General features: G+C 43.6%; 1 protein-coding gene across 4 annotated transcripts; it reads right to left on the reverse strand.

The window, feature by feature from the left end:
* Positions 1-10,687: 10,687 nt before the first annotated feature.
* On the reverse strand, positions 10,688-51,185 carry GAPVD1 (GTPase activating protein and VPS9 domains 1; the record flags this gene model as incomplete). Of its 4 annotated transcripts, none has more annotated exons than XM_084239173.1 (25): positions 10,688-10,828; positions 11,754-11,951; positions 12,860-12,932; positions 14,228-14,441; positions 14,934-15,121; positions 16,012-16,171; positions 16,478-16,587; positions 19,242-19,371; positions 20,560-20,682; positions 24,351-24,431; positions 25,384-25,471; positions 27,514-27,884; positions 28,009-28,086; positions 30,658-30,777; positions 31,257-31,391; positions 32,437-32,577; positions 34,066-34,239; positions 36,464-36,589; positions 38,010-38,076; positions 43,135-43,295; positions 46,043-46,232; positions 46,382-46,516; positions 47,839-47,925; positions 49,387-50,230; positions 51,001-51,185. In XM_084239173.1, the coding sequence occupies 25 exons, from the start codon at positions 51,183-51,185 to the stop codon at positions 10,688-10,690; spliced, it is 4,320 nt and encodes a 1,439-aa protein (XP_084095299.1). The 4 variants fall into 4 exon arrangements, with proteins under 4 accessions (XP_084095299.1, XP_084095298.1, XP_084095301.1 ...); XM_084239172.1 differs by having other exon boundaries at positions 37,947-38,076; XM_084239175.1 differs by lacking the exon at positions 24,351-24,431.
* Between the last annotated feature and the right edge of the window lie 9,763 nt (positions 51,186-60,948).

Here is a 60,948-nt window from a genome sequence, read left to right on the forward strand (position 1 = left end):
CTGCCCAGGGGCCCGTCTTAGTACCAGCCCAGGGGTGTGCACAGGCAGCAGGGGAAGGCGGATGGGGGGTCCTCACCAACCAGCATCTGTGGGTTCTGGAACAGCCACCTTTATTTGCCATGTCAAAGGGGAATGAACCCACTTCACAGATGAGGCAACTGAGAAGGGACTTTTCCCAGGTGACAAGCAGCCGTGAGCGTCCGCAGGGCTGAGGATGGCAGCTCCGCTTGATGGGAGAAGTGGACCCCAGAGGCGAGGTCAGTGGGAACCAGGGAAAAGGTGGGTACGAGACATTTCTGGAGCCTTGCAGCTGCGTTCCGTTTAATCACAGACTGCAAATTGAATGAAGTGAAGACAGTGTTGCCTCTTTGAATTTCCCCCAGGCCCTGTTTAATGAATAAATAGGCATGATTTGTAATTAGCTTATCCATTGTGCGAAGCTTCTAGAGCACCTGAAGTGAGTTAAACATGCCCCCTGCAATCTTGTCGACAATATTAATTCGCTCAGCAAACCTTTCTTCCCGGCCCACAGAGCAGGCGACCGAATGATGCACCTTGCTCTGCTGCGGACAGATTGAGAAAAATTGGGATTTTTCAGCCTGGAAAGATGAAGACGCAGGGTCCTCATCAGTCCTGCCTCCCAGTGTGGGGTTTGGAAGCTACGGGTCCTGTTTGTTTTCAACAGCAAACGCTGGAGAACCCACAAAACAATCCCCCGTCTTCCCCCTCAACCAGCCTTTAAAATCCCGCAGCCGCAGGTCATGACCAGCCACCCTTGGGGGCAGGCCGGGGGCAGGCCTCACCGGTCTGGACTGGCTGTCTTCTGGGCAAGCTGTCACCTGTTGGCTGGGCCTGCCTGGAACACACCCCGTCTTTCCCGGCAGCCCTGGTTTGAGCCCCCCGGGGCCTGGCAAGCTAACAGGCGCCCTGGATCACTTATCCCATAACTGGGGGCGCTTGTTCCGAGTTGCGCCTGGTTTCTGCGCTGAGCATGTGGCCGCCGCTGAAACTCCAAACCCTCACGTTCCCCAGCACAGGTCGCTCCTTGATGGCCTCCACGCTTTCCAGCAAAGAGGTTTTCATTCATCTTCATCATGGGCACAATCTGTGCGCCAAGAGGAGGCGGCTGCCCGCGGGCGCTCTCCACCCGGTCTCCTGGAGGCGCTCTCACCTGCTCCTCCGCCTTCACAGCCGCGTTGACATCCCGCCTGCCCTGCTGCTTCCTCTGGCGTCTGGGAGGGATCCCCAGCAACCGGGCCCTCTCCCCGCCGCCGGGGCCTCGCCTGGGCGGCCAGGTGCCAGCTCTCACAACCCAGGAGGAAGCGAAGTCGCCCCTTCTTCTGCACGAAGCAAGTCAGGAGGCGGAGACGGTCCATCTGTCCTCGCTGCAGCCTTGACTCTAGGAAGAGGACCTGGGCCATGGGGGTCGGGGGGAGCGAGGGGGCCGGTCTCTCCTGCTCCAGAGAGTCCAGGTCAGCCCATTCTGCTGAGGCCCACTGGGTGCCAGGCTCCGTGCTGGGCGCTGGGGACCCCTTGGGTGTCCAGCCCTGCCCCCAGGGGCTCACACACACCAGGGGACGAGCTCTTCGGCGTCGGGACAGCAGGGAGCCATTGTGGGACGCCCTCTGCCCTTCACGAAGCTCCTTCCGCCCTGACCTACGGAGCTGGTATCTCAGAGGAGCGCGCAGGATCCCAGAGGAGCTCAAGATAAGGACTTGGGGACCCTCTGAAGCAGGATCAGATCCTGGCTCTGCCATTTATTTTCCTTGTGGCTTCAGATGAGTCACTTCACCTCCCTGAGCCTCAGTCTCCTATCAGTTAAATGGGGTCGCAACTCAGCTCACCAGTTAGGACTCCAAGGCCGTGTGTGTGTGTGTGTGTGTGTGTGTGTGTGTGTGTGTGTATGCGTGACACACTTGGCCCTCGGCCTGTGAAATGGCCCTGCCCCCAGGGGCTCGCTCTGACCGACACCACCTGCACTCTAGGGGGGCCCCGCGGTTCTCAGGACCCTGTCCATGAGGTCCTTTGGGGCCAGGCCTGTCAGAGCCACGCTCACGTCCTGACGTACTCGCCGGTCAGCTCTGTGGCTCAGGCTGCTGCCTCATCTGTGCAACGGGAACAATCACCGTGTCCCTGGGCTGCTGTAGGAGAACCTTCCAGAGCAGCGGGAGTAAGAGTTGTCATAGCAGGACACAGGCTGGGCAGGGTTAGGAGCCTGTTGTGTTTGTGTCCAGTGCGGTGGACACGCTGGAGTTCTGGGGCCTTCTAGTAATGTGTTCGGTGCAAGGCCCAGTGAGGGGGTGCTGGGGGTGCTTCCCTGTCCAGGAGCCTCCAGGCTCCGCTGGGCCTCCTGGCTCCTCCCCGAGGCCTGAGGGGGCTCCACTCCGCAGCCTCGCAGCCGGTGGTGTTCCTGCCCTTGGCCACAAGATGTCGCCCAAGGACCAGCAAAGCAGGGGCCTGGCAGGAAACCCGGCACCCAGACCTCGCCCAGGCTCAGGCCGACCCAGCCAAGCCTCCCCACCGCACACCGGGGGCAGGCTGGGGCAGGCAGCCCGCCAGGGGGCGAATTCCAGGACCTCCTGCTCAACCTGGCACCCTGGCTCTCGGAAGACGTCCATTTGTTGATCCGCACCTGAATTAATAAATGGGACTAATAATTAAACCACCTGCGAAAGGTGGGGAGTGCAAGACCTGGGGTGCAATCCCTGCAGCCTGTTGAGTGCCTGGAAATGTCTGGGGTACAGACGGGGAAAGGGCACTGTGGCCCATCTCTGTCCCTGGGGTGCCCCAGATGCTCCCACAGATGCCAGTTTTTGCCTGGTGGCCACGTGGAACCTGGACCTTCGAGGAAGGAGGAGGGGCATGGCCGCGGGCCTGGCTTCCCCTCAGGGCAGCCTGAGACTGGAAGGAAGCCCAGATTGGACTGGAGCCTGCAGCCGCACCCCCAGAGTCCAAGGATCCCACCGGAGGGGAGGGGTGGCCCGGGAGGGGCGGGGGTGGCAGGAACCCTGAAGGCCAGACCATGTGTGCTGGTGTCTCCAGACTCCAGGGGTCCTGGGCTCCCAGCCTGACCCTCCCAGGGTCACAGGTCCAGACGGCACCCCCCGGAGGCCCCAGTATGCAGTGGACCAGGACCTGGTGCTGTGGTGCCAGCATGCTGGTGGTCCCGAAGCTGGGGCTCCTCCACGGCTCCACTGCTCAGACCCCCCCGGGTGCAGGGATCAGGTCTGAGGAGGGCCTACCGAGGGAGAGGGCCACGGGAGGGGGCGCCACGGAGCACAGGCCAGATACTGGGAGCCAGAGCTGAGGCTGCAGAGATGGCCCACCAGCCTGCCAGGTCTGCGGGGGAGAGCTAGGGATTGGGGCACAGTGTCGGCCCCCCACATGAAGGCAGGGGAGGGAGATCCCCTCTCTCTGCTGATTTCGAGAGGAAAGGATAGTGGAATCCCCTCACCAAGGGGCTGCCAGCCCACACCTCCTCCTCCATCTGCAAACATTTGTGGACACCTGCCATTTGGGGTAGGACAGTCCCCAAAGAGAGCCTAGGTTCCAGGGAGGTCACTGCTTTGCAGAGGGGTGCGCCAGGAGGAGGCCCCTGGAGGGTATCTGGGGTCCTCTGGGGCTGAAGAAGTGGCCAGGGATTGCAGGCAGCGGGTCCAGCACAGCAAAGGCTTACGGGTGGGCAACCATGACCTTTCGGGTAAAGGTGAGTCCTGTGGCGCCGGAGGGGGAGCAGGGACAGAGGGCTACTGGGGGAAGAGCAAGTTGGAGTAAAAATAGAAAGGAAAAAAAAAACCTTTGAGCAGTAAAGGAATCTGATCAGACTTGAATTCTAGGGGCACCAGGAGAAAGGGGAGAGGAAGGCCTGGAAACAGCCAGGAGGCCCACGTGACCAGGGCGGTGGAGACAGCTGCGGCCCTTTCAGGACCCGCTCCGGAGGCTGGGGCTGGAGGCTGGGAACGCGGGGGAGGGCAGGAATACAAGGGCCGGCTGCCGGGGGCACTTGGGACTAAGCATCCAGACCCAGAGTGCATAAAAGATCGCTTGGGAAACTGCTTCACTGTCGTTATTATTCATGACCACAGCGAGCAGAACTGAAGCTCCTGCGCAGCCCTTCAGAAACGGGTTCTTTGTGTGAAGTCCCCGCAGGGTGTTTATGCTCCCAGAACAGCCAGTGCTCCCTCTCACTCCCTCTCTGGGCGGCTGCGCTGCTGGCTGAGGTCAGAGGTGAGGGCCTTTCCAGCTCTCAGTCCTGGGGCAGGTTCATTAAACCAGGTTAGAAAGAAGTGTGGGGGGCCTCCCCGGTGGCGCAGCGGTTGAGCGCGGGGTTGCGAAGCTGCCCGCAGCCTCTGCAGCGCTGGTTCGATCCCCGGCTGCTCCCCGGCCACCAGAGGAGGGTCCCACATGGCGCGCAGACCTCTCCTGCCGCCCGCTGCTCCCCTCAGCAGTGTACCTCGGTCCCAGTGTTTGTATAAATAAAAATAAATAAATCTTAAAAGGAAAAAAAAAAGTGTGGGGCCTGAGTCTGTGCCACTGGCCAGTCTCAAGCCCTCCTGAGTCAGCGGCAGCCTGTCTGGGTCCCAAACACCCACTGCACTGGAGTGACACCCCTGGGTGAAAGGCTGACTTAGGAGGAAGAGCTCGGGACTGGGTGCATATAACCATCCTCAGGGCCCGCACCTACACCCAAAACTGAAACCGTGGCCTTTAAGGAAGTGAGAGAGTGAGTCAGGGAGGCCGGCTCTGCCCTGAGGACCGCTGGAGGCCCTTCCCACCTCCCCACTCCTGTCACTTCCGGAGGCTCTCACCTCCTGGGGCTCTCACCTCCTGGGGTCCTCTCTACCAAGCCGCTTACTTAGTTTGCCTCACCTGTCACCACCACAGCCACAGAGGATAACGGGATTGTTAGTGATGAGAAGAGAGGTGGGTGAGAGCGAGGTAAAGAAATGAGGGGAGCAAGGGTGCACGTACGGACATGGGGACAGAATGGGAGAGGGTTGCCCTGAGGAGCAAGAATCGAGTCTGAGGCCAGGGGCTGCTGGAGCAACGCTGCTATTTACAGGACACTGTGGAGCAACACACGACAGAAACGCTGCAGCCATCTTAAGAGCTAAAAGAGCGAGAAAGACAGACAAGAAGTTTTCATATAGAAACTAGAACACCAAGATCTCTGGCAACTTGATGTTTGGGAAAAGATTGTTTTATATAACCTGACCTTATAAGAGAAGGAAACACTTGGATATAAGCAAATAAAAAGGGCTATCCTGGCTGTCAGGCAAGCGTCCTTGTCCTTTCAGAGGGCTTTTCTCTTCACACCTGTGACCCTTGTGGGAAACGAAGCCAACCCTTTAAGAGCTGGGTGAAGGAGCACCTTCTGCACCAAGCCCCGCAGTTCCTGTCAGTCAGGTCAGGCGCTGGCTAGGAATGCAGCTCCCTGCCTTCCCCAGACAGACTCAACAGGTGTGGGGCACGGCCCAGGCCTGCAGCTGGTAATCCCAGATGGCTGACGTGGGCACCACGGTCCAGATGTCCTGCAGCACGGGGAGCTTCTCACCCCTCAGTGGGATAAGTCACCTGGAGGATTTGCCTAAAGATTCCTGGCCCTCTCAGGAAGAAGGATCTGATTTACTAACAAGAGTGCCAAGTGATTCTCAGCAGGGTAGCTTGCTATAAGCACTGGTTTCTAGAACTCTACGGGGCTCCACCCCCACGAGAGATTATAATTTGTTGGTCAGCATCCTTGCCGGAACCACCAGAATTACTGATCTCAAACAGCACAGCCAATATATGTGGATCAACAGCCCTGCGTGGAGACGTTTTGTCAAAATTACAAATTAGGAGAGCTAAGGAAAGCATGAAAATGTGCTATTTAAAAAATCACGTTGGATACTCTTTTCACGGGAGCATAAAATTTAATGTTTGGGCAGCAATATGTTGAATTCTTGGTGAACAAATAAAACCACCACGGTTTTCATATTCCTCATCTCCATCAGCTTCAGTCACTTGGACTGAGAGTCATTTCCATTTTAGCACGAAACACGGAAGATATTTTCTACCAGATTGACTGGTTGACTTTCTTTTAGAAGTCTACGTTCTGCATTTTGGTACCCAAAGAAGACAGAAGAGGATCCCTCAGCGCAAGCTCTTCAGTGGACGCTGACCTCTCTGGGTAAAGAACGCTTTTACCGCCCAGGGCAGCTTCTGACCCGATTCACTTTTCAAGATGGAGACACACTCTCCAGGCAGCACCGAAGGAGGCCTCGCTGCACCCTCCCTGGCCAGCATGCGGTGGGAAAGGCTACACGGCCATGTACTTGGAGAGAGGGTTGGGTGGGTTACAAAAAGCACATAGGTAATTCCAGTTTGGCAAGAAAAATTGCGCTTTCGGTTCTAGGAAAGTTGTAGCATTAACTTTAATACTGTACAGACTGCACGGAAGCTGGACCTTGGTCAAACTCTTTAATGTTTCCTTCTAAAAGTGCAACCAGTGTGAAGGAAGCACCTTAACACCAGCCAGGCAACCTGCAGAGCACACTTGCTTCCATGACTCAGGCGCCGCCTGACGGCAATTCCGCTCACTTGAAAGATTAATAGAGATTTCAGTGAATACTGTGGTGAGGACTTCTGCTCCCAGAACCAGGCTGATGAACAGATGCCAAACCTGGGGGTCAGGTAGGAACTGTGCTGAACAGTTAAAATTCCCCATCCTGTTATTAACAGCTGGGACATTCTAGTTCTTCCTGTGCTGCATTTAAGAAATGCCCATACATGTTCAGATGAAGACCAGTGTGAATTCATGGAGATTATCAGTAATATTTGAAAAGTCCCACACATATTCCGAAAAACTTCTGAATACAAAAATAGATGACTGGAAACATAAAACCCAGTGAAATACTGCTCTCCCTTTTTAATCAGTTTTACAGAATACATTAGTAATGACATCAGAAGACAGGACAGGTTTCCTGTACATATACAAGATGGTGCAAGCTCATTACTGAGACTTTTATAAGGATTTTTTCAGTTTCAAGAGGAGAGGCAGTACAAAGTTTTTTCATACACATGAAACACAAGAATACGTAGACAAGACAGAGCATCAACTCAGCAGAGGTGACTTCTTAAGGCGCGTGGCCCTGCCCACACTGTCTGCATTTACCCAAAGGGAGAGGAGGACCTCCTCAATCTTGAACTTAACCTTTGCCGAGTGCAGGCCTGTGGGACATGGCAGCCCCATTATGACTCCACAGCCCAACCACACCAACCTTGACAAGAAAGTACGTCCAAGCGTCCTCAAGAGTAATAAAGCTATTCTTGGGCATCCTACTTCTTGGGTAACCTACATTCTAAATTATATTATTAATCTGGCAATGTTCTCAAGCATTTTGGCATTCAAAGTATCTCAAGTGTCTCATCCCTTTTCATCTACTGACTAAAACATCTGAGTTTCAAGAAGAATTGTTTTTGATTCCCGTACACCTCCCCCCAAATTTTGGCAATTACATACAGGATAAACTCACTAGAGAGGAAAAAAAAAAAAAGGGCGAATACAGACTTCTTAAAGAAACAAAGAAGGAACGGAAAGGCAGAAAGAGACTGTCTAGGACACACACATGGAGCTGATTCCACCACATTTCAATATCTTCTGTGCAATCCACTAACAATTTGGAGCGAGTGTGTTCCTACCCGCCCTTGTCACACCCAGGCACATCAGGAGGAAGGAATTTTTAAAACTTCATCCTCTAAACACACTTAGGTTGACCTTTATTTGACCCAAGCTGGGGTCTGCAAGGCAGGTGGTGGGAATCACATCACACAGAGCTATGGGCCCCCAGCACGAACACGGTCTCGCTATCCCGGGGCGGGGTCTCCGCTCTCTCGCTTACTCACCGCGGGGACATACGTGCTGGAAGTCTGTGGCACGTACATAAAGGTTTCCAAGACACAGGAAAAGAAAACCCATGCATGACATCTATTCCCAACCCTCACAACATCTAATTCTCTTACTACAGTGACTTAGTACCTGTATAAAAAGGTCTTCATATGCAGGTTTTGTTTTTTAAGAAAATCAGAAGAAAGTAATATTGTGGCTGAAATGTGACCTAAAATGCAAAGTGTTTTCTACCAAACGAATTTTTTAAAAAATAATTTTACAAGGAAAAACAATCTTTAATCTGTATTGCTGTTAACGCTCCCCAGTAGCAGAGTATTAACACAAAATACAAACTTGTTTTTTTATTAGCTAAGTTAATTCTACAAGATTTCAGTGAACTGAGCCGCTATCTCCCCATTTAATATTCACTGGCCTTACACATTCCACACACCAAATGTTTCCTGTGGTGATTCTGCACCTTTGCACTAACCCTTCCTGGGAAGTAAGTGCTGGGAGGGGTGCAATAAGAACAAAGAACATTCAAAGAACAACTATTCCTCTTTCGTGAAAGAGAAAATCAAGTTACACCTGTCACACATCCCACCACGTCCAGGCAGATAGGTACTAACTCCCACATCCAGGGCTCAGCACGATCATAAACCCTGTCGTGAAATCAAACCAGTGGTTGATGCTGAATATCCCGTACTCTTGATCTGCTTTCCAGAGGAAACTTAGGTGCACCCTAAACAGCTGAGCTGTGCTTCTCTGTCAGAACCTGAGTCAAGACCCCACACACCCATCTCCGTCTCTGGGGTTCACCCTCACCAGTGGCCCAAGCACCACAGAGCCCTGCCTCTGAGGTAGCCCTGTACCCCAAACTCACCACCTTCACCACAGAGAAGAGCCTTCTGCAATGTTCACATCTTCGTATTTATTCTCATAGTGATGATATGGAAGATTTACCATCCATCATGGAGGGAAAAAAAAAATCTCTCCTTGACTTACAAGTTAAATCCCCTAACAATGAACTTCAACTATTCCAAGTCTTCTATTGATGTAGTATTTATTGACTCAAATGCGGAAGTAGATGGACTCCCTCTCGGTCTTAGACCTCACATCAGCCAGTCTGTCTGTCTGGTACTGTATTTGTGATATCTGACTTCTAGTACCTAGGTATGTCTGACAGTTACACACAGATTTCTCGACCTAACACTCAAACGAACATTCTGTAGTACTGGTTTAATTTTTCTCTCTCCCTAAAAGGCAGAAACCACATGCCACACTCCTATGTAATTTATGATTACAGTATATTAAAATAAATGAATGAGAAGAGGTGGAGACAAAGAAATCCAGCTTCTTTAGGCACAGTGGAGCACAGGTATCTTGGAGAGAGGGAGGAACAGCCTGTCTTCATCTGCTCAAGGCTATTTATCACAGTTCCCTTAAAAATGCCTGCAAATGCGGCCAGCAACAAGGGGCGCAAAGGATGGAGCCAAGTTTGTTATAAAAGCAGCTAAACATGTTTAGGAAACATACAAAGTGACACCAGTCAGCGATGACCTATGTACAAGGCTTGTGCTTGAGGCCTTGGGGTGCCTCCCTGGCCAGCTGCTCAGACACCAAAACCCAGTCCTGATGAATTATCGATATACAATCAAACCCAAAATATTGAAAGACATAGTTTTTTTCAGAAGAGAGAAATAAAGGCACAGAAACCTGCCAAAATAGACTTTTCCCCCGTAAGAATAGTATGGTTGATTAAAATAGTTTATCACTAGTAAAACTTGTATCACTAGAGCAGACAATACAAATTAGTTTTTTTTAAAAAATGACATTCACTGAATTCTGGTCTGTGCATTCAATGTGAATCATCATCAAAAATATATTACAATTAACAGTTTGTAAGGAGTTCTGCTTGGGGTTTCTACACGATACCGAGTATTTCAGATGAGGAGGACCACAGTGAAGATTTAACTATCTATTCTTCCTTCTTACGTAACCACGTGTGGAGATTAGTCTGTCTCCTACTGCAGGTTCAGACGTCCACCATGAGACATGTCTGCGTGACCTAGTGATCTGCGGGCCCCACATCACAGGCAGCCCTGGACACCACACTCCACACCTAGAAAAGTCAACACACTGTGTCACACTTTAATAAATAGTTGTGTATTTTTTTGTTTTCTGCTTTTAAGCTCAGCTTAAATTTTGTCAAGGAAACCATTTCACAAGAGGGTACATCACAACCTACTGTCAGCAATAGTCCTTGTTTATTAGAATCTGAAGATGTCCATATTACATCAAATATAAATATATATTATATTTACATTTCCTTCTCAGCTTTTCAGTTTAGGTGAGTGTATTTATAGATAATGCCACTAATGTCACCACTATTGTAATCCTCAGTGCAACGGGTATTTTCCTTCTATTAGATGCAGAAGATAGGACAGCATCTTAAAAGAGGTACATACTCCTCTTTAAAATAAAAGGAAAGAAGGTGTATCCATGATGGAGATGTAGGAATCTTCTAGGAGATTTTGTGTTGTTTTTTAATATTTCAAAATACCTGAAAAACGTGGTCCCTTTTTCAGTACTATTCTCTACTTGGGGGCAAGAAAATAACAGAAGATGCAACTTAGAAAGGAGCCCAAAGAAAGAGAACCTGCATGTTAGCTCATTAATCTGTTTAGTAAAGATCTGTTGTAAAATGTCTGAACGCTGTACAGTATTATACAAAACAATCTTCAGCCTTCACACAGCTGGTACATTTCCTCAAAGACTTGTCTGCCCGCCTAACAGTCTGCGCCATGGCCTTGGTCTGGGTCACTTTCGGTCATCGATAGTTTTAATGAATTCCACGGCTGCCGTGAACTGCATCCACCAATAGGACTCCTCTCCGGACAGACAGCTGGCATAAAAGCTACTGATGTACTGAACAGTAGACAGCAAACAGGGTGGATTTGCCTAGAAAAGTGAAAAATTCTTAGAGTGAATCAAAAAGACAGGTAGCGATGCAAAAATTTCTAACATCTTCAAACGTTTTCCTGTCAGAGATACCGGTCCTTTCGAAAGTAATACCAAACTTCTCTTTGGATAACTTTAAAGCCCAGTTACCACCATGAGTAGCAAGAGAGTACTGCAGAGGCAATCAGGTTTTACTTGGGTTCTAATCCCCGCTGAACTGTCTACAGTTTACTATCCTTGCACGTCATTCACCTCACTGCACTAATCCCAGCAGACTCAACTACTCCACATGCCAGGATTCCAGATCATGAGAAAGGAGAAAACGCTGCAGGCAATGACAAACACTATAAAGAATTCAATGTGAAAGAAGATGGTAAAAGCACAATGAAAAGAACTTGTCCCGGGCCTCCCCTGGTGGCGCAGCGGTTGAGCGCTGGGTTGTGAAGCTGCCCACAGCCTCTGCAGCGCCGGTTCAATCCCCAGCTGCCAGCGAGGGTCCCACATGGCACGCAGACCTCTCCTGCTGCCCGCTGCTGCTCCCCTCAGCAGTGTATTTCGGTCCTTCTGCCTGTTCTGTTCCCGGCTCTGGCTCTGGTGAATCCTCTCACCCTCCTGCATTTCTGACTGTACCCAGTGCTTGTATAAATAAATAAATAAATCTTTAAAAGAAAAAAAAAAACTTGTCCCCACTCATTCCTTGTCTCTTTCAGTAACTGCACACTGAACCCCACCGAGAACTTCAGGCACTGCTTTAAAAGCTGGGAGCTCGTCGAGCCGCCCACCCGCCCACCTTTCTCCTACAACCCTAGTTCTGCACAGACACTCTCTTTCTGGGCCACACGGCTTGAGACTTGGAAAGAGGTCAAGGTCCCAGCACCATGTGTGCTCAGAGCAAGCTCTTCAGTGACAGCAGCGGGGGGCCCACCTTTATCAACACGAAGACCAGGACGGGGACAAAGTCGTCTGCCCCCGGGACGGAGTCCTCGTTGGCCAGGCTCAGAAGGTTCATGATGGTGGAGCACATTCTCAGGATGCACTGCACTTTGTCCCTCGGGGTCTTGTAAGCGCTTATCGTCCTGATCTCCGACTGTGCAGACGGCCACGGCGCCTCCCGAAGATAGACCTGCGTGAGACCACGGACACGCAGCCCTTCAGCCAAGTAGCCACCAGGGCAGTGACCCCAGCCCCTCCACTTCAGGGGCGGGAGGGGAAGGCTGCTGCCTGTCCCTTCCGCAGCAAACTCCATTCCCATCCCTTCCACTTTCACTTAAGAGTGAAGCTTAACTTTGCAACTTTTAGATAATTTGCTTTGTATTTTAAAGTAGAAAAACCAAGATGTCCATTAATAGAGCAAGGGGCATACAGTAACTCAGAATCTAGAATTCATAAAATTTCAAACAACTACATTTCTTAAGTAGCTAGGCTGGAACTTCTCTACATGCAGAAGCATGAACAAGCTGCTTTTAAAGGAAAATAATTGAAAAATTAGTTTGTACCATTGTTGCCACAGTTCCAGAAATGTTTAAAAAAATCAGACAATTTAAAAATGTATGCTAATTAACATTCCATTAGTAGAGTATTTAATAAAACAACCAGAAAGCTCAAATACCTAACTTTTTCTAGTTTTTAAGAGTGGTATGATGGGTAGGGAAGCTAATGTCAGTAGCTAAAGACAATGCTCAGGTCACACTCAGAGCCAGGGCCCTCTCGGGAACAGCTACACACTGATGAGCTGCCACAGCCCTCCCTCTAGTAGGACCCGGCTGCAGGCCCCTCGGACCCAGGCTGGACAGAGGCCACCAGCCTCTGACGGGTCGGGCGGGGCTCCTCTCTCTGGCTCTCCTTCCTCCCCACTATTGACATCCTTTCCATGCTGGGAATTTTAATCCTCAGAAGGACCTTTGAGAACGTGTAGCTGTAACTGATGTTTGTAAGTCATTTAAACACCAACTTTGTTTTCTTGAAAAACGGTGACATGCCATTGGCAGTTTGAATAATACCCCCCACCCACGCGATATAAACCTGTCTTACCTCTGGTATCTGAAGGGCTCTGTGATTTGCAGTCACGACTTTGGACAATCTCTGAATATGATCATGAAGAACCCTGAAAACCCCCAAAACACACATGTAAACATGTATTTCAAACTTATCGCTAGATAAAGATCACAGCTGAGACGAGCTGGCGGCTCTAAGTATTTTGTCTTGTCAGGAAGGCTCACGGTGGGGCCTCCCCAATGGCCTAGGGGTTAAGTCTCAGTGTTATCACCACAATGATCTGAGTTTGATCCCCGGCCAGAGAGCTAACCTACATATGGCGCAGCAGACCTCTCCTGTCTCGCCCACTGCTCCCCCTCACAGTGAATTTCAGTAGATCCACCTGTTCTGCTCCCCGTTCTGTTTCTGGTGAATCCGCTCACCCCCAACTCCTCTCTGTACCTCTGATCTACACCCCAGTTCTTCTACGCAAAAATAAAATCTAAAAAACAATAAACAGCAAGACGTAAAAAGGCTCACATTTAGGACATGCTGAGTGAGCAGAGGAGAGGCAGGGAAATCCTTCCTCCTCAGAACAGGATAGGACAGTTTCCAAGGGAGAAAGGAGAGGAGCCCTTTATCTAGAAGCTCCCTGAACATTAATTAGTGAACCAGCTGAGAGGAGAAGGCACAAAAGCCAGAAACCGAAGATCAGAGATGCTTAGATGCAGCCGCTCAAGTCACATCTCAGATGAAAATAATTAGGCCTGCAAAGGTGAAGGCTTTGCCAAAGGGTCCCCAGGGATTAGCAGCTGAGGCTAAACTCAGATTCCGGATTTCCAGAACACTCCGTCAATGCTCCACTAGATAAACCTGCAGCAATCCCCTGGAGGAGAGGATAGAAACAATCTGCTTCAAGCTGGCTCTCTGCAGCAAATACAGTCTGAAGGTCCCACTCAGTATCTCACGCCAGAAGCCAAAAACTGGTGGTGTGGGGAGAAAACAGGTTCCACCTGGAGCAGAGGCTTGGGGGCTGAAAGCTCTGCACTGTGAGCAGGTGAGAGAGGCAGGCTGGACAGGAAAGTGAGCTTGTTCTACAGAGGCCTAAGAGAGTCCTAACAGGAGTCTAGTCAGAAAGGCTTCCCCCAGGAAGTGATGCCGTCAAGATCTGAAGGCTTAGCGAGGGCCGGAAGAAAGAGAGCGTCTAGGCAGAGCTAGCCATCAGTGCCTTCCTAAAAGGCCGTAACAACTCACCCCCCAGGCCGACTCGGCATGTCCTGCAAACGCCAAAGGGTAAAAACTGGGAGCAGCTGACTTTCCTTAACTAGCAGACCCCAAGTCTCATGTAAAGCTTGTCTAATATATGGGGCCAGCTGAGGGATCCCTCCACGGTCCAACACAGGCACTAAGCACAGACGCACTCACTGGTCGCGAAGAATGTCCCCGTCCTGATTAGGGTAGAAGGCAAGCTTGAAAATCCGATTCATCACACTCCGTTCAATAGCCAGCTGGGCGTCCTGCAGCTGCTCCTCGCTGGCGTTTTGCCAGATGACATCCTGGGCCATCGCCCCATAGAGGAACTGCAGGAAGTCTTCCACCTGAGCAGTTTTATCATCAGCCGCTGTGAGTTTCTGAAAGTCTGCAATGCAAAAAGAGTAACTTTTAAAGTACACTATCTGCGTAATTTTTAAAAGGAAATTACAGCAATCACTTTTTCCACGAGCTATGCAGATACTATGCTCTCAGAGCCAATAGTGTCTGTCTGGTGTGGTTTATTTTAGGAGAATGTACAGCCAAATCATCCACATCAGGAAAAAGGCAAGAAATATATAAAAGTTCAAGAGCAAGGGCTCTGTTGTAAAATGATAGTGTTTTTAAAAATGAGATATATTGAGTGGATTGAAAACCTTGCCAGTTTACTCAATTTTTATAAATTGTAGATAGTCAAGCTAGAATACAAATAAAACGTATTGGTTTGACGTTAAGGTTTAATGGTTAAGAACCCATAAGGTAGCTGAGCACTGGGGGAACTGCTCCAGGCAGGCAGGTACTCAAACAAGCTGGTACATCCTATGTCCACATCTTCCTACAAAGGTGACCGAGGAGCTGCAGCATCTCTAGTACTAGTCACCTTGAATGAACTCCCTGATCTTCTTCTCCTTGCTCTCCAGCAGCAGCCTCACGCAGACGGTGGTGAAGTACCGATTAGCCACCTCCTTGTCCCGCAGCACCCTCTGCAGCAGCCTTTCCAGGTGCGCCTGCGTGGTCTGCAGTCCTTGCCGGCAACGCGTGAGGTAAGCGATATAGGGGGCCCTCTTCCTAAAAGGAAAAATCTTTGCAGGGCAGCCATATACACGGTGCACGCTGTCTATAGACACCAAGAATCTTACTTTTTCTTTCAAAAGAAAAGTACCTCATGCTGAAAAACTCTGGTTTTACAGATTAGTATGTCTGGCTGCAAATAACCATCCTGAACACTAATTCTGGGGCCACCTCAAAGCAGAACCACTCTGGGCCTCTACGAAGAACACCCTCTACTGGGCTGAACAATTAGCGCCCAGACTCGCTGCAAGTCTCCCAGCCCCTCCACATCTCTGGTCTACCTTGTGACGGAGCAGGCCCCCATGCTGCTGGGCCCCCCCAGACACTTAACAGGAAGTTGACTGCTACAGAAGACTAAAATAACAACCAAGTTTAGGTTAACACACCACTAGGTCATTAACATACCACCGCTTAGCTGCTTAGCCTGAGCGCCACAGTCATCAGCACCCCCACTCCCTGGGCCTCAAGATCTCTTCACTTGCAAGCATCTCAGTTACATTTTTCTCCACAGTGTTAGCAAGCGGCTGGCAGAGGGTAATGTGAAGCAATCCCTAGGCCCACTCCCGCTTTCAGGAAGCAGTGTTCCCGACACCACTAAGAACAGGAAAATGCTACCCCAGCTATCCCGGTCTCGCAGCATGGGCACACCGCTGTGCTGAAGCTGCTATTTGGCAAAGCTCAAGAAAATGCACTCCCTGCTACTACTAGCAGAGAGGCCCATTTATGAATGTATTTCCAGGAGAAGTATCCAGATGTCCCCCAGCAGTTTACTTCCAGGTAAACCCAGAGGAACGCTTTGCAGTAAGTCTAGATTCATTTCTGAAAGAACCAAGAAGCAAACCCTGACTGCTGAGAAGTGTCCGCGCAGAGCAGGCGGGGCCCGTTACCTGTAATCCTCGGCGATGGACGCCAGCAGTTTCCTACAAGTCCTATTATCGAAGCGGCACACGCAACGCATTGTTTCTTGAAGCTGAGCCATTAGATTCTTATCTTGTAAATTAATCGCTTCAGCTATTTGAACTTTTAAGAAGCATACAATTTCATTGTCTAAACAAACAAAAACAAGAATCCCTTTATTACTGACAGTTTCTATGGGCTCACATAAGCTCGACATGTCCCTCAGCCCTTGCCTGTCTATTCTGCATGCGTGTCAGTGGAGCCAGTTGTGTGGCCACCCCCATTCAGGCAGCATGTGAGTGGACCATCCGTCACCAAGGCCCTGGCAGTGACACTCATATGAATGTACTATCTGACCATAGGAATCGCCATAGACCTGAGATACGGCTGAATACTGGTAATTTCATATGGTTCAACCTGTAAATATAGGGAAAAAACAATCATGTAGCCACTCACCTTCTGGGTCTGTGTGGTCGGGTAAACCATTCCTTGTTGAATGGGTTAGCACTGGGAAAGCAACAGAATCCGCAGAGCAAAGAGCAAGCCTCAGTTTCTTTTTTGCATCTCTGAGGAGTAAGTTAAAAATGCATTAATTTCTTTATCCAGACAGGTCAGATGTTGTGAACATTTACTATGTAAACTAGCACGCTACCTCAGGACTCAAACATCTCAAGTGGTGTACCAAAATAATTCTTTTTTTTTTTTTAAAGATTTATTTATTTATACAAGAGCTGGGGTACAGGCCAGAGGTGCGGGAGGGTGAGAGAATTCACCAGAGACCGAGCTGGGAGCACAACAGGCAGACAGACTGAAAGCACTGCTGAGGGGAGCAGTCGGCATGAGACAGGAGAGGTCTGCCACGCCATGTGGGTTTCTCCCTGGCCGGCCGGGATCGAACCCGTGCTGCAGAAGCTGCAGACAGCTTCAAAGCGCTGCACTCAACCGGCTGAGTGTTTTGGGGAGGCCCCAAAACAATTCTTGACTTACACCTTACGTAACAGAACAGGCTTTCTAGTTACCCAAGGAGTAAAGCTGTGAAACTGCTCTGGGCAAGGACTCCTCTGCCAAGTCACCAGAGTCACTCTAATCACCACTCCTTTTCCTTCCCATCACGTGTCGGGCTCTCTGCTGGCATGAGAGGAAGGCCAGGGGGGCAAGCTGTGCCCGAGTTGAGACCGAGTGCTCAAGGCCTCCCCCACAAGCAGCTCCTGTGCTGAGAGGCCATCAGGATTCCTTTACACGCTGGTGCCTGCCGCCCTTTCTGGTCTTGTAGGGCCAGAACTTCAAATCTACTATTCAAAGAAAGGAACTGCAGCACCTCAGAGAACAGGCCCCGGGGCTCCTTCTCTGCAGGGCTTATATTTGTCCACCTCACCGACTGGCTCTGAATCTTTCCCGACTGGTTCTCGCCCTATGAAATGTGTAATTTGCAAGTCAAGCTGATCAAACGTAATGTTCACCCACTTTGCAACAACACTTATAAAATATTTACAGTGGTAAAATCATGGCTGGAAAGTAACTGTCTGCTACTCCCTCCAATTTTACTGTAGAAAAAAAATCATAAAGCTTTATAGTATTTACAAATAAAATAACATGCAATTTAGAGTTTGCTTTAAAATAACTAGGAGGAGGGCTTCCCCGGTGGCGCAGCGGTTGAGCGCTGGGTTGAGAAGCTGCCCGCAGCCTCTGCAGCACCGGTTCGATCCCCGGCTGCTCCCAGGCCACCAGAGGAGGGTCCCACATGGCGCGCAGACCTCTCCTGCCGCCCACTGCTCCCCTCAGCAGTGTACTTCGGTCCTTCTGCCTGCTCTGCTCCCCGCTCTGGCTCTGGTGAATTCTCTCACCCTCTCGCGCTTCTGACTGTACCCAGTGCTTGTATAAATAAATAAAAATAAATCAATCAATAAATAAAATAAAATAAAATAACTAGGAGGAGGAGGGAACAGGAAACAACGCTGGCCACGAATCAGTATCCAAGGAACCTGGGCAGGGGCACGTCACTACGGGCTCTCATTTTTGTCCGTGTTTGAAATTACTGTAAGTTAAGAGACTATATATATCCATATATGTATTTTTTTTTTAAGATTTATTTATTTTATGCATACAAGAGCTGGGGCACAGGCCAGAGATGTGGGGGGTGAGAGGAGTCACCAGAGACAGAATGGGGAGCAGAACAGGCAGATCTACTGAAATACACTGCCGAGGGGAGTGCGGCCAAGACAGGAGAGGTCCACTTCGCCATGTGCGTAGCTCCCTGGCCGGCCGGGTATTGAACTCATGCTGCAGTGACTGCAGATAGCTTCATAGTGCAGTGCCTACCCCCTTGCGCCACCAGGGAGGCCATACATATATATGTTGTGTGTGTGTGTGTGTGTGTGTGTGTGTGTATTTATATATATATGGGAAGAAAGAGCAGGAGTGGGGCAGGGAGAGGGAGGAGGAGCTAGATAACTGGTGCTTAAAAACTGATAACCCCTTGGGCCTTCCCGGTGGTGCAGGGATTAAGTCTTAGCACTCTCAAGCTATCACCAGCCACAGCCTGAGTTCAATCCCCAGCCAGGGAGGTGACCCACCTAGCACAGCAGACCTCTCCTTTCTCGCCCGCTGCTCCCCTCAGCAGTGTATTTCAGTCAGTCCACCTGTTCTGCTCCCCACTCTGTCTCTGGTGAATCCTCTCACCCCCTGCACCTCTGGCCTGTACCCCAGTTCTTGTATGCATAAGTAAGTAAACCTTTAAAAAAACAAACTGATAACCTGTGTCTAGAGCAGCACAGGTTCCTAGGAAAAGAGGACCTTTTTCAGGTCACTGAGGTCATGTTCTTTTGCAGGTCTATCAGAAATAGAGACCCACACAGGGCACAAGGAGGATGAAGGCCTGAAGGGCTCCAGAAGGCTGAGTGGGGACAGTGGACATGTCAGCAGCTCCAAAGCTGACCCCACCTCCTACCTCATCCTCTCCCTACATTTCTCACATGGGCTGGGAGCTTGGCATGGGCAGGGCACAGCCGCTGCTTCACTTCAATCACTCACTGATGTGGCCCTTGCAAGCTTGCGAAGGTTTTGTCTTCACCCGTGAATGAGTGCCTTTGATAAGTGACATGCACAACTGAAGCGAAGTCTTCTCAACTTTTTTTTCTTCTCTATGCTTTATATACTTTTATTTCATCACTGCAATGGTGATGAAAGCCCAAATCCAAAAGCCCTAAGTCCAAAGAAGTACCTGTAAGAGAAGGCTGAGTCCTGAGGGTGGGCGGCCTGGCTTGCAGAGTCAGGGAGGTCATCAGCTGAGATGTTCTGCAGGGTTTCATCCCGAGGAGAGTCGTGCGCACTTTCGCTGTCACCCATGACCTCTAAACAAAACCATCAGGGGGCATAAGCAAGCTAGTTGGGAATGTTCTGGCACTACCAGGTATTCAGAGCAACAATAAATGAACACTGTGCTTTTCAAAAAAGCTTCCTGAAAAAGGGGAAAATACTTCTAACATTTAAAACAAGTTATCAACAGCACCAATTATCAAAAGAACAAATGTCTAAAAGAATGGTTTCGCTTTCTTTTTAATTATTTTTTTAAGTGAGGTAACACTGGCCTACAACTACGTTTCAGGAGTACGTGTTTACACCTCCTCTAATATGTTACCATACCAGGCGCTCCAGAGACTGGCTTATGATCTAACCCTAATTCCAAGACAATGAAAGTCTGTATTAACTTATAAAGTTAATATTCTGCAATCAGAATCACTGACCCAAGAACTAAAAGAGGCTTCGAGATCATTTTACCTCAACACACCTGTTTTACAGACATGGACTCTTGCCCAATCAGAAAGCAGCCTGCTGTGCAGCCCCTAGGCAGCTGGGGGCTGAGCCGCTCCAGCATGGGGCCTCCCTTCTCCTCTCCCAAGGGCAGCGGGGAGAACTCCAAGATGAGCAAGGACAGAGCCCTGGCTCCCACAGCAGCGTCTGTCTTTTCAATTCATCAGTTTAGATAATGCATGCATGAATAAAATCAAAAGGAATAAAAAAGCCGCAGTGTGGCTACAGATACTGTGCTTACACAGGTAAAATAGCTTTATTCTTAGGAAAAAGTTTCAAATGTTTCAGGAAAAAAAAATAGAGAAAATGTGGCAACATGTTAACTGTTCAGTCTAGGGGGACCTCCATTGTGTCATTCTCCTTGTGTCTATTCTGTTATATTTAAACTTTTCCTGAGGGTGGGGGCAGCCTGGCTCGCAGAGTCGGGGAGGTCATCGGCCGAGATGTTCCTGAGGAAGTGTGGGAAGTTATGATCTAACCCTAATCATAAAGAAAGTGTGGGAAGTTCTCCCCACCAAAACCCACCTCTCAGGAGCCCTCTTGGACCCCTTGAACCAACACCGCAGCGATTTATCCTTTTCTATACTTCTGTTTCCCCCTCAGCTGTCTTGGGGGTTGTACCATAGTTTTCTGACAGCTCTCAAAAGTAGCCATTTAAAGGCTACTTAGAATTCAGATTGCTTGTATCACTGTAATACAAATCACCAGGATTCTGTCTTGATTTTCACCTGAACTTTCATAGTTTGCCATTGCTCCTTCACTGGGGCTGCTTCGTTTGATGGCGTTCCTGTATTTGTCCAGAATGTCCTCAGCAACCTGAGCTTGTGCACTGAGTCTAGGGCTGGGGTCATCTGTGGGGAAAGGAGAGGGAGAGAGTTAGCCCCCCTGGCTCGCGATGATTCTGATGTTAGTACGACACCAGTAGCATAATCCCAAAGGCGGATTAGGAGGTGAGACTTAAAAAGAGCACATATCTCAGTGTTAAGAGGCACCATGCAGCTGCCTACTCAGCCCGCTTCTAGGCCCGAGAGCCTTGCCAAAGCACGACATTGGGGGGATTAGCTCTACTTTCTCATCATCGCCAGAATTCTGCATGACAGTATCAAAAAGTTCAGTGCAGACTGAATGGATGATGGGTTTCTAGAGTGTTTGCACACTCCAATCACTGTTATGAGCAATTCATGCTAACAGAACCTCCAACAATGCATTTTTCTATGCAGACTTCATTTACTGAGACAGCTCCATGCTGGAGGGGAAAAAGTATTCAAACTTAGAATTAAACTCTTTTAACAGCAGTAAAAAATGCCTTTATTCAGTCTCCTTCATGAATTTCTCTCTCTACACCACATGCTGAAAAGTTCAGATGCTCAAGTTCTACCTCACTAAATGTGACCACAACAGTGCAGCTGCTGGAAAAGAGCACGTCTGTGCGTCTGCGCCTGCGGTGGTGTCAGAGGCACGCCTACAGAATCGAGACATTGTTGGGAGTGCTGGAACTGTTCCAGGGGTGCTCAGAGTAAAAGCTTATCACAACCACAGCACTGTTTACTACAGGACCACTCTTCTGTCATCGAGCCCAGGCCATCACAATGTCTTCCTAAGTCTAAGATGGCACAGTCATTCATTAACAGCTATCAAAGCAAAGAATTACTGTGGGTCTATGGGAGAAAATTAATGCAAACTCCTGAGGTAGAATTAGGCCAAGCAGGTAACTATAAAAAAATCACATCCTGGTAGAATCCCATTTTTAAAAATTCTAAATACACATGAAAATCACTGGGTGGGGTGTGTGTGTGTGTGTGTGTGTGTGTGTGTGCACGCTAACATTTATTGAGCACGTGTCAAGCATCAGGAACTGTGCTAAGCATCTCATCTGAATTATCTTGATAAATCCTCACAACACCCCTACAGGGAGATAACAATTGTTATCACCCCCATTCTATAGAAGAAATCAACATATGGAGAAGTTAAATAATATACTCAGAGGCTCTTCTATGTCCATAAAAAAGATATTTAGTACTCGTGTCTCTGTAAAATTGCCGTAAACTATAGAAAGGATTTCCAAAGTAATTTAATATTTCTGCTATGATGCACAATAAGACAGTTCCAATAAAATTTGGTCTTCTTCAAAATGTAAACTGATATAAATCTTTATTATCACCAAACCTTTCTTTGGAAGGGAGGTACTTGTTTGCTATTTGTTTGGGAGGTACTTGTTTGCTATTTGTTTTGAGTGCTGCTGACAGCTCTGAAAAAGGGACAACGAAATCTGTCTAAACATAATAAAAGTCACATGTTGCTTTTAACCTTTATTTCTATAAGGCCAGTCTTAAAATTTTTACCTCATAAAAAAGAAAACAAAAAATGTTATATAAATGAAGCTGTGAGTATACTTTCATGTAAAAATATAGACATGATTTCAATATCCAAAAGCAAGAGAATGTTCACACTGAATGAAAATCATATTATCTTATAGCCAATAAAAATGATTAAGGGTCTCCCCGGTGGCGCAGTGGTTGAGCGCTGGGTTGCGAAGCTGCCCGCAGCCTCTGCAGCGCTGGTTCGATCCCCGGCTGCTCCCCGGCCGCCGGGTGAGGGTCCCACATGGCGCGCAGACCTCTCCTGGCGCCTGCTGCTCCCCTCAGCAGTGTACTTCGGTCCTTCTGCCTGCTCTGCTCCCCACTCTGGCTCTGGTGAATTCTCTCACCCTCCCACACTTCTGACTGTACCCAGTGCTTGTATAAATAAATAAATAAATCTTTTAAAAAAAACAAACAAAAAAATGATTAAGACACAACTATGTCTAGTAGAAACTAGGAGAGGGCTGATGAAACAATGTAGTAAAAGAAGAATACAAAGTCACATACATACTCTCTAGGTCAAACATGAAAAGTCATGTTCAAATATGGAAACACAGAGAGAACATGAAAGAAGAAATAGGGTGGTGGGATTATGGACAGACTGTTAAGAACTTTCAGAACATGTTTAACTGATTTAATGAAAGTTTTCCATGGGCCATTAATCAGGACTGGGTAGAAATGTGTGCACCAGTTGGGAAGCTAAATTGCTTGAATCAAATACAAAATGAAAGAGTTTATGAAAAAAAAAACTACTTAGCTTCTAGTCTCAGCACCAATAACCAAAAAAAAAAAAAAAGTACTATTCAAACATACAAGTAAAAAAGTAACTTATTTATAGCTTCTCTAAAGTTACTAATACAACATTTTACAGATAGGACATTTCATTAAGAGTATTTCCCTTGGGAAACACAGATGGCATTCTCCACTGAGGAACATGGGAAGGATGTGTACACCTCTTGCCAAAAGGATGCCTTTCCAACTCTTCCCAATCAGACTGTGAGTCCCTGAAGGAGAGGACTCCTGTATGATTGACAAACTTCCCACAACACTTAGCACAGTGCCTGGCATGAGCCAGATGTTCAACAAGTATTTGCTGATGGAATAAGGAAGGCTTAAATGTTGTCAGCAGGAAACCATGAGGCCATCTCCTGCTGTGCAAAACCTTTTATTCCAAGAAAGTCACCTCAAAAAACAAAGCAGAGATGAACGCTAGGGCATGGAAATGCGTCTAAATACATGGAACTTGACGGCAGAGTCTGTATTAAAATGGGATTCTACCCGCACTAGGCTGAATTCTTTGAAGGAGGATGTTCTTTTGAAACCTGTCCCATTTTTTTAGTAAAAACTTTCATTTACTTTAGGATAACATAATTTAAAACCAAAATAAGAAAAAAGAGGCGAGAGATTAATTTCCCCCAGGTGCTCTACATCACGGGGCACAATACAGAGCAATCAGCTTTCAGGGTGGGTCATTAACACTGCCTGCTGCTCAAACTTTCCTTTTAGGGTGCTCATTCATAATGTGCCAAAAAGAAGCTGCAAAAATACAAATGCTGAATAAGGTAAGAACCCATATCCTAGTATTTTCCTTGGGTCAGAGAGCAATGTTAAATGAATCAAGCTGTAAAAAATTGGTAAAGTTCATAAATTTATGACATTGCTTGAACACTTTATCAGAAAAAAAGGAAACGATTAGGTAAAACAGAATTTCACTGTGACCCTGAATAATCAAGGACCGTAGATGTAAACAAATTTAGAATTAATTTATTAATCATCAATGTTAGAGAAAACTATTCAATCAACAACCCAGTATTTGGCATGCACAGCACCAAACCGTCACCACACCTTCCTAAAAGGCACTGAGTGTCATCATCTCACTAAGGTGTTGAGCTGGAGGCTATGCCTAGATAGAGGCTCAGGATCATAAACAGAAGTTATGATAATGAGGATGATGATGGTGGTGGCGGTCTGCAGGAAGAGCACACTGAGATTCACTGTGGCCGCCAACTGGAAACCACAGCGCTATGAAGAACATACTCCCCACTGTACACACACAGACACACTCTTCTAGAAAGGCAACGCTTATGGCACCCAAGATAAGTGTTATGAAATATGTGCTCTGGGAATGAAGGAGCCAGGAAGTCCATGGATCTACAAACCTGTGAGTGTTGAGAATCTGTCAGGCCCCAGATCATCTTTGTCTTTTTCTTGTTTTTCTTTCTTTCTAAATGGTATAGGAGCTGGAAATTAAATAAAGTCAGTAGTGTGACATATAACATACTGCACTACTTGGAAGACAGCAGTCATTTTGGAGTTAACTGGTGTGCCAACATTTCTAAGTGAAAGGAGGTTGAAAAGTTTAAAAGCTAAGAAACCCAAGTGTCAACTGGTAATAGTTCTTAAAATAGCATTGAAGGTCCTTAAAGAAGCTTTGAGAATCTGCTTTGGGGTCATTGTCATAGGAAGAATGATTTAACGGGAATCACTGGGACCAAATCAAAACCACTGCCTCTTAATCTCCCATCAAAAACAACACATTCAGAACTCTGAGCCTCATTCTCTCCTCCTCATCAAGTGGCCTGAGCATGCGTGGAGGCAGTGCTCCTCCGCTCCCGAGCACACAGTGCCGTGCAGAGGCCTTCGGAGTAGTCCCTAGCTTTAATCCTGCGTGAGCTCTCCTTTCAGGAAGAGATGCTTTTGCCAACTCAGATCTCAATATCTACTGGTGTGATGCCAGACTAGTCACAAAAAAAAGCAAACAATTTTATACAACTGCCTTCCAAAATAAGCACTCGTTAATATCTCGGTATAAACATTCTCAATGAACATAGACATAAAAAGCTTCAGTTTATCCCAGGAATGTAAAGGGTGATTTTTCATGTTTAATTACCAATAATGTTGATTTCTCCTGTCACAATTATTAGCAATACCTATGTCAAAAGTCTCAACCATGACCTGTGTGACTTCCATTTATGAAATGCTACCACTTCCTGCAAAGAATAAGCAACTGTCAATTTTTGAAGTTCTGCCTTAGCATTCATCTGTGTACAATTATTTTCTACACCCTCAGAACAGCTAAAAATTGAGGCCCAGCAAGTCTCGCAGAGAAACTCAGATACTGGCTCTCTGAAAGAGATTTGGGGGCTCTGCTTCTTGTTGCTTATATAGCATTCTAATATTTTATAAAATTACCTTTAGGCATGGCTGAAACAAAACGTTTTCTCCACCAAGGTCTGTTCCTGTCTGATTTCTCATCATCGCTATCTTTGCGTTCTTCAGTCTGTAGAAAAAGTTTGATGCTTTATTTGGAATTCAGTAGCAGGATAAATTACTATGAAAAGGATTTCAGTTAGTCTGTGAAATACAAACACCACTCCTACTTGCCCCCAAAGCAAAATTGTTGTTATTACTGTATAAGTAACTTTTGAACACGGAAGCGTATTTTTCAGTACTTTCTCAAGTAGACTGTGATCTGCTTGAGGATGAATGTTATCTCATTATTGCGAGTCAACTAAAAACTTAAGAAGGAACCCAGCATAAAGTAGGCACTCAAATATTTAAGGAACAAGCAAATGCCATGCACATGAAGTCTAGGGGGTAACAGAGATAGGTGCAGTAGAACCATTACAACACCAAGTGCTGTGTGCCAAGGTCTATGCAAGGGTATTTATCTCATTTAAACATCACAGCAGCCTTAGGAGATAAATACTATTTAGTCCTTTAAACACATAAGAAATACAAAGCTAAAAAGGTTACCTCCCTTTTTACTCAAAGTTACATGGTCTGATCAGAAATGAAAAAAAAAAAGTTACATGGTCTGAGTGTGGCACAGCTAGAACTGAAACCTAACTCTGACCAACTTCAAAGTTCATGTTTTGAGGAACAATCATGTTGCGTTATCATTCAGACCAAATGTCACAAGGCAGAGACTGTAAATCCTTTACTTGCTATCATGAGACCTTAGACAAAGCATTTTCACCTGTTTTTTCATCTATAAACCTGAGACTAGAAAGACCTTTTCAAAGGATGTCCATGTGAATGGTTTAGAGAGATGAGGGCATCCGTGCCAGGGAGTTTTTAACAGTGGGGTGAGTTATCAATTATTTACAGGGGGGACTCCCCAAATAAGTACATGCATGAGGAATAATAAGCAGGAAGATTTGCTCACTACTGGAGACAGGAGTTACAAGTACAGAAAGGGAGAGTGATGATATGGACTCTGATGCTTTAAGGTTGAAATGGAATGTGCTGCTGAGAGCTTGTTTCTCTACATGTAAAGACAACATATGAATAAATACTAGTGTGAATGTGTGTACACATACTCATACACACAGTCCCTAACTCCGTAAAGTGAGAGGTCCTGGGAGCAGCAAAACCCCGACAGCAGTGGGCAGACCTTGATTTTAGAACTAAAAGAAGGAAGGTCTCCTTGGAGAAATGGCTGCTTCCAGGACTAGGCAGACTGTACAATAAAAACAAGTAACACTTCGTGCCAGAAAGCAAAGCAATATTCAAAGAATGACAGCAGCACATCAAAGGAATCCAGGAGTCAGCTTGAAGGGACTCCTTGGCTGAATGGGGGACAGTAATAAACACACTGACTAAAATAGAAAACTCTAAGACCACAGTAAGTAATGATTAGTAAGTGGATAAACTAAAAATTTAACAGGAAATGTATATATTTTCAAAGTAACCTCCCGCCACACACACAAAATATGTACTATAAAGGGGAAAAGAGTAAACTTTTTGGTAGTGAAAGAAATGTGAAGTTTAAATAAAACTAGGGGCCTCCCCGGGCGCAGCGGGTTGAGCGCCACGCTGTGAAGTTGTCCACAGCCTCTGCAGTGCAGGTTCGATTCCCAGCCAGCCAGGGAGAAACGCACATGGCACGGCAGACCTCTCCTGCCTCGCCTGCTGCTCCCCTCAGCAGTGACTTTGGTCCGTCTGCCTGTTCTGCTTCCCGCTCTGTCTCTGGTGAATTCTCTCACCCTCCCGTGCCTCTGACCTATACCCCAGCTCTTGTATAAATAAATAAATCTTTAAAATAAATAAATACATAAAACTAGACCCAAAACTGCCTGGAGAAAAGTCAAGTGTGGTAAAAATGCAAAACACACGACTGCAAAACTATAGTAGCACAAGTTTCCTACGGGTTGTAGTTGTGGATATACGAGACTGACAAATCACTTTCAATCACAATTACAGTCCTGATGAGTCCAAAACCTATATAACCCATGTTAGTCGCAGACAACGGGCAAACCAGACAGACAGAACACTAACGTGACCAAACAGCAAACTCCTCTACCCGGCGCGCGTCCATACCTCTCCTCTCGAGGAGTCCTTACTCGGGGACGAAGATGATGAATGTGGCGCAGCCACCAAAGAAGTAGCACCAATGGCTGCTGCTGGAGGAAGTTCTCGCTCTTCATTCCCTGGACGCCGGTTCCAGCTGGGATCGCTCATGGGGCGCCGGACAGACGACACGATGTCAGAACTCCTGCTGCGAACTAATCTCTCAGGGTAAGAATGCCTCTGCTTGAATGCTTCCATTTCAGCTGGGGTTAAAACATGGGAACCAAAGTTTGGCAGTCGGGCTTCATTTCCTCCCACGGCTCCTTCCAGGATAGGGGGGTCCGGCGGTGGATGTGACGGCCTCGCATAGTGAACCTTGGGCCTTACCACAGCAGAAGCCGCTGGAACACAGGGGAAAGTTTGCTATTGAGACATAAGCAATCTACTAAAGGCAGTAACAAGGAGTTTTGATTTTGTTCTTCTGTGTGTAAGACAAGAGTCCAAAAGTTCATCCGACTAGTTTACCTTCATGTGAAGACAGCGGGTCAAACAAGGCAAGCAGAGATTCTGACTGAGAAGGAGGAGAAGTCAGCTGGTGGGCACCTAAGACAGACAGACAGACAGTGAAGACAACTTAGAACTCATGACTCTGTGAGTGTCCACATTGTGAAACAAGTCTGAGCATTTTTCCACAATTTTCCATTTTTGATAAACTAAGAGGAGTATCAGGAAAAAAATCTATTAAGTTTCAAATTCTGATTACTACACATTTGCTTGTTTTTATTGACATACACAGATTTTAATTAACTTAAGTGGTCTAGCATCCACATGCCTATTACATGCCTACCCACATGCCAATACAGTTAATGCAAAGAGCACTGAGTCCGAAGATGTAAGCCATCAAAATTTTCACAATTTCCCTGAGCCTTACCTTCCTCCACCTATAAAAATAGGGCACTAATACCTACAAAAAGAATATTAACAAAGTGTGATGAGGGGCCTCCCTGGTGGCACAAGGGGTTTAAACACAGCACTATGAGGCTACCCGCAGCCACTGAAGCAGGAGTTCGATCCGTAGGAAGGGGGCTGACCCACGTGGCGAGGCGGCTCTCTTTTGTCTCGCCCACTGCTTCCCCTCAGCAGTGTGTTTCAGTCAGTCTACCTGTTCTATTCCCCATTTTGTCTCTAGTGAGTCCTCTCACCCCACCTCCCTGGTACCGCTGGCCTGTACCCCAGTTCTTGTATGCATAAATAAATAAATCTTTTTAAAAAAGTGTGATGAAATATGAAATATGATACAGCTCTCAGTAAATGACAATTTATAAAAGAAATCATATTAAAATGAGTAATTTTCCATTACAACATGAAACAAATTCAAACTTCTAAAGTATGCCATTTTAAGCAACAGTAAAAGATGACTCCTCTAAGCATATGCCTAACAACCAAAATCAAAAATATTAAAATAGACAGGTGTGCAGAGGCTAAAATATTCAACTATATAAAAGAAATTGTTATTCTAAACTTGAGTCTGAGCTATCTTTTTTGCAAATGCATGACAGCATTATTTCATTTTTCCTTTTGTTCTTTATTTTATGGTTACCTCTTTTAAAAATTATAGAAACAGTGTATCATTATGAAAAATAGTTTAGGAAATCAATTCTTAAAACTCTGGTCTTAGGAAACATTTACATTCTTAAAAATTACTATCTCTAAGAGCTTTTGTTTATGTGGACTATAACTATTGGAATTTACCTTACTAGAAATTAAAATTGAAAATAATAAAGTATTCATATATTAATTCATTTTAACATACATATTAAGTGGTAACATAATCCTCTTTGATGAAAAATAACTATTTTCAGGCCTCCCTGGTGGCCTAGAGGTTGAGTCTCAGCACTATCATCTCTATGCCCTGAGTTCGATTCCCAACCAGGGAGGTACCCACATGGCGCGGCAGACCTCTCCTGTCTCCCCTGCTGCTCTCCTCAGCAGGGTAGTTCAGTAAATCTGCCTGTTCTGCTCCCCACTCTGTCTCTGGTGAATCCTCTCACCCCCCACAACTCTGGCCTACACCCAGGTCTATGCTAAGTAAATAAATAAATGTAATGTTTAAGAAAAAAGACACCACTGCTAGCATTTGGTCATTCCAATTCCTTCTATATGATAGGCTTTTTATGACAGGTTTTATAAGCTTATATATAAAATTCTTTAAATTTTTCAAGTGATATTATGCTTCAGATATTTCATATTCTTTAAAGCATTTGAAAAATAACCACAGAAACGCTATTTAATGCTTATATCAAAATTCACTTAGCCATTCTATTTTTTTATTCTTTTTTCATTTTTTATTTTTCCAAAGAGTTATTTATTTATTTATACGAGCACTGGGTACAGTTAGAAGCGCGGGAGGGTGAGAGAACTCACCAGAGCCAGAGCAGGGAGCAGAGCAGGCAGACCGATGAAGTACACTGCTGAGGGGAGCAGCAGGCGGCAGGAGAGGTCTGCGTGCCATGTGGGATCCTCGCCCAGTGGCTGGGGATTGAACTGGCGCTGCAGAGGCTGCGAGCAGCTTTGCAACCCTGTGCTCAACCGCTGCGCCACCAGGGAGGCCCTATTTTTTGATTCTTAAGCTGCTTCTAATTATCTGCCAATATGAGCATTATAAAGAACATCTTTCTGCATAAAACTTCCTCCATACCTGGAACTGTCTCCTTTTGACTACTTCCTAAAGCACACTTAAGTGGGCCAAATCTAGTGTGCATATTTTATTTCATTTTTTTAAAGATTTATTTATTTATACAAGCACTGGGTACAGTCAGAAGCGCGGGAGGGTGAAAATTCACCAGAGCCAGAGCAGGGAGCAGAGCAGGCAGAAGGACCGAAGTACACTGCTGAGGGGAGCAACAGGCGGCAGGAGAGGTCTGCGCGCCATGTGGGACCCATGCCGGCGGCTGGGGATCGAACCAGCACTGCAGAAGCTGCGGGCAACTTCGCAACCCAGCACTCAACCGCTACACCACCGGGGAGGCCCTAGTGTGCATATTTTAATACCTTAATTACTTTTTCCCAAATTATGCTCCGAGTGCTATAATGGTATCACCAGCAATGTGTAAGACTGTCTGTTTCACCCTCAGATGTGGCTGTTTTTAAGTCACTGTCATCTCCCCTTCTTACCATGAGTTACTTCATCCATGTCTGGACTAGTGACAGAATCTTTGCCCCCAAAATCAGAGCTGCACTCAGATCTCAGGTCCTCTATCTTATTGGGAATATCCTCAGAGGTTGCACTTATGCCTTAAAAGAAAGGATTAGTAAAAAAATAAACAGCAAGAAGAACAAAAGAACCACACAAAAAGTATATGAAATTGGGAGAAATATAAATATTCTCAAAAATTTTATGTCCAGTTCTATACATGTGAGTTCTATACATGTAAGGTATTTCGTATTATACCTTTATTGTACTACTGCTTAGATATGTTCACCTTGATTGATACAACATAATCAGAATTATCATGTGGTATTTAAATAAGAGTAGCACAGGCTACCCAGAACAGAGAGTTACAGAGGGAACACACATAGACTGTCAATTACTTTAGCAGGCTCCATAAAGCCACACATTATGTTCTCACAGATTTAAAGTCCTCTAGAAATAATTGTGTTTCCTGGAAATGACTTAGCCTTACATAAAACATATCTCTTAGTTATCAGCTTTATAAACAAGGTGGTAGGGACACACCTTCAAATCCTTATTCTTTAAAACAAGACAGACATACCCGACACAACACTGAGGCCTGGTGTGCTGGGGCGGGAACTGACCTCCCTGACATCCGTATCATCAGATGTGCTGCCCAGTCCAGAACAGCTCTCCAGCTCCTGCAGGCGCTCCTCCTGCTTTAGATCTGGGGCCTCTAAACACAAGACATAAGGTCCCATCAGTGATCCTATTAGCACAGCACAATTTCAGTTTCTTTGTGGCCCAGATGAAGAAAGCTACCAGTGCCTGAATGAAATCAGTATAAATAGATTTCTGAGTCTAGCTCAGCTAGCAAAGTTGAAGATGTGTTAAAGAAGTCAATCTTGTGATTGTCACCCAATCTCGGCCTGCTCATTGTGCACACATAAACTCTGCTCCCAGCCCACTAATCTCAGGGTATGCCGTTGACTAAAATGTCAAGTGAAGGAGAGTATGAAGTAGCTTAGCATTAAATCAACCACCTTCTGAAAACTAACTCATATGCACACTCAGCAGATTGGGAGCTAGTCCTACTGTTTCCTTTTGTAAATATTAGCAAGTCTGAATGCTTTGACATTATAAAACTTATCAGGATCATATAATTATCATTTACACATATCAGACAGAATTTAACTCAGACATAGTTACTTCTATCTCATTCTGTAGTTGACATTTACTTGAAGGCTAAGATTTATTATATAACCAGGTAAAAAAGCAGAAATGGAATACATAGGAGAAAGTACAAAACACTTTGCATACATTTATAATAATCCTGCACGAAGAAATTTTCTAGACTCCAGAGTCTCAATTTCACTGTATTTCAAAATACACTAGATATCTTTTAAAGGGTCAAGTTCTCCCCTGGGACAAATCTAAATGTGTTTCACCAGGCATCTAACCATTCAGAGATTGAGTTGTGAAGCTACCCCTAGTCTGACGAGTTACTGGAAGACAGTGAACTCGGTGTCTCACTCAGACGCCTGATGAGTTACTAACATGTGTGTCCAAAATAACTGAACACAGAGCCTGGCAGCACCTGCCACCTTAGCCTATGCCATTTTCCCTTAATGGACAGAAAATGTCCTAAACTAATTGTTCATTTGAAATCCTTAGCAATATGATTGCCTCATAGTTGCTGAATGTCTATTGGACAAGCTGTGTACACTACAGAAATAGGATACTTTACACATTTAAAAAGCAGAAGTCAACAGCACACTCACCCGAGTCGCTTGGCAATACCTCCACACTCCAAGCTTCGCTTGTTGTCTCTGATATGGTAGAGCCAGTGCAGGGGTCAAGAAGCACTGACCCTGAGCCTGGCAGGCACAGCAAACTGCCTAACATGTTCTCTGCTGCTGCACCTGTGTGGCCAGTGGGGAGGGGAGCAAAGGGTTACCAAAGGCCCTATGGAAAGAGCGGTGATAATGAAAAAAGCCAAACACTAAGATAATAAAATCTTCTCTACACTACCCACAAGAAGGAAGCCAAGCAAGAGTAAATTCAATCTGTAACACCACCACAAGCACAAATTCCTGCTTTGGTCACAATGACACAAGCTTTTCTTCATCTGTTTCCTCCTATTCACCTTGGACTTTGCACAGAGAAAACACTCATCAAGCCATTTCAATTAGCTTTCACCAGGGCTTTTTCCATCAAATTTTATGTGTGTCCCTGAGAGCTTTCTACAGTTTATAGTTGCACAGAAATTTAAAACAGTCAGAGAGATTTAACCACAGAAAATTTTACTACTCAAATATTTTTCTTCTGGCATATTAGCCACATATTCAGAGCAATAAAATATATTTGCAGGAAAATACACTTCTCTTCTACAGCACTCAGTCAACTGCAAAGGTAGCTTATTGTTTGCATACGGCTTACTGTTAGGAAAAATACTACTATGGCATCTAGAACAAATTTAAAAGCAGCTAAAAAATCTACTATTTAAAATACAAGAAAAGAATTAAACATTATTGTACACGTGTGTCAAACATACTCAAGTTGAGAATCCTTCACTATTTCTGATTAAGCCTAACAAAAGAACAATTCTAAAAAACTTTTGGAAAAAAGTAACTGGTGAAAGTTATTTTAAAGATATATCATAAAATAATTACAAATAATGTCTGGAACTTGCCTAAACATAAAAGGAGGTAATTAAAGGGTAGTGGGTAAGACAGATATGAGACAATTCATGTGCTAAGTATAACTGCTGAACCTGAGTGATGGGTACACACAGCTCGTCATATCAGTCTCTCCTGTATTTTGTTTGAAATGTCCCATGATTTAAAGAAAACGAAAACAAGCATTATGAGACTGCATGAATCTTTCAGAACTCATAGACTAGTACCCTAAAAAAGGGAGAATTTTAATGTATATTAATTATACCTCAAACTTGAGGTAAAAAAAAAAACTGTTCTTTGGAAGTGGACTAATTAAGTAGTTCTTCCCGATGTAAATTCAATTTTTAGAGAATCTCAGAATAAAATTATTCCAAAGGATTTTATGGCTCTAATCTGTAAGAATTTTCATGCTAATATAAGGTCTTTAGTCACAAAAGAAGAATATGCTAATTATAGATTAAGAACACATACTAGGTCTGCAAATAAGACTTAAGCTAATTCAAAAGACAGTTGGTTTTTTGGTTTTTTTTTTTTTTTGGAGGGGGAGAGTAGGGGGCTTAAATGTGGACATGGAAAACATTATATTTTAAATAAAGAAAAAAATACACAAATGCCTTGTTATATACAATTATTTCAGTGTCCTGGTAGCGCCAATATTCACACAACTGAAGTTCCCTATCATAAAGGGCGGGTGAATAGCAGAATTTTGTGGAGATATTAAATAGCAGTTACCTGCAATTTCTTGTAATCTATCTTCATCAATGTTAGGGTCAAAATCACTTCCCAAGACATCTGTACTCCAGGTCTCGCTCACTGTTTCTGATATATCCCGATCATCGGTCAGTCCCATCATGTCACGAATTTCAAACTTCCTTAGCTTATCATCAAGATTATCTTGTGTTGTAGCTATCAAAAACAAAATTAAGCATGGAAAAATGTCAGCACAGCTATGATTGCTAAATCAAGTTAAAGAAGTTTTATGTATTTGAACTTCAAGTTACATTTTTTATCATTAACACTGAGACCCCAGTTTCAAAACAGTGAATTATTTCCTCAGGGATGTACACTTTCCCCCTCCAAGCTGAGAGAAGCAGAGATATACTTCCCCTTCTGCTAGCTTAACTGCGGCCATCACTGCAATCCACTGTCACCCTGTATCCACATCTTCTGCAGTGTGACTCTGATCGGGAATTGGGATACATTTTTCCTTCTCTCTGGATTTGCACAGACTATGTCACTTTCCTTGCTCAACAAGGAGTAACTGTGCCGGTTATGAAGCTAGGTGTCAAGGGACCTTATAAACTTCTGCCCTCTCTCACCTTGGTTTACGTGAGAACAAGCTTTGGTCAGCCACTGGAGGACGAGAGATGACCCAGATCAAGTAAGGGTCACCCTCAATCAGCCAGCTTCCCACTGACCCACAGACCCCTGGCTAAGATTAGCAAAGCTGGGGCCCCCCTGGTGGCGCAGTCGGTTGAGCGCAGCACTGTGAAGCTGTCCGCAGCCTCTGCAGTGCCGGTTCGATCCCCAGCAGCCTTGGAGCAACCCACATGGCACGGCAGACCTCTCCTGTCTCACCCGCTACTCCCCTCAGCAGTGTATTTCTGTCATCTGCCTGTTCTATTCCCCGCTTTGTCTCTGATGAATCCTCTCACCCTCCCACACATCTGGCCTGTACCCCGGTTCTTGTATAAATAAAAAATAAATCTTAAAAAAAAAAAAAGATTAGCAAAGCTCCCTCCGCAACCACAGGTAACTGCAGATGCACAAGTGAGCCCATTCTGAATCCAAAGAACTACCCAGCTGACCCATACACCTGAGAGTAAAACCAGGTATTTGTTTTAAGTCACCAAGTTTTCAAGTGATTTGTTAATAGCATTACTGTGATAATAATTAACTGATCCATCCACACAAAAAAATTTTTCACTCGACCTGGATACATCCCAATTCTAGTTTGTTTTCTTTTTTCTTGACCACTGAGAGTAACCCATAATCTATCTCAAATCCCACCTTAACCTAGCTTCTGTAGTGCAAACTGCCAGCCACGCACATCAGAATCATTTAGAGGGCTGGTTAAACTTCTGTTTAAGCTGGCATTATTTTAGATTTCTGGGCAATTTGTAGAAAATGTAATCCTAATTAATACAATGATAAACCAGTTGAGTATAATACAATATTGCTATTTAAATCACACATACCCCCCGAATGGCAAGATTCACTTTTATTTTATAAAAACAGACTGAGCAAGGATTTTCCAGAAATGAGACAGGGAAATGGCTTTTTTTTTTTAAATCCCCAGGTAATTCTTAAGCACATTGAAGTCTAAGAATCATTGCCTCAGACCCAGTTGAGCACAACTGCCCTCAACACTCCTTTACAGGCCACTGCTGATCCTTAAATGCAGCAATCCAAACAACTTTTTCAAATTAATCTTCTTATAGCACATCAGGGTCCATCTATCTTTCTTTTTTTGTGTGTGTGGGTCACTCACCGGTGGCCTGGGATCAAACTGGCGCCGCAGAGGCTGCGGGCAGCCTCGCAACCCAGTGCTCAACCACGCGCCACCAGGGGAGGCCCCATCTATCTTTTAACCATTATCTCCCCTACTTGGTAACTCCTCACTAGATGCTACGCTACCTCTCTGACTGGCTTATTCTCTTTATCTACAATGACACAGCTCCAGTTTCTGCCAATACAAAGACTACAATTTTCATCCAACAAGCTTTTCCTTAAACTTCCAACCACATGTATCTCACTGGGAACTGCCCAAGCACTTTTATGATACTTTTAATAATTTGTGTACCATTTGTGTCTAAGTTATTTGAATCTTTAGTGTTTATCATTGTATCCCTTTAAAAAATAAATGTTACAGAACTGAAGTAACAAATATAACACAATTCAAGCAATTCATAGTAATTATTTTATGTAATTTAAGCCTAATTAACTCACTTACCAACTAAATTACATTTTTAGGAATTTATGCAACTACAAATAAATGCAAGTTTAATGGTCACTAGTCAGTCAAATTTATTCTCTTATTGAACACAGTCAACTTACATATAAACACACTGTTTGGGTCTCAACCAGCTAAATTCTTTACTACTTGAGCAACTGTGCACTCTCACTTTACCTTGCTCATGCTCTAACAGCTGTAGAGCTTCAACCCCATTGCTCCCAGAAGGTCCTGCTCCAAGTTCTGATACAGACTCTCCTTCCAGGTCTAGCGAGGATACTGAGTTGGATCGATTTGAAGGACCTAAAGAAATGTTTATAATGTAGTGATATTTTAAAAATATTCATGAACCACCATGCAATTGTTCATGCCTTGATAAGAGACTAAAGGTTGATTCAAGTGTCTTTAACATTGCATTGATACATTAAAAATATACATGCCCCTCAAGCCAGCATGTCTGCTTCTAGAAATTTATTGTAAGGAACTATAATCTAAAATTCATCTAAGATTGTCTATTGCAGGGATCCTTATAACATATGAAAACTAGAAGCAATCTACATGTTTAATCATAGAAGTTTAAATAAATTATGATATACCCATTTAAGTAAAAAAAAGTCATTAAAAGCCATGTTATTTAAGGGCCTCCCTGGTGGTGCAAAGGGGTTAAGACACAACCTCTGAAGCTCTCTGCAACCACTGCACCACGAGTTCAATCCCCAGCCAGGGAGCTACCCACATGGTACAGCAGACCTCTCCTGACTCGCCTGCTGCTCCCCTCAGCAGTGTACTTCAGTCATTCTGCCTGTTCTGTTCCCCACTCTGTCTCTGGTGAGCCCTCTCACCCCCCACACCTCTGGCCTGTACCCCAATTCTTCTATACATAAATAAATAAATCTTTTAAAAAAAAACATGTTATTTAAGAATATTAGGGATTGTAAAACAGTACAAACCTAATTTTGCTATAAATAGACCAAAATGTTAACTTATTATTAGAATGGTGAGATTACAGATGATCTGGTTCTTTTCTGGATTTTCTACAATGACTATACTTTTATTATCATTCAGAAAAGTTAGAGAAAAAGAAAACATTGTGTTTTATGTTTATTTTAAAATGTTAGTAAATTTGAACTATTTTCATTAAAACTGTTTGTCCTGGTAAGTGCAGAATGACATATTCTCACTTCACAACTTTGGCTCATTATTTTCTTTGTTATTCCTGCTTCCACTCTATCTTTCCAGCTCAGAAAGGTGTGTGTGAATGTGTGAATAAAGAATACAGAACATGAAAAGTATGCATGACACCCTGAGGTCCCAGTGAGTCCATTTTTTCCATGTAGACATGCACCACATCCCTCTAAAGGAGCTCCAGAATGTTGGCATATATTAATTCTAGAGAAGCAAAACTTGGTATTATTCTACTTAAGTCTCAATGAAGACCATGTCCTCTCCATTTTATACAACCAAAGGTCTCTTGCAATCTTAATTTTATACAAGAAACAATCTTTATAGCCAACTGTTCAAGATTATTAGAGGGAAATGTCATTATTCTCCTCAGTGAGAGGCACAGATGGTATAATTATAGTTTATAAGGCTCCTTTAAAGAACACAAAACAAAATATTACTCGAATAACACAATTCCTTGAATGAAGCAACCCTTCACCTTCAGATATTCCTTCCAGATTATCACTGCAGAGGGAAAAGCGCAAGGTTTTATCAGGTTTACCGTGGAGTTTGTTTTCATCGACTGGGACATCTCCTTGTCCTCCATCCGAAAGTTGCATATTTAGGATCTGAAAAATAAAAAGTCACTCACTTTTCACAACTGAAACATTACTAATAAGAAAAAAAAAACCACAGCAAATGTATGTTTAAGTTCTTCTTAATCTTGGGCCTCTCCGGTGGCGCAGCGGTTGAGCGCTGGGTTGCGAAGCTGCGCGCGGCCTCGGCGGCGCCGGTTCGATCCCCGGCTGCTCCCCAGCCACCGGAGGAGGGTCCCACATGGCGCGCAGACATCTCCTGCCGCCCGCTGCTCCCCTCAGCAGTGTACTTCGGTCCTTCTGCCTGCTCTGCTCCCTGCTCTGGCTCTGGTGAATTCTCTCACCCTCCCCACGCTTCTGACTGTACCCAGTGCATGTATAAACAAAAAAACCAAACAAACCAGCAAACAAATAAATAAAGCATGCCTCTATAAAAAAAAAAAAATAAGTTCTTCTTAATCTTAATTATTTTTTAAAAGATTTATTTATTTATGCATACAAGAACTGGGGTGTAGGCCAGAGGTGCAGGGGGTGAGTGGATTCACCAGAGCCAGAGTGGGGAACAGAATAGGCGGATCTATTGAAATACACTGCTGAGGGGAGATAACTGCTGCACCATGTGGGTCAGCTCCCTGACTGGGGATTGAACTCAGGCCCTAGTGGTGACAGCACTGAGACTTAATCCCTATGCCACCAGGGGGAGGCCCCTTAAATTATTATTTTTAACTAAAAACCCATTACTAAGAGGCCTTTCCCTGGTGGCCCAGCAGTTGAGCGCTGGGCTGCGAAGCTGCCCGCAGCCTCTGCAGCGCCGGTTCGATCCCCGGCCGCCAGGCGAGGGTCCCACATGGCACGCAGACCTCTCTTGCCACACCCGCTGCTCCCCTCAGCAGTGTACTTCATCAGTCTGCCTGTTCTGCTCCCCGCTCTGGCTCTGGTGAATTCTCTCACCCTCCCACACTTCTGACTGTACCCAGTGCTTATATAAATAAATTTTAAAAATAAAATAAAATAAAACCCATTAATAAGACTCTGAACAAGCTTTTAACTACTCCAGAAACAAAAGCATTATCAGTTTAAAAAAATTGAACCTGTGTCTTTCCATCACCCTACAGGTGGCAAAAGACTGAACAGGCAATCAGACACTGGATGCCAGTGGTTAGGGCTGTACGAATCAGAAGGCTTGGCATCAGTGGGCAAGTCCTTCTGGTTCTGCCTTGTGCCAATTACATAAACCTGGATAAATTGTTTAAGCTGAGTCTCAGCTTCTTCATCTATAAACTGGTGATAGTAACAATACATATGCCTCAGAGTTGCTGAGGATTGAATAAAAGACGCACATAAAGCACTTAGTATGGTACAACGACATATTAAATTTGCAGCACATTGTTTTCAAAAGTTACTAATTCAAACAAGAGGAAAAACATGTACACAAATAATCTTAGTCATTAAATGAGTATGCTCTGAACCTCCTCTCCATCACCACGTACACAGTCACAAAAATTTATACCAGAAGTTGAAGTGTGACTTCACAGCTATATCCAGTCTAGAGCTGACAACATTTTTTAAATGTTTCCTATTTCTTAGATAATTTCCATGTAACATAACTACTTCTCATTGCCCATGGGCCTCATAACTCAGCTTTGTGTGTGTATCTCCAACTTAATGAAAAACTGAGTGCTTTGTTGGAAGTCACACAAAATGTTTTAAGCTCACTTAGAACTTGGACTTACAGCTGTTGGTTTTCAAGGCCTTTGCTGGAATATCAAAGGAAGAATAGTATCCTTACTTAAAAAAGAAAAAACCCTTTAGGCACTGCTTTGGCCCTTCATTTACATGAGTAAACTGAAGGTTTTTTTTTTTTTAAAGATTTATTTATTTATACAAGAACCGGGGTACAGGCCAGATGTGCAGGAGGGTGAGAGCATTCACCAGAGACAGTGGGTATCAGAACAGGCAGACTGACAAAATACACTGCTGAGGGGAGCAGTGGGAGAGACAGGAGAGGTCTGCTGTACCATGTGGGTTTCTCCCCAGCCGGCTGGGATCGAACCCGCACTACAGAGGTTGCGGACAGCTTCACAGTGAGGTGCCCAACTGCCTGTACCACCAGGGAGGTCCTGAGGTTTTTTTAACAGCTCTCTATAATTATACATGTGATGCTTATGAATCAGTTAAAAATAGATGTTTTCCCTATTTTGTTTTTCTTTTTGTTTTTTTAAGATTTATTTATTTATTTTACACAAGAACCAGGATACAGGCCAGATAAGAGGGAGAGTGAGAGTATTCACCAGAGACAGAGCGGGGAACAGAACAGGCAGACGGACAAAATACACTGCTGAGGGGAGCAGAGGGCGAGGCAGGAGAAGTCTGCTGCACCATGTGGACCCTCGCCGGCCGGTAGGGATCGAACCAGTGCTGCAGAGGCTGAGGACAGCTTCATAGCATGGCACTCAACTGCCTGTGCCACCAGGGGAGGCCCATTTTTCCCTATATTGTTTTACAGTAAAAGGCAGATATAGAAATTCTTTATTTTATATTTTTAAGGTAACTTGGACCTTTAAATTCATCATAGTGAGCAAAGTGCAACAAATCTTCAGGAAAAATCCACGTAAAGGCCTAAGAATGGTATGAATTAACAGAAAACAAAAGGATCATAACACAATGACGATTTCCCCAAATTATATCTAAGAGCAGGCAATTTTGTGATCTTACAAAGAAGACTATCTTACTTTTAAACCAGAAAGTCTGTAAACTCTAGGATAGACTAAAATCACAGAATTTTAGAGTTGAAAGAATTTTGAGTTTCTTTAGCCCAGTGATTCTTCAATGGGCACTGAAATCCTTCCAGGGGCCTTTAGGGAGTAAATGGGAGGAATATGGGTTGTTACAATGATTGGCTAATTCTACTGACATTAGTTACAAGAGGATGGCATAAAAAATTAAAAAAAAAAACAAACCGAGCATCCCTGGTGACCTAGTGATTAAGTCTCAGCACTTCTACCATATCGGCCTGGCCGACCACAACGTCCTGAGTTCAATCCCCAGCCAGGGAGGTGACCCAAATGGCACAGCAGACCTCTCCTGTTTTGCCCACTACTCCCCTTGGCAGTGTATTTTGTGAATCCACCTGTTCTGCTCCCCATTCTGTCTCTGGTGAATTCTCTCACTCCCCCACCCATGCACCTCTGGCCTACACCCCAGTTCTATGCAAAAATACATAAATAAAATCTTTAAAACAAATAAATTTTTTTTCTTTTTTTTTTAAAGATTTATTTATTTATTGCTTGATTGATTTATACATACATGCATATAAAACAAATAAAATTTTTAAAAAAAGTTCTACAATACATGGGCCAACCCTCCAAAATGAAGTTCTCTTACCCATAATTCCAACATCACCTCCACTGAGAAACTATGATCTAGTCAAATCCCTTATCCAAATGAAAAATCATATCTAAGCATAACAAAAACATGTGTCTATTAGGCCTCTGCTTCTACAATAGCAGTGATGGTGAAACCACCATGACAAAGAAGACTACAGCAGAAAAGTTGTCCCACTTAGTCTGTGTTCCCAGCACCTACGCAGTCTGGCCTGAAACAGGCATTCTGGTATCACAGAGGCTAAATCTAATTCCTCTACACATGAAAGCCTTTCCTGTATTTCAAGATAACTTAAATTGAATCATAGGAAAACAAAGACATGCACAGATAAGAGTTCCTCTTTCCTTTGCCTCTGTCCCAAGTTCTTTACAATTATCTTCAAACTGATTATAATACCTCCCAACTCTATTTCTTCAAAATACTTCAGTTTTCTTTTCAGTAAGCTCTTCTGTTTCTTCTTTTATTTATTTATTTATTTATTTATTTATTTATTTGCTTGTTTGTTTATACATGCACTGGGTACAGTCAGAAGCGCGGGAGGGTGAGAGAATTCACCAGAGCCAGAGCGGGGAGCAGAGCAGGCAGAAGGACCAAAGTACACTGCTGAGGGGAGCAGCGGGCGGCAGGAGAGGTCTGCGCGCCATGTGGGACCCTCCTCCGGTGGCCGGGGAGCAGCCGGGGATTGAACCGGCGCGGCAGAGGCCGCGGGCAGCTTCGCAACCCAGCGCTCAACCACTGCGCCACCGGGGAAGCCCTCTTCTGTTTCTTCTTAATCAGTCAAAAAATACAAGGTATTTCTTTTTTTTTTTTTTAAATAGTGGCATGTTTTATTTATTTATTTGTTTGTTTTGTTTATGCATGCACTGAGTACAGTCAGAAGCGCGGGAGGGCGAGAGAATTCACCAGAGCCAGAGCCGGGAGCAGAGCAGGCAGAAGGACCGAAGTACGCTGCTGAGGGGAGCAGCGGGCGGCAGGAGAGGTCTGCGCGCCATGTGGGACCCTCCTCCGGTGGCCGGGGAGCAGCCAGGGATCGAACCGGTGCCGCAGAGGCCGCAGGCAGCTTTGCAACCCAGCGCTCAACCGCTGCGCCACTGGGGAGGCCCTAAATACAAGGTATTTCTAAAGAATATTTGACACTTTAAAGCAAGAATATCATTAGAAAGAAATAAACAGGGCCTCCCTGGTGGCGCAAGGGGTTAAGATGCAACCTATGAAGCTATCCGCAACCACTGCAGTACAAGTTTGATCCCCAGTCAGGGAGCAACCCACATGGCGCAGCAGATCTCTCCTGACTCACCTGCTGCTCCTCTCAACTGTGTACTTTGGTCAATGTGCCTGTTCTGCTCCCCATTCTGTCTCTGGTGAATCCTCTCACCCCCCATACTTCTGGCCTATACCCCAGTTCTTGTATGAATAAATAAATCTTAAAAAAAAAAATAAACTTAAAACATTTCCTATTGGTCACTGGAAAAGACTCTTCCATTTCCATACCACACAACACTGGCTTTCTGTGTCAACTACTACTAGGAAACTCCTTTTGGTGTGGACTCGACAGCAATTTCAGGGTCATAGATATATTAATGCGAAGTGACTAAAGAGCTGTTCACAGGAGTTTACATTTAGTGGTGTGTCATGGTAGGCTCAACAAGGATAAAAACAGTCATTAAACATTGGTGATTGTAGTGAAATGTAACAACACAATCCTACCTCATTTTCTGACATCATCCCTGGAGTAAGCTGGGGACCTGTCCCTAAAGAAATGACCAATACTTCTTCTGGCTGCACTTCCTGGATGGTTTCTTGAGATGATCCTTCATGATCCATATGTAAGTCCATTAACACATTGGTGCGACTTCTGCTTCGAGGTGCTAATAAAAAAAAATTCAAGTAAGATAATTTAGAAAAAAGACAAAATGAAAAAAATAGTACACTGAATTAAAAAAAAATATATTCTATGAATGTAGAACATTTGCGCATGCACAAAAAAAATGGTGAAAAAAATGGATAAGGAAACTCTAGATCTTCCCAGCTATTCTACTGATGACTAATACAGATTCTCCTTCCAAACTGAGAGGAAATAACAATCCATGTTTACCTGATGGAGAGTGACACAGATGACTGCATTTGCAGAACAGCAAACATATCCCAATCAATCAACTTAAGACTTGGGGTGATAAGAAAAGTACTACCCTATTATCTTTTCAAGATACCTTCAATTATTTCTCCTACAAAATGATTTAAATACCAAATATCTCCATACTACTAGTTGAAAATTTCAAATTGAAATCATCTTTCTTTTCAAAGAAACAGGAGAGATTTTCTTATGTTTGAATATGAGTTTCCTTTCTGCTTTATGGAAGCATCCTAAATGAATAAAGGATCTAATAAGGGGTATTTTGTTCCTAACTACAAGCAAACAAGTAATACTATTTTCTTAATCCATCCTATAAACCATTCAAGAGCATCTGGACATGGAAAACTTTAGTTTGTGACAATTTATAAGTTTTAATCTTCTGTGGTAAGTTTCAACTTTCTTTCAGAAAGCAATAAAATTCAATGCAACCAGAATACTTAAATAGAAATTGTTTTTTGGTGCAAAATAATCAAAACTACGAACATAAAACACAACATTCTATAGCACAAATAGCTTTCAACTTCACTTTGAGTGAAAGTTAACCTTCTTGAAGACAGAAATATAACCAATCATATTTGATCACAGTGCCGTAGATCTGGTCATTAATCACTTTTACTTCCAAAATTCAGAGTACACAGCAACTTCCAAAAGTCTAAAACAGGTCTACTTAAACCTTTAGTTGAAAAATTTTACATGTTCTTTCCTCTCTATCTTCTACTGAATTGTGAACTTAAACCCAACTTCATGAATAGTACCATGAGTCTCAAGTAATAAACTTCAAAATTTATGAAAATGTGAGTAACCAAATTCATGTAGCAATTTACATAAAGCAAAAGCAACATGCACATGGAGCACACTTTTATGATCTATTTCTTAAATAAAAGTTAGATAAAAAGAAGAACAGCCTATTACCCACCAAATGGGGTTACTAGAGTAATATGAGCAGTAAGATTGGTGGCTGAGGAATCCCAGGCAGTGATGGCTGCTAACTGTTGTCCTGGGTTGCAAAAGCAATAAACAGAAAGAAATCAACCCTTTGAAAAATGGACATATTTTTAAAAATATATAATAAATGCAATGACCAGTTCACATGATTATATAAAATAATACTGGGCAAACATTTGAAATTTACTTTCTATTAGATCCATATTTAATAATACCTTTAGAGGACAAGAAATGTAGGGGTGAATAATGGAGAAAAAAATCTATTTACCAGAAGCCATCTATTTCTTTACATTAACAAAGTGAAAGAGTCTATAAGATTAAAAATCACTGTGTAAAATGTTTTTATATTCTGAAAATTGATATTCTGGAATGATGACAGTCACAGTCTTGAGGAATATGATGCCACATTCCTGTTAAATGATTTAATTCCAAATTGCTTTAAATATAAGGTATATTAACTTTAAGAAACTGACCATTCTTAACAAATCAGCTCATGGAAGTTCAAAGTATGAAATCCTATCCTTCAACATGTGTAAAATACAGTACTATTTATGTTCACTAACTGTTGCTGAGCTCCTCCTTATAATCATTAAAATATTGACACTAAAATACTCTGTTCTCTTGGTCTGAACACTCCTTTTCTAGCTCACCTTGTCTAACCACCATTTATCCTTCAAAAGAAAGTACCAAGAGCACTTGTTCCAAGATCCTCTGCTAAACCACCAACCAGCTAAGTTAGGTGTCCCCACAACCCTCAACTGTTTGTCTCCATCAGACGCTTAGTATGCTGTAGAATACTGGCCTCTTCTTGTTCTCCCCAACTAGACTGTCAGCAACTAACTTGAGATTAAGGGCTGTCCAAATGCTCCTTGTGCCCCCAGTGTCTAACATAGTGCCTCACCTGTCAGACAGTTACAATACCAACTCACAGGACTTTTGTGTGCGTTAAATGAAACAATATTTATAAATGCTTCCAGAGAATTAAGTGTCTGATATATGGTATATGCTCAATATATGCTGTGTGTCTACTAAGCAAATAAACCTAATTCTTAAATAAATGAATCAATTTGGTAAAATAAGTTTTTTCTTTGTTTCTAACAAAGCTCTTAGTTTAGTTAATAAGACTATTAATAACAATAATGGAAACAGTAACTAAGAAGTTTCCACTTTACTGATGAAAATTTCTAAAATAATATTATTCATTATATTATTTAGAAAGGCCAGAGCTACATAATCCAAAAAACAAATGACATTTCCAAATATCTCCAAGAAAAGATACTTAAATATAAACAAATATACTACAGGTGCCATCATCTCATTTAATTATGAAAAGTATGTGTCTGGTTAAAGATACTAATAAACCGTAACTAATTTGGTGTGATTTTAAAAACCTGAATTTCTGCCAGTAAACATAGAGATTTTTTCACATTATTATTTTTTCACATTATTTAAAACGATTTCAAAACACCGAGCAACAAAAAGAGCTAAGAAATATTAAATTTAAGGAACAGTCCCAATAGGAGAAATTTTCTTCACCTATAGGCAGCCGATTCTTCTTATTTGCTGGGGTAGTTGCTGGAGACAGCTGAGGAGTGCTGTAGGGAGTCATTTCCAAACTGCTGCTTTTTCCTGGCTTTGGCTGAGGTACGTTTGCCAATAAATTGTCAAGAGCCATTCGATCTTCTCTCAGTTGATCTCCAGACATCACACTCTTCATAAAATTCACCTGGCAAAATTAAAAGGCTATTAGCGAGTGAAAACAATTTTTCAAACACGTCTATCAATATATTTCTCATACAAATACTCATCTATGGCCCTGCCCATGCTTAGATAAATGACTTTTGAGAAAATCATCTTAAAAAATAAAGCCATTACCAGAGTAATAAGCTGACTGTAAGTTATATAAACCACAGTTCTGCTCAACCCTTCCAGAAGATTAACAGAGGACATTGGCGGGGTCTCCACGGCTCGGCCCCCAATCACAACATCAAGGAAAGCAGCAACACAGCTCTGTTAAACAGGAAAAGATCACAGTGAAATTCTTCTTCAATTTAAAATAAGGAGGGCATTCCTGGTGGTGCAAGGGGTTAAGCACCGCACTATGAAGCAATCCGAAGCCTCTGCAGCACGAGTTCAATCCCCGACTGGCCAGGGAGCAACCCTCATGGCGCAGCAGACCTCTCCTGACTCACCCGCTGCTCCCCCAGCAGTATATTTCACTCAGACTGCGTGTTCTGTTCCCCACTCTGTCTCTGTCTCTCAGCCCCCACATCTCTGGCCTTTACCCCAGTTCTTATATGCATAAATAAATAAATCTTTAAAAATAAAATAAGGGAGCAAAGTTTTTTATTGCAGTGGACAAGCAAGGAAAAAGTTTTCTTCTTGAAAATTATACTAAACTCAACATGTAAGAAAACTGAACTCTTATGAATTGCCAATATCCATGGATAATGTGGCGAGCAAAGCCAGGCAGAAGAGTGCACACCATCCTACCAACTGGGAAAAGGGAGAGGTAGGGTGAGTGGGAGGACAAATGCAGGAATTTGCTTGTCCACAGACCTCTAGAGGGATGCACAAAAGATTGATAACATCAAGAACCCCTCAGGGAGGCTAGGGATCAGAGGTGAAGGGGAAATTTCATTGTATAACCTTTAAATTTTACATTAGGCTGAATGTACAACCTATTCAAAATTTGATAAACTAGCTGAGCAATGCCATGTTATCTTTAAAAATACACTTAAAATTATATAATTTGACTCATATACCCATAGATTTCTATTATTTTAATGAAATAATCCTAATAGCACTTTGATTCTAATTAGAATGGCATCACCTTAACACTTTCATAAGTGAGAATTAGTGATCTTGAGCAACAACTTTTAAATACTGCTGATCCAACATGGTATAGAACTCTACAGCTATATCAAGAGTAACTGAGGGCCTCCCCAGTGGTGCAGCGGTTGAGTGCTGGGTTGCAAAGCTGCCCGCAGCCTCTGCAGCACCGACTTGATCCCAGGCTGCTCCCCGGCCACCAAAGGAGGGTCCCACAGGGCGCGCAGACCTCTCCTGCCGCCCACTGCTCCCCTCAGCAGTGTACTTCGGTCCTTCTGCCTGCTCTGCTCCCCGCTCTGGCTCTGGTGAATTCTCTCACCCTCCCACGTTTCTGACTGTACCCAGTGCTTGTATAAATAAATAAATAAATAAATCTTTGAAGAAAAAAAGAGTAACTGAAAAGAATATTTACTTTTCTATCACCTGAGGACAATACCTAGTAATAGGGACAGTTAGATTTTTGTATAAACTATTTCACATGGCACAGAATTCAGTCTTACTTTGTCAAATTTTCCAAGGCTGCTCTTCGTCCGAGGATCTCCCTCTTCAGAGCCAGTCATTGCCAACTGCTGTAAAAGGCGGCCAACCTGCAAACCAGAGCAGCGGAAGGGAGACGCAGGCTGTAGGTACTCACAAAGGCCTCTCTACAAAAGCACACCCATTCTAGTCTACAACTCTACTTCATAGCAACGTAAACTCCACCTGATCAGGCATATGAAATAATCCCAAATAAAATGTGTAACTTGCCTACATCAGCTTTTACTATATTTAGAGTCAGTAGAAAATTTTGCTTTCATTTCTCTTTAACACACATTATATTGACATGATGAAATAAAAGTACAAAACCTTTGTGATATTGTACTTTTCATGTGTTTAGAAATTTAATTTGTGAAAGTTGATTCACTTGAATTTTCTCAGGTTAACATTAAGTATTTTTCCCTCTATAGTTCATAAAGTACTGCAAGTAGATTTTTTTTTTTTCCTAGTTATAAAAGCAAACAATTCCTATACAACCTAAGCTGTTTGGAAAGTGAGTATTTATTCACAGAGCACGTTCCTCACTGCCCAAAACAAATTGTTAATTCACTCTCCTTAAAGACACTTTGCTGAAAGTTAAGCATCACTGCAATATCTGGGCAAATCCACACTTCTAATCATTTTGAAAATATGATTCAATCTGTGTTGGAATGATAAAAATAAAAACTACAACTATAGTATCATAACAATAAATACAGTGTTTCACAGATGATAAAAAACTGAAATTTTTATTTCAGGAATTCCTACATAGTTAGTTGCTAAATAAAAACCCAATATATAGAGTTGATCATGAAAAAATAAAAGTCACCCAAAGACATATACTCTGTTCAAAGTAAACCTAGTCTCTTCTTCACAGTATTTCTGAGGGTTAAGATATGATTAAAAAGTTCGCTTAAGAATAAGACTTCAATTTAGATGATGAGGGGGGAAATGTGAACATAGAACTGAAAATCCTTTCTGAAATTCATGGGTGTAGAATAGTTTCAAATTTCAGAATTTGGAGATTTTAGAAACATTAGTTAGTGCCTATGTGTAACATATCCAATGTGTAGGATGGCATCCTGTAACCAAATACATTAACTCTTCTGCAGTAAGACATGAATATTCATTAATACTATAATGGAATACCTAGCAGCTACAAATAGTCTCATGTTAGTTCAGATTAGGTCTCACTACCAAATGAAATGTAAAACAACTCAGTTTTCAACCCTTCTGCATTTTGAAATTTTAGAAAAGCGATGATGGACTTCATTTAGAAAATCAAATTGACCATATATTCAAATGTGTAAGGGTCGTATTTAAAAACTAACACAAAATGTTTTAGGGCTACAATGTTTTAAAAGCCCAATATGATTGCTTTCATTTCATAAGAAGCAAATATTTAGGACCGTGTAAGGAAAAAGAATGGTAAGAACATAAGAATACTCTCACCAATTTCTGTTCCTACCCCACTGCACAATCAACTGATTTCAAACTGATATGCCTCATCAGTATTAATAGCAAAATCATACCTGCATCAGATTAAATCTCGCCACCTCATTAATAGGAGCATCAGAAATTATTCCATATTGTTCTGGATTGACAACTGCAGGACAAATGAAGCAGGCCAACAGGAGATCAGTACACATTGCCCTGACCTCCCCAACTTCCAGTCTATCTACACAGGAAAGGGTTTTGTACATCTGTGACACAATCCACCTCAAGCTATGTGGAAAGCAGTATGTGTTCTGCTTGAGATAACCAATAAATTTGTTCACCAAAGCCACTAGCTTGGCCTCATTGGAGTCCACCATTTCTTGAACCTTTTGCCTGAACCTATCTGAGCCTTTTTCTCCAAAGAATTTTTCCTGTTGAGATGGGGAAAACCTCTCAATTAGCTTGTTTGGATCTGTTTCAAGGTGATCTTCATCTTCAACAAGCAGCTGCATGATAGGCTCATGTAAAGTAGCCGTGAGAAAAAGTTTGGCAGAAAACAGTCCTTCAGAAAAAAGTTTAAATAAGATGCTGAAGGCACAAGTTCCTCTCCTCAAAAGTCTCCTAGGGTTGTCACTTTCTTTAAGTTCAAATTCAATCAAGTATCTCAAAACCTGAAGGAGGTAGCTTTCATCTTCTTGCATAATGCAGTTACCATAGAGAGAGGTAAAAACTGTGTAAATAACACTTTGTGTGTTCTCCTGATTAAGTTTTTCTCCAGCAACCAAAGAGGAGGCAATAAGACGAGGATTTTCCCTTAATCGATTCAAGAACTCTCCATAAGCAGTCTCCTGAAACCCTAACTGCTTATATCCATCAACAAATTGTGTGTCTTCCAAAATCTTGGCATGTTGACAACATTCAGCAGGGGAAGCTTCAGCACTTAAAAAAAAGCAAACAGGCAAAAGAATAAAATTAAAAGCAATAACAACATGACACATCTACTATGCCAAAACATGGAACTGGGAGCTGAGTAAAACCTCAGCAGTCTCAGTCTGTGAATTGGCAACATTTTTTAGAGCACCAGAATCTGAATGTGTGAAGAAAGACAGGAGCAGAAAGTACAAAGGAGAACTAATTCTTCACATTAAATCAGGCTCAATGAAAAACATCAAGAAATAACCATTCTGATTTTATCATCAAGATTAGTCCTTCTGAATTCTACAGAAATGTATCATACAGTAAGTACTCTGTCCTGTCTGGCTTCTTTTCTCAACAACGTACTCAAAATCACTATACTTAGAGTTCAAAACTGCTTTTTGAAACAAAAGAACAATGAGGTACTAACAGTAAAAAATTAGTTTTCTAAAACTGGAAAGCAAATATACAATATCAAAACACAGAAATGCATACGTTAATATTAGGAGAAAAGTAAAACACCTGGTAATTCACTCTCTAGAACAATAAAATGCTATATATACATGAAAAAACAAAATTGAAATTGGTGTGGTATAAAACATTAGTGCTTAAGTTATAATTCTCTGAAACAATATAATTCTCTGAAACAATACTAAACTAAGTAATGACTCACTCTGATGTTGATTTAAACTCTTAAACTATGCACTTTTGTCAGAAATAGATTCATTTAGTCACCGGTTAGTACAGACTTACAGTGGTTTATAAAATTTAAGATCTCAAAACCTTTCCTGTACCTGGTTATGATAAGCCGATCCAAATTAATTCTCTGTTGCTTAGCAATCCATGCTGTACGATACAACTTTTCAGCTGTCTTAAGTACATCTGCGTTGAGTCTCTGAATGAGCTGTTTCTCAGAGTTTACATACAAGCGTTCCTGCTTGAGGTGATGGGCCAGAGTATGAATATCTAGCTTCACCATCTTCGATGTGTAAAAGATACAAACAAAGGCTGATCACTAAAGTGGAAAAAGACAAATTAAAAATTTTTATGTTACAGAAATTGTTTTTCCAAAATCAAACGGGCTGGGAGAACACATTAAGAACTGGGCCACATTTAGTAGCATGGTTAACTTCAATTTTATATGTTTTTATTACAAAAGCATTATAGGTTCAGTATAGAAAATCTAGTAACACAGATAAGCAAAAAGAAAAGCTCTTAATAAAGTCACTGCTCAGAGACAGTCACTGGAGTTAAAAATTAAAAACACTGGCAAACCCTTGACTGCTTTCTTTCACACTGCAACCAATCAACACATCCTGTTGACTCTACCTTCAAAATACACTACAAATCTGACTACTTCTCATCACTTCCATCATCACTGTCTCTCACCCAGAGGTCTATAATCACCACTTGCTAACTGATCGCCCTGCTGCCTTGCTTGTACTTCTCGAGTCTGTTCTCTACATAACAGAGCCTATCTGTTAAACTTAAGTCAGATCACTTCAGTCACCCTGCTAGAAACCATCCAGAGGCTTATTTCCCTCTTAGAATGAAATCTGAAGACCCTACATGATCTACCCCTGCTCTATGCTGGTTCACACAGCTCCAACACTCTGGACTCCTTGGTTGAACAAACCAAGCTCACTTCCTCGTGCCCCTCTGCCTCAAAGCCTCTGCATTAGCTGATCCCTCTACCTGGAAGGCTATTCTTCCAGATAGCTTTGCAAGCCTTAGATTCATTCAAGCCTCTCTGTTCAAATGTGTTTAGAAAAGGCTTATCAGGCAATTCTTTCTAAAATTAAAAAATATCACTTCCTATTCCCTCTCCCAGCTTTTTCCAAATAGTACTTGTCCCGATCTTGCATTACATTACAGATATCTACTGCTTGTTCATCACGTTCAGAGTCATGCTTCCCCAATAAAAGATAAGGGCCACCAGGGCCAAGACTTGTCTGTTTCATTCCATCACAGCTGTAATTCCAGGGCTTTGGAGAGGGCCTGATTCACAGCAGGAGTTGAATAAATATTTGCCAAAGGAATTAATGGAATCTCACAATTCTGTTTATCTAGTAGCTAAACAAACTAATACAAACAGCACACATATTTTAAAGTATTATTATTTAAGCTATACTCTTGAACCTAGAATGTCTGCCAGACCACAAATGTTTTATATTAATAATAGAAGCACCCTGAGGTCAGATAACAATACAACATTGTGTGTCTAGACAGCAGACAGTCATTACCTTAAAAAATACTTCTCATTAAGAATTAAGCATTATGATTATACACTTGAAAGTTGCTATAAGAGTTGAACTCTAATGTTCCTACCATAATAACAACAAAAAATGTGAGGTAAAAGATGTGCACATTAAACCTCAGCAAATCAGACTCTCCTACGTGACCTTAATGGAGCTATCATGAATTGATAAAACAATACAATATGTAGTAAATTCAGATTCTAAGGGAGATGACAATTAAGACCACCAAACTGTCTATATGGTTTAAGATAGAATAAAAACATTTTCATATATATGAAATAAACATTTTTGGTACTAGCCAAAAAAATTAAACATTATGATAGCAGCTGGAAATATACATAGAGCCAACTCAGTTGCAAAAATAGATTTAACCGATTTTAATTAAGCTTGGTTTCTGAACATTTTTTTAAGATTTATTTATTGATGCATACAGGAGCTGGGGTACAGTCCAGAGTTGTGGGGTGGGAGGTGAAAGGATTCACCAGAGACAGAGTGGGGAACATAACAGGCAGAATGACTGAAATACACTGCTGAGGGGAGCAGCAGGCGAGTCAGGAGACGTCTGCTGCACCATGTGGGCTGCTCGCTGGCTGGCCGAGGGATCAAACTTGAGCTGCAGTGGCTGTAGATAGCTTCATAAGTTGCATCTTAACCCCTTACGCCACCAGGGAGGCCCTGGTTTCAGAACTTCTCAAAACTTTTCTTACTTTAGTGAACTACTGATGACCAGCAAAATTTCAGATTTACCACATAATATGAATGTAACTGCTATGAAATCAATATACCATATCAATTCTCAAGCAAACTATACAAAGCTTTTATTCCAAACTTCCTGTACTATTAAGGCCACCATATTGTTTTTCTCTCAAAAAATATGCCTAATTCACCAAAGTGATTCATCACTTAATTAATCACAAAAGCATCTGCGTACATTTTAAAAAATTGGTGACATACATAACTTTATTAATTCAGTCTACAGAAAACATGCATGACTTTGCAGACCTCAGTGTGGAAACCCTGCCCTCCTCTAGGGGGCTCTGAGTCCATATATGGAATCATTACTCAAATGGTTTTAATTATGCTGAGTATTACAGTGAATAAAACAGAACTGAAATGGGCTCTTAAAGATCTGTATGCTTTATTATTTAGTTCTGCTGCCCTGGGCACATATCACATGTTCTCTGAACCTGTTTATTTTTCTAACTGTAAAATGTGGGCACAGCTTCTGCATTTATTCTGTGCCTGGTATTAGGAACATATTAAGTACTACCTAGTGCATGCTATTAAGGACCTTCTATTCTAGGTGAATGAAGCAGACATGCAAGCAAGTGGCTGCCCAAAAATGCTACAGGTATTGTGCTAGAAGACTATGTATGGGCCTCCCCGGTGGCGCAGTGGTTGAGCGCTGGGTTGCGAAGCTGCCCGCGGCCTCTGCGGCGCCGGTTCGATCCCCGGCTGCTCCCCGGCCACCGGAGAAGGGTCCCACATGGCGCGCAGACCTCTCCTGCCGCCCGCTGCTCCCCTCAGCAGTGTACTTCGGTCCTTCTGCCTGCTCTGCTCCCCGCTCTGGCTCTGGTGAATTCTCTCACCCTCCCGCGCTTCTGACTGTACCCAGTGCTTGTATAAACAAAACAAACAAACAAATAAATAAAAACATGCAAAAAAAAAATTAGAAGACTATGTAGATTAGGGGCAAAGGAGCAGTGACTGACACTTGCACCTAGTATTAAAAGACAAGTATGGGGGGGGAGGGAAAGACAAGTATTTGCCAGACATAAAGAGGATGATGACTGGGGGTAGAATTCCAGATGGAGAGAGCCAGCCACAGAAATGCACAGAGGTATGCAACACAGTATAGCTAGAGAACTACACGAGGCTGGCTACAGTTTCGCATGTTTGTGTCTGTTAAGAGTGAGGCTAGCCCAACCGGAGAAAGAGTAAATGAGATAAGGATCAGAGCACACGGTACACAGAAGCCTGGTTAACAAACGTGGACAGCACAGCACAAGATGGGGAAAGAGCTTTAAACAGGGGACTGACGTGAGTAAAGTTATATTTGAGAACATAAACCCTGGCAGTAAGAAAAAGGATGAAAAGGAAGAGATGGGACCAGATGAAGAGAGACTAAGCAATTGCTGATTGTCAAGAAACATTGCGGGGGCACAGGGCAGGGGGAGGGGTGTTGGGCGGGGGAGCACAAGGTTCTGTGATGATAGTTCACTGCTGGTGGTGGGAGAATTATGGGGACCACATCTGAGGGGAGAAATCAAATATTGTACAAAAATGAACAATGATGTAAGAAATTTTAAAAAACAACATTGCAGTGGAAATGGAAAGAACAGGACAAATCCAGAGAACACTAGAAGTTCGAAAACACAAATCTGTATACATACACACACACAACTCACACAGAGGTGGTCAGTTAAAGGTCTCTAAGTGTGGTATTATTCACCAGGATAGAGTATCCCATGGGAAAACACTTCATGAATTGAAACTGTGCCAGGTATAGTTCTAAGAACTTTGCACACTTAGTTTTCATAATATTGAGATAAGTACTCTGCAATTAAGGAAACCAAGGCTCAGGAATATTAAATAACATGTCCAAGGCACAGAAGTGACAGGTGATAGAGCCTGTACACTATTATTACCCAGATCTCTACGAGAATGACTTGGAAATCCATTCCTTTGGTCCTGATTGATTTACCTAGAGTCACTCCTAAATTTTCAGTTACCACTCAGACATATGCTTTGCACAGTCTTCCATTTCTCAATTACATTTAAAAAAAAAAAAAAAAGCACCCTCGGTGCCTCCCCTGGTAGCACAGCGGCTGAGCACTGGGCTGAGAAGCTGCCCGCAGCCACTGCAGTGCTGGTTCCATCCCCGGCTGCCAGTGAGGGTCCCACATGGCACACAGACCTCTCCTGCCACGCCCGCTGCTCCCCTCAGCAGTGTATTTCATCAGTCTGCCTGTTCTGTTCCCCGCTCTGTCTCTGGTGAATTCTCTCACCCTCCCACACTTCTGACTGTACCCAGTGCTTGTATAAATAAATAAATATTATCTTTAAAAAAAAAAAGCACCCTCTTCCCCTCTTCTTCTATACCCCACAATCTTTCCAAAATATATTTCCACTGCTTTCCTTTCCAACTTTCTTGGTTTTGTTAATAGTTTTACTATTCCAGTAAAGAGAAGTCACCTTGCTGTGTAACACAGCCTGCATTCTTCATAGTGTCCATCTCACCTGACAGCATTCCATCTCCAAGTTTTTTAACGCAACATCACCCTATTAACATAGCCAAAGCATTATCACATCTGTGGTACTGCACTGTTTAAGATGCCTTCAATGGTTTCCCACTAAGTCCAAGGAAACAGTTCTTTGTTTAGGTTTATGACATTTATAGTTTTCAAAAACCTGGCCCCAAAACTATCTTTCCAGGTTACTTTCCATCACTCATTTCTAAGAACCTTTGACTTCACAAAGATCTCTTACTCAGTAGCCCTACACACACCTTTCTTCAGCTGCTTGCATGTTTCTTCACTTCTGCACTGTCAATTTGACAACTACGCATGTCCTACAATGTGCCCACTCTCTACTGCCGTGAACTGTTAAGTATTTTACTCACATTTCACAGGTTCACATCCTACTGCCCTCCTACAATAGTTTTAAAGACTTGAGATGTGCCATTCAATATTTTAACCAAGAACCACAGGTGGCTGTTTAAATTAGTTAAAATTACATCTTAAATTTATGACATGTATTCTATCTTAAATAGAAATGAATCAGAAGTTCAGTTTCTCAGTCTTAGTGGGCAATGTTGGGAATACTGGAGAGCCACAGGCAGTGAGTGGCTGCTGTAGTGGACAATACAGACGCAGGCCTCTTCCACAGCTGGAGACAGTTCTACTGGATAGCACTGCTGTAGCGAGTACTGCCTGGTCACCTAGGAATTCTTCACATAATTAAGAGTACCTTAAGCAGGGTAAGCACTTTAAAAAGTATCTTCTATTTCAATTCAAATGCAAGCACGTTTACCTCAGCAAAACTAATGTTCACATAAGTTTTTTCTGTTATAATAGCACAGTTATGTTAGAATTTTTTCATAATAAAAATAATAAGGGAAAATATTTTAGAAATTCTCAAATTGCGTCTTTCTCGTTGCTTTAAACAATTTAATTCAATGAATATATTACTGAGTTTTTCTGGAGCCTAGCCAGGTTCCCTAATCTCAAGGAGTTCACATTCTAATTATAACCAAAATACTGTTCAAGATAAAGCCACATAAAATGCTTCCAATGACACAGCAAAATATGAACCAATTTGTACAGTTTAGAACTTAAAACCTTTATAGTTGCATTTAAAAAAATTAACACATCACAGTAATGTTCCACCCAAACTAAACAAGCCTCTGTCCTCAAAAAGCTTAGTCAATGGTGACCTAAGGAGCAAAAGCAGAGTATAAGGAGAAATAAGAGCCCAATCACCCAAGATTCAAAATCTCCAAAACAGAAACTAACAATTTCCACAATAAAACCAGCAATTGTTCCAGACCTTCCTGTCAAGCTCTGTCATGGCGCGTACACACTCCTGCTCTCAGAATTTAGTATTCATCCGTTTCCTCAGCAGCAAGTTGGCACCATGTTCTACTTTCACATCTGTCTCTTTCTAATTCCTCTGCAAATAACCCGATTCTAGCCCTGTGAATCCAGACAATTAAAAAATTTCACAATGTACTTTTCTGCCTAAAGTTTCTTCTCTCTCCAATCTATCCCACAGACACACCAGTATTTCCAAAGCGCCAATTTGATATAAACATGTCCAGTCCCTCCCCAATCCCTTTTAAAAACCATTAACGACTTCCCTAACATGCCAGCATATCCTGAGTCATCTGTGGAAATCAGGAGAGAGCCTGAGCACTCAATTAAGACAAACCCTTCATTACTGTGCCAGGCTTCCAACAGCAGGCATCCAATGGAAGCTCCAGAAAATCCCATCCCTCAACCTGTCCTGACCACCAGCTCTTAATTTAGCTTGCCCTTTATTTCTGTTCATGTGAATCACAAGAAAAAGCCCCTAACTCCCAGGACATCATCCTACAGAACACAACCCTGGAACAGCTCTTCCAGTCTCACCTCCTGGCCTTCCCCACCTCTTCAATCCTTTTCGGTGTCCCTTGAATGCAAATTCAATTATCAGAAAATCTGTAATTTGGGCCTCCCCGGTGGCGCAGTGGTTGAGCGCTGGGTTGTGAAGCTGCCGGCAGCCTCTGCAGCGCCGGTTCGATCCCCAGCAGCCGGGCGAGGATCCCACATGGCACACAGACCCCTCCTGCCGCCCGCTGCTCCCCTCAGCAGTGTATTTGGTCAGTCTGCCTGTTCTACTCTCTGCTCTGGCTCTGGTGAATTCTCTCACCCTCCCGCGCCTCTGACTGTACCCAGTGCGTGTATAAATAAATAAATAAATATTAAAAAAAAGAGAGAGATGAGAAATCTGTACTTCATTTAAAAAAAAAGAAAAGAAAATCTGTAATTTGAAGCCTCTCTGGACTTTCTTTGCCTTCTTGTTTTCCCTAGCAACATGGCTTCCTCTCAGACCTCTCAGGCCTTTCCCACTCCCTTTACATTATGGGACCACTTCCAGGACATTCTCCTTCCCTCCTTATTAAAAACCTATCTTTGAGGGCCTCCCCGGTGGCGCAGCGGTTGAGCGCTGGGTTGCGAAGCTGCCCGCAGCCTCTGCAGCGCCGGTTCGATCCCCGGCTGCTCCCCGGCCACCAGAGGAGGGTCCCACATGGCGCGCAGACCTCTCCTGCTGCCCGCTGCTCCCCTCAGCAGTGTCCTTCGGTCCTTCTGCCTGCTCTGCTCCCCGCTCTGGCTCTGGTGAATCCTCTCACCCTCCCGCGCTTCTGACTGTACCCAGTGCATGTATAAACGAAACAAACGAACAAACAAATAAATAAATAAAACATGCCTCTATAAAAGAAAAAAAAAAAACACCTATCTTTGAATCTTAAGTCTTCAGATCATATCACTACTATCCCCTACCCCTACCCCTTATTGCAGTCATATACTGCAGTCTCTCTCACTCCTTCTGCATCCCAAAATTCCAATGACCACATGACCCCACCAAGGCTTTTAAGCCATTAATCCTACCACTTTTTTTACTACCCTCCACACCCACTTCTTGTCTCTGCTTCCCTCCATCCCTCCCTAGCATAAATCCCTCTGTCAATCATTATAATCACCTTGAATGCACTCTCAAATTGCCCTTCTCATCTGACTAACCCACAATACCAGCATTTAAATCCAATGCTTGACCTATGCCTGGTCTATACCTGTGGGCGAGAAAACAAACACAATCATGCTAATATCACTTTAAACTCATGATCACAAACCCCACATGGACCCTAATGATGCATGCATGGCACACACCCTGTTATTTCCCCCTCCATCCACCACTCCCCCACCTCTCAGGCAACTAATTCATATAGTCCACTCTCTTCACATCCCCACCTCTAACCCATCCTTATTCTCTTGCTTCCTACTTCACAGAGAAAAAGAAAACTAGCTGCCTATTACAACGCAATCAGAAGAGATTTTCCCACTAGCTCAAGGCATCACCGAAAGACAGACAGATCTGCATGTGTATTCTACCTTTTACTTTGAATTAAACTACCTTTCTCCTGGTTAAAACAATGCAATTTGGGCCTCCCCGGTGGCGCAGCGGGTTGAGTGCAGCGCTGTGAAGCTGTCTGTAGCCTCTGCAGCGCGGGTTTGATTCCCGGCCAGCCAGGGAGATTCCCACATGGTGTGGCAGACCTCTCCTGTCGTGCCCACTGCTCCCCGCTCTGTCACTGGTGAATCCTCTCACCCTTCCGCACCTCTGGCCTGTACCCCAGTTCTCGTATAAAAATAAATAAATCTTTTTAAAAAATAAATAAAACAACGCAAACCTCTCTTTGCATAATTCCCTCCCTTCGCATATATTCAAGAACATCACTACAGAAATCCGAACAACTACACCCCCAACATCTGTACTTCTCTCCCCACAAGATCATTCTCACCAGGATATAAACAGGCTATTATTTTTCATCTTTAAGAAAAACCTATCTGGGTCTCCCGGGTGGCACAGTGGTTGAGCGCTGGGTTGCGAAGCTGCCCACAGCCTAAGCAGCACCGGCTCGATCCCCGGCTGCTCCCGGCCACCGGAGGAGGGTCCCGCATGACGCGCAGACCCCTCCTGCCACCCGCTGCTCCCCTCAGCAGTGTACTTCAGTCCTTCCGCCTGCTCTGCTCCCTGCTCTGGCTCTGGTGAATTCTCTCATTCTCCCGCACTTCTGACTGTACCCAGTGCTTGTATAAATAAATAAATAATCTTTAAAAAAAAAAAGAAAAAGAAAAAGAAGTCCTTGAAAAAGGTGTCCATAATCACTGTCTCCAGTTTTTCTTCTCTCATCTACTTCTGAACCCACACCAATCAGTTCTGCCCCACCACACCATCAAAACTACTAGTCTTCAGGGGCTCCCTGGTGGTGCAAGGGGTTAAGACGCAACCTATGAAGCTGTCCACAGTCTCTGCAGAATGAGTTCGATCCCCCGGCCAGGCCAGCCAGGGAGCAACTCACAAGGCGCAGCAGACCTCTCCTGACTCGCCTGCTGCTCCCCTCAGCAGTGTATTTCAGTCTAGCTGTTCTGTTCCCTACTCTGTCTCTGGTGAATCCTCTCACTATCCTCACCTCTGGCCTGTACCCCAGTTCTTATATGCATAAATAAATAAATCTTTGAAAAAAAAAAAACAACTACTAGTCTTCAGATTACCAACAATATGTATATTATTAATCCAATGATAAATTATCATTCCCTCTCTTCTTGACTTAACAGAAGCACATGGCAGAGGTGACAATCCTCCTCCTTGAAACACCGTGACTTCCAGGACTCCACCTTCTCCTGGGGTTTGTCTTTCCTTTCCCCCCTCAGTCTCAGTCTCCTCTGTAGTTGCCCCTCACCTCCCTGAGGAGTACCCTCCCCAGGGGCTCAGTCTTCAGATGCTTCCCCTTTCTACCTGCACTTAGCGTCTAGGTGACAGCATTCCATCGCACGCTTACCTGCCATCAAAACGCCCACAGTGCCAAACGAGAATTTCCAGACCTTACCTTTCCCCTGAAAGCCAGGTCCATATTCGGAACTGCCTACACAACTTCTCCTTTGGGTGGCCTAGCTGCATCTCCAAGTTAACAATTCCAAAATTAAATCCATCCCCCCCATACACACACAAAAAAACTACTTCAACCCAATATTGCACCTTGCGAGTGCTCAGGCCTGAAACTGTTGTCTTTCTTGACTACCTCCATTTTTGTCCACAAAAGCCTTAAAGGAAAAATGAAGGTACTCAAAATTTTCATTTATTCCTCACATACTAGAAAATAATTTCCAAATTTTTTAACCTAAAATTCAAGGTCTAATTTGCACCTTAATCCACTCCTTCCAT

Source organism: Talpa europaea (genome assembly GCF_964194135.1).
Source record: "Talpa europaea genome assembly, chromosome: 7".
Lineage (NCBI taxonomy): Eukaryota > Metazoa > Chordata > Mammalia > Eulipotyphla > Talpidae > Talpa > Talpa europaea.